General features: G+C 48.5%; 1 protein-coding gene across 1 annotated transcript; it reads left to right on the forward strand.

Annotated features, from left to right (window-relative positions):
• Positions 1-27,541: 27,541 nt before the first annotated feature.
• Positions 27,542-28,549, forward strand: LOC101784090 (calphotin-like). Its single transcript, XM_004954788.1, has one exon. The coding sequence runs from the start codon at positions 27,542-27,544 to the stop codon at positions 28,547-28,549; it is 1,008 nt and encodes a 335-aa protein (XP_004954845.1).
• The last annotated feature ends 43,540 nt before the right edge of the window (positions 28,550-72,089 follow it).

Here is a 72,089-nt window from a genome sequence, read left to right on the forward strand (position 1 = left end):
GATAGCCGTAGACACCTAGGAGCATTTCAACACCGCCAAGAGAGACTTGGTGGAATGGTCATATCAGCTCATTCAGAGGAGCATACACATCCATGACATGCAGGCCAGGATTTCCGAGCTTGAGGAAGAGGTGACGGATATGGAACATGACATGATTCAGCTTGCCGAAGAAAAGATGGAGGTTGAGATGGAGCTCGCAGTTGCTAATGCACATTTGGATGAGCACCACGCCGAGCTCAATGCTATCCATGCCTTGGAAATGTAGCTGGACAAGCAAGAAGACCCTACGGAGGTAGTAGGAGCGTCCAGTATGGACATTGAAGATGGCGACGCCCCTTCTCCGACGCATAGTGTCCCCTCAGTAGGCAACCTAGATAACCTTTAGGTTGAAGACTATAGGGAGCTAATCTTTTGTTGTACTCCTCGGCAACCTAAATTTTGGATAGCGATGTAATAGGTTAGCCTTGAGTTGAGTGTTCCTCCTGTGTTATGAGAACAACAATGAATTGATCTTGGTGAAAGCAGTTCTTGTTTTTCCCCTCACTCTTGACTCGACTTTTGACCCTTGGTGACACGCCCTGGATGCCAGGTTGTGTGAGTTTTTGTGCTGAAAACCGCGTGCAGGTTTCCGTTCTGTGGGCCTGTCCAAAGAATGGCCGACCCCGAGTCGTAAGGTCAGATGCGGCTGACCCCTCGTGGCAGGTCTCCGCCTCGCCCGACCCCTTGTTGCCGGTTTCTCTCCCAACCCGAGCACTTAAGGTCGGATGTAGTGGAACCCTTGGGATATGGTTTTGGCTCGCTCGAGGTTGTGTACAGGACCAAGCTGGTTGCTAACTGGGATGGCAAGAAGAAGTGTACATCTCCTTAGTGACAAATGTTGTTGTGTTGCGATATTGGCAAGAGTCGCATTTAAGGATTTAACATATACGTCCCCGCATGATTGGAGTACTTCTGAGATTTTGGAATTAATGGAACGTTGACTCTTGCAGACGGCGCACTGCACCCGATCCGACTCTGTGCCCAGTGGTAGCGAGCAGAGGCAGGACCTTCCCCCGCCTCTGCTCCCACCTTCGCTGGAAGCCATCTTGGCGGCTCAAACTGAGCTGCTAAGGCACATTGTCCAAGGGCAACAACAGCAGCCCCATGGAGGGAGGGCTCATCAGCAACCTCAAGTTGCTCGCTATGAAGACTTTTTGAGCATGCAGCCCCCGACCTTCCATAAGACAGAAGACCCTCTCGACGCTAATGCATGGGTTCATACGATCAAATCCAAGTTTGAACTCCTTGCCGCCCCGTGCCCCGACCAGAACAAGGCCCAGTTCACAGCTCAACAACTGCGTGGTTCCGCCCGGCTTTGGTGGGACCACTACCACGCCATGTTGCCGGCTGACCATGCTATCAGCTGGACTGAGTTCAAGACCGCTTTCAGAGGGCACCACATTCTAGAAGGTCTCCTAGAGCGTAAACTCAATGAGTTTCTGGCCCTTACCCAGGGAAGCCGCGACGTCCTTCACTATGCACAAGCCTTCAACGACCTGTGCGGCTACATAGGCTATCACGTGGATACCGACGAGAAAAAGAAGGATAGGTTCCGCAGTGGCTTAAGCCTGGAGCTTAAGGAGAGGTTGAACCCTATCAAGGTGGATACCTATAATGAGTTGATGAATCTGGCCATCTCCCGAGAAGACTGCATGCAGGCCCTCAAGGCCGACCAGAAGCGGAAGGCCTCAGTGGCGTTACTGAGCCCGCCCGCTCGAAGGTTCCGAATGGTTCCCCCTCAGGTGCCCCACAGGCCATAGCAATCGGGACGATGGATTGCTCGCCCTCCACCCCCAGCGGCACCTTGTTTCCCCGGTTTCCAACCGTAGGTGCCTCGACCGACCTTACCGCTGCCGCCGCGCCCTGGGAATGGTAACCGCTGTTTCACCTGTGGCAATGAAGGGCACTTTGCCAAGGACTGCCCTAGAAACGAGAATCAGCAGCCTGGCCAAAACTCCACGGCCAACAAAGGAAGAAGGCCCAAGGTGCAGGTTCGCCAGGGTCGGCTCAACTACACCAGCCTGACCGAGCTCCCCGAAGGTGCGCCAGTAATGACGGGTACCTTCCTTGTCCATAATCAAACTGTTGTTGTTTTGTTTGACTCGGGAGCGTCCCATAGCTTCATCGGGAATAGGACTGGTGAGAGATGTAAGCTGAGCATTGGTCGCACCAAAGGGTCATATGTGATCTCCACCCCGGGAGGGAAAATAGCTTGAGACAAGATAGTTAACCTTGTGCCTATCCAGTTAGGCCAGACTCTTTTTAGGGAGAATCTCATCATCCTTGACCTAGAAGGAATAGATATCGTCTTGGGGATGGATTGGATGACCCGACACCAAGTGGTTCTAGATGTAGCTGCCCGAGCTCTCCACATCAACTCACCCTTGCATGGCAGTTCTACCCTACACTTGACTCACCCCGAGTACGCAATTCCTTGTGCGTACCCTGTAATAGAAGCCCGGATAGAAGACCTTCCTATGGTCCGTGAGTACCCCGATGTGTTTCCAAATGACTTACCCGGCATACCGCCAGATTGAGATATCGAGTTCGCCATTGACCTGCAGCCAGGCACCGCCCCGATATTGAAGAGACCCTATCGGATGCCACCCGCCGAGCTGGCCGAGTTGAAAACCCAACTACATGATCTGTTGGAGAAAGGCTTTATCGGACCCAGTACTTCACCCTGGGGTTGCCCAGCCCTGTTTGTGAAGAAGAAGGATGAAAGTCTACGCATGTGTGTGGACTACTGACCCCTCAATGCGGTGACTATCAAGAACAAGTATCCACTTCCCCGCATTGATGTTCTATTTGACCAATTAGCTGGAGCCAGAGTGTTCTCCAAGATTGATCTTCATTCCGGTTACCACCAAATCAAGACCAGACCTTGTGATATTCCCAAAACTGCCTTCTCCACAAGATATGGACTCTACGAGTACCTGGTTATGTCTTTTGGACTCACCAATGCACCCGCTTATTTCATGTATCTCATGAATTCGGTGTTCATGCCTGAGCTAGACAAGTTCGTGGTGGTGTTCATTGATGATATCCTGGTATACTCGAAGAGCGAAGAAGAACATGCCGAGCATCTTCATGTAGTTCTTCAATGGCTGAGAGATCATCAGCTTTATGCCAAGTTCCCCAAGTGTGAATTCTGGTTGGAGAGTGTCAAGTTCTTGGGACACACCATCTCTCGGAATGGCATAGCAGTTGAGCCCAGCAAGGTGCAGGAGGTCATGGACTGGAAGCCACCCACTTCAGTGCACCAGATCCGAAGTTTCCTGGGACTAGCAGGCTACTATAGGCGTTTCATCCCGGATTTCTCCAAGATAGCTAAGGCAATGACTGAGCTGCTGAAGAATGAGGTCAAATTTGTGTGGAGCAACAAGTGTGAAAAAGCCTTCCACACCTTGAAACACTTGCTGACTTCCGCCTCAGTTTTTGCTCGACTCGACCCTTCTAGGTTGTTTGACGTATACTGCGACACCTCTGGCACTGGACTTGGGTGTGTTCTTATGCAAGACAACCGAGTCATTGCCTATACCTCGCGAGTGTTGAGATCTCATGAGCTGAACTATCCGACCCATGATCTTGAGTTAGCAGCAGTGATTCATGCCTTAAAGATATGGAGACACTATCTGATGGGCACCCACTGCAACATCTACACCGATCACAAGAGCCTCAAGTACATCTTCACTCAGGCTGACCTTAACATGCGACAAAGAAGATGGCTAGAGCTGATCAAGGATTATGACTTAGAAGTGCATTATCACCCCGGCAAAGCCAACATGGTGGCCGATGCTCTTAGCCGCAAGACCCATTGCAATTGCTTGACGGCAACTGACTTCACAGAGACCCTGAGTAAGGAGCTGGAAAAGCTCAGTTTAGAAATTGTTTCCCATGGAATCCTCGGCCATATATTCCTTGAGTCTGTTTTGGAGGACCAAATTGGGTCAGTACAGTTAGAGGATGAGGAAATAAGGCGAATCAAAAGGAAGATTTCATGGAAGGATGAAGGGTATAAGCAATTCCGACAGGATGAGAATGAGAGAGTGTACTATGGAAACCGACTTGTTGTACCATCTGACCCCACTCTTAAGGAGAAAATCCTAGATGAAGATCATCTCTCCAAATTCTCAATCCAACCTGGCAGCAATAAGATGTATCATGATCTCCGTCAAACTTTCTGCTGGAGTGGAATGAAGCCAGAAATTGCACGCTATGTTTTAGAATGTGACACCTGCCAACGTGTCAAGGCCAGCCATTTGAAGGTAGCAGGTACCCTGCAACCACTACCTATTCCCTCTTGGAAATGGGAGGACATCAGCATGGACTTCATTGTTGGACTGCCCCCTGCATCGCAGCGACATGACTCCATTTGGGTTATTGTGGATCGCCTTACCAAGTCTGCCCACTTTCTTCCTGTTCACACCACCTACCCGGCCAAGAAATATACGGAGCTGTATCTTGACCGCATTGTTTCTCTACACGGTGTGCCTAGGACGATCATATCTGATCGAGGTGTTCGGTTTGTAGCGTGTTTTTGGGAACAGCTACAAGCATCACTTGGCACCAAACTCATTCGTAGCTCTAGCTCTACCTATCATCCTCAAACCGATGGTCAGACTGAAAGAGTAAATCAGATCCTGGAAGATATGCTACAAGCCTGTGTCATCCATTATGACCAGAATTGGGATAAGTGCTTACCCTTGGTAGAGTTTTCCTATAACAATAGCTACTAGACTAGCTTGAAGATGGCACCGTTTGAAGCCCTATATGGTCGGAGATGTCGGACGCCGTTGAATTGGTCACAAGTTGGAGAGAGACAGACCTATGGTCCTGATTTAGTAGTAGAAGCAGAAGAGCAAGTTAAGATAATTCAAGCAAACCTCAAGGCAGCCCAATCTCGACAAAAGAGTTACTCCGACAGGAGGAGGAGACCCCTCCAGTTTGACATTGATGATCACGTATATCTTCGTGTCTCCCCGACCAAAGGAGTTCAACGGTTTGGAGTAAAGGGAAAATTGGCTCCCCGTTACATTGGTCCGTATGAGGTTGTGGAATTTTGTGGACCCGTTGCTTACCGGATCCAACTACCAGAACAGCTTTCGGCCATTCATGATGTTTTCCATATATCCCAGATGAAGAAATGTGTTCAAATCCCAACTGAGGTCTTGGAACAGGAACAACTTCAAATCGAGCCCAACCTGACTTACACCAAGTATCCGGCCAAGGTCCTCGACCGTAAAGAAAGACACACCCGATGGCAAACTGTGAAAATGTACAAGATACTATGGAGCAACCACACGGAGAAAGAAGCAACCTGGGAAACAGAGAAGTATCTAAACAAGCACTTCCGAGGTTTTCTTTTCAACCAAGAAGGTAAGGACCGAACACCCCAACTGGTTGCCCTTACACCCGAATCTCGGGACGAGATTCTTTTTAAGGGGGGTAGGCTGTAACGACCTTGGTTAATCAGCCGAGTTAATCTTAAGGCGTGTCCCTAATCTAGCTGACTCAGCCTTTCCCGAGCTTGAGCGCCTAAGGTCCGGTTCTCAGCCCCGACCCCTGAAACCCAAACCAGACCGCCGGTTCTTCTCTAGGTTCCAAAGACAGTGTTCCTTTCAATCTTGGAGCTGTGGAAAACCAGAGACTGAGTGGTGGACCCCCAACCCGTTTTTCACGGTTCTCTCGAGACAAACACGCTAGAGCCGCCTGCGTCCTGCTTCAGAGCTTCTCCGCCGCGTGGCTCGATCCCTCCGACGTGCACCGCCTCGCCCAATCGCCGGCCGCGACAGGATGGATCAGCGCGCCTTCCTCCCCAATCGCAGAGGAAGCCCCTACAACCCTTTTTGCCTCGCCTCATCTTGCTCGCACCCTCGCGGGCCGCGCCAAGGCGCCCTGTCGCCGCCGTGGCAGAGTTTTTGCCGCTGCTGCGTTAGACCGCCTCGCGTCCCGCACCTATCACCTCGCCCGGATCCCCGGCTGCAAGCCCCGATGCCTTCCAGTTTTTCGGCCTCTCCACAGTCGCGCCGCCCATGAGCTCGCTCCAGACCATGCTTGCCTCCGCCAAATCTAAATCCCGGCAAAACCGCGCCTACGCCGGTTTTGTCTCCAGTGCCCAATGGCCAAAGACCCTGTCTCCGAAGCTCTGTTCTGCCGCCCATCATCGCTCAATCGCTGCCAGGGTAGCGCACTCCATCCTTTTTCTTTCTGGTCCTCGTGCTGCTCAAACTCTCTCTCTTCCGCGCAGCTATTAAAAAAGGAGTACCAGAGCCCCACCGGAGTTTCCTTCGCCATCGCTATTTCGCCGCACCATACTCTGCTCGCACTTGAGCACTGCCGCTTAAGCTCTTCAGGAAGTTTTTCCTCTCCGCTCAAACCCGCTTCTCCCTAACCCACCAGCCGCTTGTTCCTCCACGTTGTGCCAGAGCTTTCTTGTTGTCCACAAGAAGCACCGCCGCCGCCGGAGCACCATTGAATCTCGCCGCCGCCCAAGCCTTAGTGCTTTAGTCTTTCCACCCAAGTCTGTTCCTTTCCGACCCCAAAACTTCACCAGTAGACCTGAAGGTAAGCTGCCGACCCTTTCCGGCTCGCCCGACCCCTTTTTCCGTCTCGCCCGACCCTGTCTATTTAGCCGACCCTTATCCACCTCGCCCGAGGGCTCGGCTATATCTCTTTCCTTGACCCGAGGGTATCTGTGTAAAATATCGGGGACTTCTTTGTGTTAAGTCTGAGGACCTTGGTACAGTTATTCCTTAAGTTAAGGGTCAAATCATAAGTTTATCCCCATCCGACCCTTTTATCCTGTTCTCCCCCAACTGAAGTTGAACTTCCCCCACCTTTCCTGTAGCTTTGCTACAAGTGTCTGAGCTTAAACTTGCAAGTGTTGTTGAAATAACCGTGTAAGTGCTAACTCCTGCATTTGCATTCGTGTAGAGCTACATCTCACCGACGGCACCTACGAACTGCATTCGGCGCCTGAAGACGGAGCAGTAGCGGAGTCGCCGATCACTGAAGCCGAAGCCGAACCCGCTAAGGACCAGTTCACCTCCACCCCGCTTGAAGGCAAGCCCCGGAGCATGAACCCATATTTCTAAACTTGCACATGCCTTCCTTCTTATGAATGTGCATTTACGTATAGGAGTTTCTTGCAACCATAGATGCATGACTTAGTTCCTTTGATCTGAACACCAGTCTGTTGGGTCGAGTAGTTGCAATGCTTAATAGGACTCAGTAAAAGTCGAGTGATTTCCTGTCACTCGTGGGTTATAGGAAATGCATTGTTTTCCTTCTGGTTACAACTATAAGGACGATGGACGGGGCAGGGTTTTGGTGAACTACTTTGGTGGTCGGCTGATCGCCCCGTCTGTTTACTTGAATCTATTAAGGACCGACAGTGGTGGTGTTCGTGATCAAGTGTTTGAAAGTACTAATCTCATACCCATTATGGGATGGGGAAGCCTAGTACCTGATTGAACCTGGACGTGAGCGGTCGATCCACTGTCTCTGAAACGGAGTTCCCCTGCGGCCGCATGTGGTGGCAAGTGTGGTCACGGAACGGCAGAGGCCGGGTCTGTGGAACCTTGCACCAAGGGAAGTGGGTCCGACACGGGTTAGGGAATTGATGGGGATGGCCGACACATGAAGTGACCCTTGGGGGTGCGCGGATGTCATGAGGTTAGGTTCACCATGCATGGTTAAAGAACTCGAATCGATTCGTCTGCTTCTCACAGCTTGAGACTGCTTGATCGCTATGCTTCACTGAGTAAAGAAGGAGTCTGATGATGACATGGTCTTGATGTTGAGCTTGTATACATAATGTTGGATCTATGCTTGCTTAATATAAGTTGTCAATGTAGACTGGTTAATGAACTTAGAATCTGAACTAAAACTTTGAAAGTAAGGACCTAACATAGTTGCTTTTGGCAAACACAACCCCTCAGCCAAAGAGCCTTGCATGTCTAGAAGTGGTGGAGTAGTTGTTTTTCCCACCGGTCGGTTAAGTCTTGTTAAGCTTAGAAGCTCAGCCTGGTTTGTGGCATCTCTTTTCAGGTGAAGTTGAAGCTTCGGAGCTTGCTGCTATTGGTAGTTGGCCGCCCCAGCTTCCTCCTGGGTGGACGGTCAAATGGGATCCTTCCTCGGACGGCGGGGAATAGGATCACTGATATTCTGTTTGGCCTCACCAGGGACATCCGACCCCGGCGCTAGCTTCCTCTCTGTTTTTGTCTTCCGTTGTTTCTTCAAATCTTGTACAACTCTGATTTCAAACCAGTGTGTAATGAATGGTTGAACTAATTGTGGATCTATTGTATTATTTGGAACCACTCACCTTCGTGTGAGCTATGCTAACTCGGTCCTGTTAAGTGGTTAAATCGGATGGAATCTGACGGATCATCGAGTTGACTTGGTTAAAGCAAGGGATTCGCGTGTTAGGCGACGTAACCGTGCTTTAGCTAAGTTAATCTAAGGTGTTCCGCCACATGAAGCCAAACCCTTTGACCACTTCATCAAAATGAATGTTCCAACTCCTAGATGCCTGCTTCAATCCATAAATGGATCTCTGAAGCTTGCATACCTTTCCAGCATTTTTTGGATCGACAAAACCCTCGGGCTATATCATATACACATCCTCAGTTAAGTTTCCATTCAGGAAAGTTGTCTTGACATCTATCTATCATATCTCATAATCGAAATATGCAGCTATAGCTAGAATAATCCGAATGGACTTAAGCATCTCTAGCACTTTTCTTAATGTCAACTTCTGCTGTTTTGAGCATACCACACAATTCATTCAGATCCTTCTCCGTCCCATGCATATGGTAGTTTAAGATGAAGTTCCCATAGCTAGGTGAAAGAGATGAAAGAATGAAATCAGTGGCCAACTCTTTGCCCATTGGGAAGCCCAGCTTCTTCAATCGCTGAGTGTAACCAACCATCTTCATTACGTGTGGTCCTACTGCTGCGCCTTCTGCTAGCTTGCACTCTAGAAAAGCCTTGGACACATTGAACCTTTCAGTCCAGGCCTGTGTCTGGAACATATCCTTGAGCGCCACGATCATATCATGCGCCTCATGATTTGTTTCAAACTCCATCTACAGCTCGGGTTCCATGCAAGCAAGCATAAGGCAGCTTACCTCAAGATTAGCATCAAATGCTTTCTTGTAAGCAGCTTTAACGGCAGTAGATGCATCATCAGCAGGTACTTGTGGTAATGGGGTGTCTAGAACATCTTCCTGTTTATCAGCCCTAAGAGCAATTCTCAGGTTACGGATCCAATCCAAGTAGTTTGTTCCATTCATGTTGTCCTTCTCAAGGACCGAACGCAAAGCAAATGGTGTGGTGTTGCTAGGTGCCATTTAATCTACAACAAAAGTAATGCAAAATACACTAAGACAAACGTATCCATGATAGAGCAAATCACATTAAACTATTTAACAGAATGTACTCCCACTAAAATTAATATCCCTCTATTCATACTTAGTGATTCAGGATCCACAACTAACAAGTCTACTAGTGAGCTTTAGCATCATCGCTAGCAAACAAGATAGATCAGTAGGCCACGTTCCATGTGCACCATTCTTCTTGTGATGAGGCCTCCAAAATTAGAACATGCTATTACGCCTAATAGCTAGTAATGAAGATTACATAGTTGCTTGGATCATCCCAGATTGGTATGCAGACCATTAAATACATTAAGGTGACAACACAAATGGCTCCAGGCGTGTTGCTGTACGCGTGACACGCAGGTCACAAATGAGTTACACACATGTCATACACAAAGGGGCCATACCGATCACAAAATCATAGCATCCTGCAAAACAGAGTTAGGCATTCTAACATTCCAAACTTTAGATGCTTGTAACTCCATCTTCCAAGCTGAATTTGAGAAATCTAATTTCGCCAAAAATGGTGAAGCGGTTGAATTTTATGTGTAACTTTTTTTGTAGATCAATTTTCATATAAAATTCACCTCGATCCGAGATCGTACCGAAAAGTTACGGCTGTTTTACCGAAGCACACGCATACGGCAAAATTCCAACCCGGTAGTAGATCCAATGTACTATTGCACATCTCATGCGCCTGGCGTATGAACCTGGGTTTTGATTTGATCAATCACATTGATCTTCGCTCACTGCAACTGGCATTACGTGTATCACTTAACTCCGATGGCGGAAATCCGACTGGTAGGAGTATGTCGTTACATGACCAGTGCAGCAAGAACACGAAACCAGGTCATAGATCAATCTGAAAACTCGCATATCTCCATATGCACACATTCCGAATCCATAACAAAATAGCTACGGCTCTGATACCACTATTGGGATACGAGGTAGGCTACGCTAGCGCAAAACAAAATTTTTCTACCGCGTAAACCAGGAAAACTGCCGTATATGGATCACGGGATTACCACTCGACGCACTGGTGCGAAAGATGTAGAATCGCATTGGGGCAGTGAAGTCAATCAGTGTAGTCAAACACATAGTCGATCACGTCGATGTCGAGCAGCTCCTTAGCAGCTCATCCACTTACAGCGAGGTCCTCCTCGTGCCGCGGCTCGTCGTCGGCTCGTCGTGGCTCGTCGGCGGCTCGTCCAAGTGCTGCAGGTGCAACACCTCCAAGGTATCGACACGTGCAGGGAGGAAGCATCGCAAGCTGGTCTGCTAGGTCTGCGAGTTGCAATAGGGTGAGGGCGTGGGAGGCGCGGCGGCTATGCTTCGGCCAAAACGTGTAAAAACCCTAGGGCACCCCCACCCCTCTATTTATAGAGGTTCCTGATGGGCCTCTATGTCCAAGGCCCATTAGTACTCCTAAACCTGATCCAACTCGGATCATATCCGAATTGGGCTTCCCACCCCTTAAGTGTGTGTTGGGGGAAATATCAACAACCTCCTAATGCCCCTTAAAACAACAATCATGAAGGCCCAGGCCCACCTGCGGTAATGACGATCACCATCGACCCGGCATGGGCAAGGAGCACCTCGCTCTGTCTCGCCCGACCCAGGGCCCCGGGGTCAGACACACCCGACCCCTCGATGATGAAACTCCACCTCGCACAACCCACGGTCCTAGGGTTGGGTGCGCTCGACCCCTCACCACAAGGCTTCATCTCGTCTGACCTCTGGCGTAGGGGGTCGGACTCATCCGGGCCCACAGGACAAGGGTCCGCCTCGGGCGCAGACCGGCAGACAAGGGCGCGAATCTTGTGGCCCCCCCACAGATCTTGCCATAAATGCACCGCGGCTCTGGCACGCAAAAAGGCACCTGCGCCCCTCGACGTGACCCGCCACAAGTACCCGGGCGGAGCACTGTAGCCAAGACTGGGGCTACAGTGGCCGCGGCTCCCCCTAATTCTTCATAGGGCACTCATAGCATGCGCCGCCCGGCACAGGAGGGAGCGCCGCCTGTTCTCGTGCCCGGCCTATCCAGTGACAGGGACGCGACGTTCGTGTTCCATAGGCCGTAAGCAGGACAACAGGGGCCAGCCGTCTCCCCCAACGAGCACAGTTGCCACGGCCAAACACCATCATCATGCTCGGCGGCAACGGTCGCCCGGAGGACCGATGACAGGATCCGGCGACAGCCGCCCTCCCCCGGTGGCCGCGCTGACAGGAGCCAAAGGCCGGAGTAGGAGGTGGCGATCCGGGGACTTGGTCCTTCTCCTTGTATTTTACTTTACTTAGCTTATCTTTTTTACATCTCCAGACGCTTGGCTCACCTGTAACCCCGGTACCCTCCTTGCACTATAAAAGGAGAACCAGGGGCCCTGAGACGGGAGGACTCTCAGGCCAATAGAACCCACACACTCACCTCACGAGCATCAGTGCACACCCAAGAGACTTGGGACCGGCTCCCTCTCTCGCCCATTTGTACCCCCTACTACAAACCTTGCGTGAGCAACACGAGCAGCTCCCCATACTGGATATAGGGCTTTCCTTGCCCGAACCAGTCTAACCCCGTGTCTTCTCACGCCACCATCCGAAGCCTTACACACATAAAAGAAATTTACTAGCCGTAGTCTTGATCCGCTAATCTTGACAACGACAGTTGGTGCGCCAGGTAGGGGACCTTTGCGCGTACATCACCGGCTTTAGATAGCCAGCCGCGATGCCCGCTTCGCTTCGGGCTCCATCGTCCGCTTCGGGAGCTTGGAGTTCCTCGCCACGGGGTCACCTCCTAGCGTGGTCCATGACCGTGCTGCCCACGAGCAACGAGCTCGCGGGCGTGGCGAGGACAACCTCCGATGCCATCTCCAACAATGGGAGCCACCACCCCTCGCGCGAGTGCTTCATGGCCGACGGGCACTCCGAGGGATCCAACGATGATGGCGCCGAAGGAAGGCAGCGCACTCCCCCACCGCGCGCCGCAGCTATGATTGGGGCCCTTGCTAGGGTCCCGGTGCGGCCACGACAGCTGGAGGCACGAGCGGCACCCCACTAGGAGGTCAAGCGCCCCCGCAACGAAGACGGGGCACGACAACGGGTGTGCGATGTCCAGCAATGCATTTGCGCGGATGAAGATCACCCTCAGCTCTTTGCCCGCGCCAGCCAGAATATCGCTGCAGCGGCAGCCCTGCTCCGATGACTCCCCGAGCCGGCTGACGCCCGAGGAGCGTCAGGCGCACCAGGAGGTGCGCAACCTGCTCGAGTGCGCCGCCGTCCAGCAGGTGGAGAGCTCCGCATCCCGGCGACGCGGGCACAACGCCAGCACGGCAGCGCCCACCGCACCTCCCGAGAAGCAGGGGAAGTCTGTCCACCAGCCTCCCCCTAGGGTGAACCAGGCCGCGCCCGCTCGACGGACACCGCCGCCAGCAGGAGATGGGGCTCCGTCCGTTCACCGGCGCGTCGGCCCCATCCGCGACGCCCGCGACACTCTGGACGAGCGAAGGCGCTCCCGCGTGGACAAAGAAGATGGAGTAGACCGCGGCTATCACGTCCACCGTGGTGGCCACTACGACAGCGAAGAAGATCGCAGCCCGAGCCCCGACCTAGCGGGGCCCAGGGCCTTCTCCGCACGCCTCCTGAACGCGCCATTCCCGGCGCGCTTCAGGCAGCCCACGAACGTGGCCAAGTACTCCGGGGAGACGAACCCCGGGCTATGGCTCAGCGACTTCCGGCTTGCATATCAGGCCGGTGGGGCGGATGATGACCTGTTCATCATTCACAATCTTTCGCTCTTTCTGGCCGACTCGGCACGAGCCTGGCTAGAACACATCCCTTCGGGTCGGATCCGTAGCTGGAACGACCTGAAGGAGATCTTTGTGGGAAACTTCCAGGGCACATACATGCGCCCTGGAAATTCCTAGGACCTCCGGAGCTGCCGCCAGGGGGCGGACGAGTCCCTCTGGGACTACATCCGGCGTTTCTCCACGAAGCGCACCGAGCTCTCCCATGTCGCGGACGCCAACATCATCGGAGTGTTCGTGGTAGGAACTTCCTGCCGACCCCTTGTCCACGAGCTGGGACGCAGGGGCCCGCGGACCACGGAGGAGCTCCTTGTTGGAGGTATGCCCTAGAGGCAATCATAGAGATGATGATATTCCATTTGTATCCATGATTTACATTGTGTTCCTTGAATATCCATTAAAGGCTACTTGAATTGATTTGCAATTATGTGAATTGTGTGTGAAACTCTTTACTTGTATGGTTATTCTAAAGTTGTCCATAGTTGGAGTTCATGTGAGGACACACATGAATATTAGACTAGCACATGTATTAGTTGATGACTATGTTTCACAAGTCATGGACATGGAGATGTTGAACTAATAATGTGGGCACATGTGGAGACATGTGCTAGGACTGACCCAACATGAGAAGTAGTTCTGTCTTTAAACAACATATACGCTTTGTCCTTAGACCTGAGATTGTCGCATGTATTCAAGATGTGGATCGACCTACTTAGGGGCTATCAAACGCTACGCCGTAACAGGGTAGTTATAAAGGTAGCTTTCGGGTTTGTCAAGAAGCATGCTGTGAGACATGGTCAATCAAGATGGGATTTGCCCCTCTCTGATTGAGAGTGATATCTCTGGGCCCCTCGAGTGATCGAATCCGAAAATGCATGGCCATGCTACGTACGGTTAAGAGTTAACCTACAAAGGGATTCCGAATCATAGGATCGAGAAAGAGCGGTCAGGCTTGAAGCTAGACCAAATATCATGAGGCAAAGGGAATAGCATGTATATAATGTTGTGATGGTTCGTCTGATATGATCTTCGTGTGCGTATAGGAGTTGGCACGTCTTGCTAGAGGTCGCTACCGACTATTGGGCCGAGTAGGAGTACTCGGGTGATGTCTATACGTATCCGAACCCATAGGGTTGCACACTTAAGGGGCTGGAAGCCCAATTCGGATGTGATCCGAGTTGGATTAGGTTTAGAAGTACTAATGGGCCTCGGACCCAGAGGCCCGTTAGGAACCTCTATAAATTGAGGGGTGGGGGTGCCCTAGGGTTGACACCTTTTTAGCGAAACTCATCTGTCGTGCCTCCCATGCCCTCGCTTGTTGCAACTCGTGGATCTAGCAGTCCGGCTTGCGACGCTTCCTCCCTGCACGTGTGGATACCTTGGAGGTGTTGCACCTGCAGCACTTGGATGAGCCGCCGACGAGCCACGACGAGCCGACGACGAGCCGCGGCACGAGGGTGATCTTGCTGCACGTGGACGAGCTGCTGAGGAGCTGCTGGACGTCGACGTGATCGGCTACGTACGACTACGCTGATCGACTTCGCTGCATCGACGCAAATCTACATCTTCCGCACCAGTAGTGCGTCGAGTGGTAATCCCGTGATCCTTATACGGCAGTTTTCCTAGTTTACGCGGTAGAAAATTTTGATTTGCGCTAGTGTAGCCTACCTCGTATCCCTACACTCCTCAACATCACCACCAGCTTCGCCTTGGGCGAAGAGGCTATCAAGGCGATCTTTGATCGTTCCAAAGGCAAGGCAAAGCAGGAGGAGGACGTCGACGAAGGCACCTCCAACTGCCAGCAAAAGAAGAAGAACAAGCAGTGGCGCGAGGCTCCCCTCTTAGCCATTCCTGAGCGCAAGCGGGGACGCCACCCCTTGAGGGCACCCTCAGCTTCTTCGACAAGCTGCTCGAGGGACCATGCTCGAACCACGAGTTCCCCGCTAAGCACGCCTACAAAGACTGCAACTTCATGAAGAGGTATTTTGTAGGCAACCCAGTGAAGGGCGACCGGAGATGGAAGCCCGAGGACGAAGAAGGATGGTGAGGAGAAGGAAGATGGCTTTCCCAAGGTGGACAGCTGCTTCATGATCTTCAGCGGGCTAGCAGCTTACGACTCCAAGTGCTGCCGGAAGCTGGAGCACCGCGAGGTCAACGTGGCCGAACCCGCTACACTGGCCTTACTTGACTGGTCGGGACCCGCCATCACCTTCGACCGGTCCGACCACCCGGGGTGCGTCCTGCAGCGACGACGCTACCCGCTTGTCATCGACCCCATCGTCAGCATGATGCGCCTCACGAAGGTGCTCATGGACGGAGGCAGCAGCCTCAACATCCTCTACGTCGAGACCCTCGACGCCATGGGGATCGACCGCTCCCGCCTCCGCCCCAGCAAGGCACCATTCCACAGCATCGTGCCGGGGAAACGGGCGATGCCTCTTGGGCAAATCGACCTGCCCGTCACTTTTGGGACTCCTTCCAACTACAGGAAGGAGATCCTCATCTTCGAGGTGGTGGGTTTCCGTGGAACCTACCACGCCATCTTGGGGACACCGAGCTATGCCAAGTTCATGGCCATCCCCACCTACACCTACCTCAAGCTCAAGCTACCAAGGCCCAACGGGATCATCACCGTTGGCACGTCCTTCCAGAAGGCGTACGAGTGCGATGTAGAGTGCTACGAGTACGCCGCAGCCATCACCTGCGCGGAGGACCCCGCGGTCCAGCTCGCGGAGAGCGCCGAGGACCCACCCGACTCCAAGCAATCCGACACCTCCTTCAAAGCCACCGAAGGCGTCAAGGAGGTCCCCCTTGACCCCAGCAGTTCCAATGGCAGGACCGTACGGATAGGCGCTACCCTATCTCCCAAATAGGAAAGCGCGCTCCTCGACTTTCTCCATGCGAACAGCGATGTTTTTGCGTGGAAACCCTCAGACATGCCCGGCATCCCGAGGGAAGTCGCCGAGCACTCCTTAAGCATCAAGGCCGGCTCCAAACCAGTGAAGCAAGGCTTGCGACGCTTCGACGAGGAGAGGCGCAAGGCCATCGGCGAGGAGCTCCAGAAGCTTTTGGCGACCGGATTCATCAAGGAAGTCTACCACCCCGACTGGCTAGCTAATCCTGTTCTTGTACGAAAAAAGAATGGGAAATGGAGGATGGGTGTTGATTATACTGGTCTCAACAAGGCGTGTCCAAAGGATCCGTTTCCTTTGCCACGCATAGATCATATAGTCGACTCAACCGCCGGGTGCGAAACCCTTAGCTTCCTTGACGCGTATTCTGGCTACCATCAAATCGCGATGAAAGAGCTCGACCAGCTCACGACCTCTTTCATCACCCCCTTCGGCCCCTATTGCTACGTTAAGATGCCGTTTGGCCTCAAAAACGTTGGGGCTACGTTCCAGCGATGCATGCTTAAGTGTTTCAGGGACCTCATCGGGCAGACCATTGAGGCTTACGTAGATGACATCGTGGTCAAGTCCAAAAATGGTGACCAACTCATCCCCGACCTCGAACTAGCCTTCGAAAGGCTGAGAGACAAGCGCATCAAACTCAATCCCAAAAAGTGCGTTTTTGGGGTTCCGAGGGGCATGGTGCTAGGCTTCATCGTCTCCGTGCGCAGCATCGAAGCCAACCTGGTGAAAATAGTGGCCATCAGCGACATGGGGCTGATCCGAAACATAAAGGGAGTTCAGTGCGTCACGGGATGCCTGGCGGCCCTGAGCCGCTTCATCTCTCGCCTCGGCGAACGGGGGCTCCCCCTCTACCGACTCCTAAAGAAGACCGACCGCTTTGTGTGGACCGTCGAGGCCTAGGAGGTGCTTGACCAGCTCAAGAACCTCCTGACAAAGGCCCCGATCCTGGTCCCACCGACCGATAGGGAGCCACTCCTGCTCTACATCGCGGTGACCACCCAGGTGGTTAGCGCGGCCCTAGTGGTGGAGCGAGAAGAGGAGGGACACGCCCTCAAGGTGCAGCACCCGGTGTACTTCGTCAGTGAGGTCTTGTCCGAGTCCAAGGCCTGCTACCCGCAAATCCAAAAGCTCATCTACGCCGTCCTCATCATGAAAAGGAAGTTGCGCCACTACTTCACCTCCCACCCCGTGACGGTCGTTTCATCATTTCCTCTTGGCGAGGTGATCCGGAATCAAGACGCCACAGGATGGATCGCAAAGTGGGCGCTCGAGCTCATGGACCAGGGCATCACCTACGCTCCCCGTACAGCCATCAAGTCCCAAGTGCTCGCCGACTTTGTTGCGGAGTGGACGGAGATCAAGACGCCATCGGCGCCGGAGAAGCAGGAATACTGGACGATGTACTTCGACGGGTCGTTGATGAAGGCTTGCGCCGGAGTGGGTCTGGTCTTTGTCTCTCCTCTCGGCGTGCGCATGAGGTACATGATTCGCCTCCATTTTCCTGCATCTAACAATGTTGTTGAGTACAAGGCTCTCCTCAACGGGCTTCGCATTGCCATCGAGCTGGGTATCCGGCGGCTGGACATCCGAGGCGACTCTTAGCTAGTCGTCGAACAAGTCATGAAGGAGTAGAGCTGCCACGACCCCAAGATGACGGCATACTGCAACGAAGTCCGCAAGCTCGAAGACAAGTTCGACGGACTAGAGCTCAACCACGTTGCAAGATGTTTCAACGAGGCAGCTGACGAACTGGCGAAGGCGGCATCCGACCGAAAGCCCATCCCCGACGGCGTCTTTGTCAGCAACCAATACAAGCCCTCAATCTGTTACAGGGAGCCAGGAAAGGTTGGCGACACGCCACCTGCCCCGGACTCGGGCGCCAACCTGGGAGAGGTGGGCAATGCGCCACCTATCCCGGACTCGGATGCCGACCCTGGAAAGGTTGGCGACTCTCTATCTAGCCTGGACCCGGAGGCCAATCCCTTCGACCTTGAAGTCATGGAGATTGATGCAAACCCAGCAGAGGGGCCCGACCCCCCGCCTGACTGGAGAGCCCCGTACCTCGACTACCTCATCCGTGAGATGCTCCCGATGAACAAGACGGAGGCACGCAGGATTGCGCGTCGTGCCAAATCCTTCGTCATCATCGACCAGGAGCTCTACAAGCGGAGCCACACCGGCATCCTCCAGCAATGCATCCCGATCGAGCAAGGGAAGGTGTTGATACAGGACATCCACGCCGGGGCCTGCGGCCACCACGCCGCGCCAAGAACCCTCGTTGGGAACGCCTTCCGACAGGGCTTCTACTAGCCGACGGCAGTAGCCGATGCCACCCACGTAGTGCGCACCTGCGAGGGGTGCCAATTCTTCGCGTGCCAAACCCATCTGCCAGCACAGGCGCTCCAGACCATCCCCATCATGTGGCCGTTCGCGGTCTGGGGACTGGACCTCATCGGACCCTTCAAGAAGGTGCCCGGGGGCTTCACCCACTTGCTTGTCGCCGTTGACAAGTTCTCAAAGTGGTTCAAGGCACGACCCATCACGCTGGTCAAAATCCGAGCAGGCGGTACAATTCTTCACCGACATCATCCACCGCTTTAGAGTCCCCAACTCCATCATCACGGATAACGGCACGCAGTTCACCGGGAACAAGTTCCTCAAGTTCTGCGACGACCACCACATCCGAGTGGACTGGTCGGCCATGGTGCATCCCTGCACGAATGGGCAGGTTGAACGGGCCAACGGCATGATACTCCAGGGTCTCAAGCCAAGGATTTTCGACCGCCTCAAAAAGTTTGATGGCCGATGGGTCGTGGAGCTCCCCGCGGTCTTATGGAGTCTGAGGACAACCCCCAGTAGGGCAACCGGCTTCACCCATTCTTCATGGTCTACGGGCTCGAGGCAATCCTCCCCACTGACCTAGAGTACGGGTCGCCGAGGGTCAAGGCGTACGATGAACAAGGGAACGAGGCATCGCTCGAGGACGCACAAGACCAGCTCGACGAAGCGCGCGATGTGGCCCTGCTGCACTCGACCAAGTACCAGCAGGCCTTACGACGATACCACAGCCGCAAGGTACGAGGCCGAGCCTTCAACATCAGTGACCTGGTGCTTTTTCTCATCCAGGACAACAGAGGCCGACACAAGCTGACCCCTCCATGGGAGGGTCCCTTCATCGTCACGCAAGTACTGCGGCCAGGCACCTACAAGCTGGCGACCCCTAACAGGCAGATCTTCACCAACGCTTGGAACATAGAGCAGCTAAGATGCTTCTACCCTTAGTTATTGATGAGGACACCACGAGTACATCTACACCAGCAGCACCTCAGGCGCCTCCAGTTGCTCCTCCACCTCAGGCTTCTACAGTTGCTCATCCAGTTGGGCCAATCACTCGAGCCCGTGCGAGAGAATTAAACTTCATCATGCTGTTAAGGAACGAAGGCCCATCGGAATAAGAAGATGGCCCAACAGGGCAGCCCAGGTGGGGCACCTAGGGTTGGGCGCGCGTGACCCCTTCGGACTCCAGGGGCTGCGCCCCCTTTATTTAGTCCGAGTCCTTTTTGTTTACGACTTGAGTTTTGTTTTACATCTAGCTTTAGCTACTCTTGAACACGCGCAAATACGCGCTGTCCTTGTGTGATTCAGAACTCCACCTTCGAGTGATATTTAGATTGCTCGCCTCTCTTTCTTGTTCGTTCTTCGATTGCGGACAGGAATCGATCTTCGTGATCAGGCTGATCTTGCCCCAGCAAGGTTGGTAACCACAGGAAGTTGGTTCAGCGATTGCATTGGTGCTTCGGGCTCGCTCGTCGTAGTCGGATCGTGAGGGTCTACTTCCACCAAGTCGAATTTATCTCCACTCACCGAAAGATCGGGCACTCCGACTCTATCAAGTGGTATCAGCTTTACAGGTTGATCGGTGAGTTTTACCGAGTGTTTTTTCCCTTCCTACAGTCCACAAAAACCAAAAGAAATTTTTTCAGGTTAATCCTTGTCCCAGCAACCGTTTAGCCTCGCACATTCTTTCAATAAGTGTCTTTGTTGAATTTGTGTGCCTACTCGTTCAATTGTTGCTGGTTACTTGTGTTTAATCTCTTGTTTCTCATTTTCCCTCTAACCCTAGTTTTCGCCGCCGCCACCGTTCCGCTGCTCGCCAACCCTACCACGCCGCGCCCACCGCCCCCCCTCGCGACAACCGCGCCGCGCCATCCCACCCCTCCGATCGCCCCTCCCCTGTCCAAAAAAAAAGGGTAGAAAGCAATCAAAAAAAAGGAAAGTGCAAAAAAAAAAGGAAAGAAGAAAAAAAAATAGGGAGAAGGAAGGTGATCCGGTTTACTCTAGAGAGAGAGAGAGAGAGAAAAAGTGTGTGCCATAATTTGCTGTTTGTGATCCTCTGTGTTCATATTATCAGTTTTGGGGCACCCTCTGTGAAAAAAAAACAGAAAAAAAAAGAAGTGCGCCCTCTCCACCTTTGCCTCTGTTCTTTTGATTTCCCTTGTTACCAGCAACTCTTGTTACGTGTTTGGCACTATAATTCAACTTTGCATTATTGTTTGATTGTGCTAATCCTTCATTTGAGTGCAGCCTTCCCAAAAATCCACATAGTTCTACGACAAGCAGCTTTTGTTTCTCCAGGCAATCGCTCCTCCAATCTTTCACAAGTTCCACCGGTTGGTTGCAGTTCGCCCCTGTGTGCGTGGTAAGAACGGATAAGAATTTGATAACAGCACTAGTGTGAGCGCCTTGTGAGCCGTTACACCCCTGTTTTGTCGTCGCTTTCGTTCTTGTATTTGCGCTAACCATGGCAGATGATGTCGACGCGGGGGCTAACCAGCTGCAGGGCATACGGGCGCAAGTTGAAGGGCTTGTCACCGACATTCAGACGATTCATGAATGGCTGGACTCGACGATCTCCTCGACGACCGAGCGGTGTGATCAGCTTGACCTTGCACAGACGGCCGCTAAGGCCACACTCGACTCAGTTGTGGCAAGACTCGATGCATTGCACACAACAGTCGCAGAGTTGCAGCAGGGTTATGGTGGTGACTCAGACCAGGACGATGGTGACCACCGAGGCCATGCCCGCCGCGTGCCACGCCGTCCCGGTGGTAATGATTCCTTTTCCAAGATTAAATTTAAAATTCCACCTTTTAATGGCAAATATGATCCTGCTGCATATCTTGATTGGGAATTAGAAGTTGAACAGAAATTTTCATGCCATGATATTCTTGCTAATTCTCAAGTTAAAGCTGCTATTAGTGAATTTACTGATTTTGCTTTAATTTGGTGGCGTGAATATAAACACAAACATCCTAATACCATTCCAACCACTTGGGAGCAATTAAAAAGTGCTATGCACCACAGATTTGTGCCTTCTTATTATGCTCGCGATTTGCTTAATAAAATGCAACGTTTTCAGCAAGGTTCCAAATCTGTTGAGGAGTATTTCCAGGAATTACAAATAGGCATGATTCGTTGTGGGTTATTGGAGGAAAACGACGCTGCTATGGCACGTTTTCGTGGTGGTTTGAACCGCGAAATTCAGGATATACTTGATTATAAGGACTACACAGATATGACAACATTATTTGAATATGCTTGCAAAGCTGAACGTGAAGTGCAGGGACGCCGCTCGAAGACATATTCTAACTCTTTTGCAGGAAGAAGCTCGACATCCAACTCCGCACCCGCTCTCCCTGCGCCACCCACGCCCACCACTACACCGCGCGAGCGAACGGCCAAACCTGCCAGTGCTGCCCCTTCCACAGGCGCCGCCCCTCCCACAGGCCGTACACGGGATATTCAGTGTCATCGTTGCAAAGGCTTTGGCCATGTGATTCGGGACTGTCCGAACAAGCGCACTTTGCTTCTTCGTGATGATGGTGAGTACTCTTCCGCTAGTGATTCTGAAGATACTCGACATGCGATGCTTGCCACTGACCATGCAGCTATGGAGGTACATGTCAACCCGGGCGACGCCGATAGGTATGAAAGTCTTGTTGTGCAGCGTGTTCTTAGTACACAGGTCGCCCCGTCCGAGAAGAATTAGCGACACACTCTTTTCCATACCAAGGGCGTTGTGCAGGAGCGGTCGATTCGCATCATCATCGACAGCGGCAGCTGCAACAATTTGGCGAGTACCACGCTGGTTGAAAAGTTGTCTTTACCCACTCGTAAGAATCCACATCCATATCACATTCAATGGCTTAATGATGGTGGGAAAATTAGAATTACTCGATCAGTCTATGTTCCTTTCTCCATGGGTGCTTATTCTGATTTTGTCGATTGTGATGTTATTCCCATGGAAGCATGCTCTCTGTTACTTGGGCGACCTTGGCAATATGATACTGATAGCTTGCATCATGGTCGTTCAAATCACTATTCTTTCATGTTTAAGGGTCAGAAAATAATTATACATCCAATGACACCTGAACAAATTCTTAAAGATGATCTTGCTAGAGCTGCTAAAACTGCTAAACAACTTGAACCATCGACATCTATTAATTCTGAAATCAAGTTGAATGCTCCTGTTTTGCTTGCCACACGTGCTGATTTTGATGAGTTACGCGATGCTCCTTTGCCATGCTATGCCCTTATATGCTCTAGTGTGCTCGTTTCACTTGATGATGCACCATCTTTGGATATTCCCCCTGCGGTTGCTAACATTTTGCAGGAGTACGCTGATGTCTTTCCAAAAGATTTGCCACCAGGACTCCCACCACTTCGTGGCATTGAGCACCAGATCGACCTCATTCCCGGCGCACAGCTTCCGAACTGCGCACCGTACCGTACAAATCCGGATGAGACGAAGGAAATCCAGCACCAGGTACAGGCGTTGCTTGACAAGGGTTATATTTGTGAGTCTCTTAGCCCTTGCTCCGTTCCCGTGTTACTTGTTCCAAAGAAAGATGGCTCATGGCGTATGTGTGTAGACTGTCGTGCTATTAATAACATTACCATTCGCTACCGATACCCTATACCACGCCTTGATGATATGCTAGATGAGCTTAGTGGTGCCATTATTTTCACTAAGATTGATTTGCGTAGTGGCTACCATCAGATTCGCATGAAATTAGGTGATGAATGGAAAACGACTTTTAAAACGAAATTTGGGTTATATGAATGGTTGGTTATGCCGTTTGGTTTGACAAATGCGCCCAGCACATTTATGCGTTTGATGAATGAAGTTCTGAGGCCCTTCATAGGATTGTTTGTAGTTGTCTATTTTGATGATATCCTCATTTACAGCAAGTCTATGGAAGAGCATTTAGAACATTTGCGTGCTGTTTTTGATGCGTTGCGTGCGGCCCATTTATTTGCTAACCTCGAAAAATGCATATTTTGCACACAACGTGTCTCGTTTCTTGGCTATGTTGTTACTCCACAGGGCATTGAGGTGGATAGCAACAATATTGATGCCATTCGGGAGTGGCCTACACCGACGACGGTCACACAAATTCGAAGCTTTCTTGGCCTTGCAGGTTTCTACCGCCGGTTTGTTCGTGATTTTAGCTCCATTGCAGCGCCTCTACATGAGCTTACAAAGAAGGATGTTCCCTTTGCTTGGAGTGATTCGCAAGAGGTTGCGTTCAGCACCTTGAAAGATAAGTTAACCAATGCTCCTCTCTTGCAGTTGCCTGATTTTACTAAAGTGTTTGAGCTTGAATGCGATGCTAGCGGTATTGGGCTAGGTGCTGTTTTGTTACAAGAAGGAAAACCTGTTGCTTACTTTAGCGAGAAATTAAGTGGTGCTAGCTTGAATTATTCTACTTATGATAAGGAGCTTTATGCTTTAGTGCGCACTTTGCATACTTGGCAGCACTACCTTTGGCATCGCGAGTTTATAATTCATTCTGATCATGAGGCTTTAAAACATATTCGTACCCAAACAAACCTGAACCGTCGTCATGCTAAATGGGTAGAATTCATTGAGTCTTTCCCTTACATTATTAAACACAAGAGCGGGAAGGAAAATGTCATTGCTGATGCTTTGTCTCGTCGCTATACCATGCTGTCACAATTAGATTTTAAAATCTTTGGCTTGTAAACTGTGAAGGATCAATATGTGGATGATGCTGATTTTAAAGATGCTTTCGCCCACTGTATTCATGGCAAACCATGGGGCAAATTTCACATACAGGACGGGTTCCTGTTTCGCGCTAACAAGTTGTTTGTTCCAGCTAGCTCGGTTCGTCGTTTGTTGTTACAGGAAGCGCATGGAGGCGGTCTCATGGGGCACTTTGGCATCTACAAGACGCATGAAGTGCTGGCTGCCCACTTCTTTTGGCCCCGGATGCGCGCTGATGTTGAGCGCCTTGTTGCACGCTGCACTACTTGCCAGAAAGCTAAGTCACGATTGAACAACCATGGTTTGTACATGCCTTTGCCTGTTCCTACTTCCCCTTGGCTTCATATTTCTATGGACTTTGTTTTGGGATTGCCTAGAACTAAGAAGGGGAGGGACAGTATTTTTGTGGCTCATTTTATACCTTGTCATAAGACTGATGATGCTAGCAATGTTGCTGAATTGTTCTTTCGCGAGATTATTCGTTTGCATGGTATTCCAAATACAATAGTCTCTGATCGTGATGCTAAGTTTCTCAGTCATTTTTGGAGATCACTGTGGAATAAAATGGGAACTAAATTGCTGTTTAGCACCACTTGTCACCCTCAGACTGATGGACAAACTGAGGTGGTTAATCGAACCTTGTCCACTATGCTTAGGGCTGTTTTAGATAAACACTTGAAACGTTGGGAAGATTGCTTGCCTCATGTTGAGTTTGCTTATAATCATGCAACGCATTCTTCTACAAAGATGTGTCCTTTTCAAGTTGTTTATGGGTATATTCCTCGGGCGCCTATTGATTTGTTTGCACTTGATGCCGAGGACGCCCCACACATAGATGCCGCTGCACATGTTGATCAAATGATTAGCTTGCATGAGCAAACTCAACAAAACATTGCTGCTGCTAATGCTAAATATCAGGTTGCGGGTAGTAAAGGGAGAAAACATGTTACTTTTGCACCGGGTGATCTGGTTTGGTTGCATTTGAGAAAGGATCATTTTCCTACCTTACGTCGTTCTAAATTGATGCCACGTGCTGCTGGTCCTTTTCAAGTGCTAACCAAGATTAATGATAATGCTTATATCCTTGACCTGCCTGTGGAGTTTGGTGTTTCCACGAGTTTTAATGTTGCAGATTTGAAACCGTATGTGGGCGAAGATGAGGAGTTGCCGTCGAGGACGACTTCAGTTCAAGAAGGGGAGGATGATGAGGACACCACGAGTACATCTACACCAGCAGCACCTCAGGCGCCTCCAGTTGCTCCTCCACCTCAGGCGCCTACAGTTGCTCATCCAGTTGGGCCAATCACTCGAGCCCGTGCGAGAGAATTAAACTTCATCATACTGTTAAGGAACGAAGGCCCATCGGAATAAGAAGATGGCCCAACAGGGCAGCCCAAGTGGGGCGCCTAGGGTTGGGCGCGCGTGACCCCTTCGGACTCCAGGGGCTGCGCCCCCTTTATTTAGTCCGAGTCCTTTTTGTTTACGACTTGAGTTTTGTTTTACATCTAGCTTTAGCTACTCTTGAACACGCGCAAATACGCGCTGTCCTTGTGTGATTCAGAACTCTACCTTCGAGTGATATTTAGATTGCTCGCCTCTCTTTCTTGTTCGTTCTTCGATTGCGGATAGGAATCGATCTTCGTGATCAGGCTGATCTTGCGCCAGCAAGGTTGGTAACCATAGGAAGTTGGTTCAGCGATTGCATTGGCGCTTCGGGCTCGCTCGTCGTAGTCAGATCGTGAGGGTCTACTTCCACCAAGTCGAATTTATCTCCACTCACCGAAAGATCGGGCACTCCGACTCTATCAGTTATAGTTTCCAAGTTTGTACATACATACTTCTGTAACTTGTTAATTCACGGAAAAGGGCAGTTTTGAGTCGATATCATTCGAGTTTCATGCCGAACTCAGGGATATCCGACCCTAGCTCTTGCCTAGGGTCGCACATCCCTTGGGGGCTATCAGGGGCTCCGGCCCAAATCACTTGATGTCTTCTCAAAACACCATTTCTTTCCGAACCGACCCTCTTCCTAAACGTTTGGGCGTGAAAAGGAAAGAGTGCACGAACGACACTCAGGCAAGACTGATTGGACTATGAAAAAAAACCTACGCCCCAGCGGCTACGGTGCCTTCGCTCATCAGCGCTTACTGACGCGCCCAACCTGCACTCTAAACTTTCCAAACCCAAAAAACAAGAAAGAGGATCGAAAACATTTTTTGACAAGTTATAGAAAAGGCCTCTGCGGCCATCGCAAAAGCAAGTTCAAAGTTGACTAACATATTTACATATTCTGGGGCATCTAAGCCGATACAGCTAACTCATCCCCGGGTCCTCCGGCGGGACGGCCTCATCCTCTAGAAGCTTCACCAAGGCCTCCGCTGGGTTGAGTACCGACGCGTCGATCTCGTCCAGCTCGGTCTCAGAGTAGCCGGAGGCGTAGCCCCCGGTCATCCCGGCGAAGTTGATACGGGAGTAGTGGGAGCTGAAGATGCTAAAGGCCCGCCTCACGCCGACGTGGAGCGCCTCCCGAGCGATCTCGCGGGCCTGCTGGTACGCCCCAAGGACCACGCCGAGGCCGTCGCAGACATAGCGGACCACATCCCATAGGTTGCCATGCTTGGCACGTTCTGCATCGAGGATCTCCCTCATCCGGGCGAGTTCGTCTGTGAGGCCCATCCACAAAAGTCCGCCAAGTCAGAAACCATCGCAACACCGCAAAAGCAAAGGAAAGAGAAAAGCCTTACCCGCAAATTGAGCCTTCAGCTCACACTCCCTGTCGAGCCCCTGGGTCACAGCGGTCTGAAGCCCCTGCACTTGCACGTGGAGCTGACTGACCTCCACCCCAAGCTCGGCCACTATCTTCTTGGCCTCAGCCTTCCGGATCGCCTCGGAGTCCCGCTCCTGCCAAGCCTTCTGCCGCTCGCGCCGGATACGCTCGACGGTTTTCTGAAGGGCCTCATAGTCCCCCTTCAACCGTGCGAGCTCCTCGGCATCGTGGCGGGCCTTCTCGGCAGTAGCCTGGAACTCCTCGAGATCGAGGCGAGCCTTCTCGACGATGGCCTGGAACTTGTCCTCCGCCCACCGCGCATCCTCCCGCGTCGTCTGCTCGCATCTGCGCAGGTCGGTGATGACCTGCTGAGCGGCGGTGACCTACGCGGTCAGCTCCCTGGTCCGCTATCTCTCTGCGGAGAAGCAATCCCAGAGTCCCCGCTCGAGCTAGAGAAATTCGGACTTCCCTCGGCTGCATTCCTAGAGGGCCCACAAAACAAACTATGCTCAGCAACGGAGGAACGAGAGGCAAACAACCATCATGGAGAACACTGGCCACCGGGGATGATGACGCAGTCCAGCTCCCCCATCGTCGAAGACAGGGAAGCACGGACATTTGCAAGCCCACCCTACACCGCCTGCCACTTGCCCCACTCCTCGGCGTCATCCAGCACGAAGAGGGGTCTCTGCGGGTCATCACAGGACCTCCAGCGCAGGGTAGGCCCACCCTACGCCTTGGGGACGGGATTAACCGGGATAAGGGTGGAAGCCGCTCTAGCCGGCCCCGGCGCCACCGTCCTCGATGCCGCCGCTAGGGCAGGCGCCACCACCCCTGACGCCGCTGGCCTCATCGACGACCCCGGCCCATGCGCCGCCATCTTTGTCGAAGTCGCAGCGCCTGTCGTCGACATCGACGTGCGTCCCGCTCTATTCGCCACCGCCACCGTCTCCATCGCGGCTGCCGGAGCGGGCATTCCCGTTCCTGCTGCCACCGCGGCCTCCGTCGCGGCCGCTAGGGTAGGCGTCCCCGCCTCCGTCGCGGCTGCCGGGGCAGGCGTCCCCACCCCCGCTGCCGCCGGCGTCTCCGTCGCGGCCGCTGGGGTAGGTGTCCCCACCTTTGCCGCCGCTGTTGTCCCCGTTGCAGCCGCGGGGACGGACTTTCCCTCCTCCACCACCGCCACTGTCTCCATCACGGTCACTGGGGCAACTGCCCCCATCTCTGCCGCCGCCATCTCTGCCGTCGCCATCTCTGCCGTTGCCGCCAGAGCCGCAGGCTCCTCCTCCACCTCGTCGTCAAGGTCTATCACCTCGCCGGTTGGAGGGACCCCAGGGGCAACATCTTGTCCCGCAGGGTCAGCCGCGGAGGCAGAAGGCGAAGCAGGGGTCGGACCCTGCCCCATGCTCGTCTACGGCACCCTTCCTCCAATTGCCGTCACAGAGGCCGCCTCCGAGGTAGGCTCCGCGGTGTCCCCGGTGACACCGCCGCTTGCCGCCGGCAGGGTCGCGGCTCACCCCGCGGAGGTGGACAACACCCGTAGCACCTTCTTTGGCGCCAGCGGCGGGACGAAGTCATGAGGGGCGACGCTGTGAAACAACAACAACATCATCAAAAATGGCTCGATGCCGGGAAAAGAACAAGGTGTGCGAGGAATTTCCACTTACACTCCCTCAGTGCGAGGACGACGGGCGCGTTTCGCCTCCGAGCTCGACGTCGACCCCGGGGCATCTGGCAGCGGCCGCTTGCCGCTACTCCTCTGCTCGCGTGACGCAGGTAGAGGGTCGGGGGTTGGCTCCATCGACTCTCGAGGTGCACCCCGCGCCGACCCCTGGGGCGCTGCCCCAGAGCCCTGCGAGGTCAGGTCCTGGGCAGGCGGTCCACTCGGCTTGTCCCCCGCGACCGGCTGGGGGTGCTGCTCCTGAATGACGAGCATGCCCGGCCAGGGGGCTAGAATATACTCCTCCTCCTCCTCCTGCTCCTCGTCTTCCTCCTCCTCCTCCTCATCATCATCGTCGTCGTCGTCCGACACGACCTTGCCTCACCGCCGCCGTTGGAGCTCCTTGGCGGCCTTCTTCTTCTTCCTCGCCGTCTTTTTGTCCTTACACCTCTTCGGCTTCTCGGCGAGGAGGCGGTTCTACTGCTGCCGCTCCGCGTCCTCTGGCACCGGCGGACACGAGTCCACGACCCGGGTCATGTGGCCCTGCAGATATGAAAACTCCGCGTCAGAGCAACGAACCAAGAAATGCAGGAGAGAAAGACGAGAGCGCGAAGTCCTCACCAGCTCAATGAAATTCTCGTCCGGGCGCATCGGAGGGTGACCGGGCACCGGGTAATTGGCGTCCTTATCATCCAGCGCCTCCCGAACTCGCTGTCGGATCTCGGTGTCGGCAAGCGCGCCCACCGCAAGGACAGTGCCCTCGGTCGGCATGTCGGGAACGATGTCAGCAAGTGAGCGAACCCGGAGCATCAGCGGCGCCACCCTCCGAGCGTGGTACGCCCCGATGACTCCAACCCCGGTCAGGCCTTTTCCCTTCAGGTGCTCGATGGCCTGAAGCAGACCGGTGATCCACTTCTTCTCCTTCTCAACTGGACCGTACGACCACAGCTCCGGCACTGCTTCGATGATGCGGCTGGTGAACGCCAGCAAAGGGGAATTGGAATTGGAGTAGTTCTTCACGTAGAACCACTGCTGATGCCACCCCTTGTTGAACGCTGCGGTATTCATCGCCATATATTCCTTGGCGCGGTTCTGGTGGAGGTGGATGGCGGCACACCCTATCGGCACCGGAGTCGTCCGCTGCTGGCTCCCCTTCTTCTCGGTCCTCTAGTATAGGCTGACCACGAAGAAGTACTTCTAGAGTGAGAAGTTGGGCTCGATGCCCAGGAACCCCTCGCACAACGCGACGAACGCCACAATGTGTTGGATCCCATTGGGATTGAGATGCTGCAGCTCGAGCCCGTAGTAGTGGAGCAGCCCGCGGAAGAAGTGGCTCGGCGGGGTCGCGAATCCCCTCTCGTGGAAGTACGTGAACAAAATGACGTAGCTGCCGGGCGGATTAAGCACATCCTCCCTCTCGGGGAACCGCCATTCGTCCCTCTCGGTCCTCTCGCAGAGGAGGCCTTTCCTCCTGAGGCCGTCGGCGCGCGAGGTACCGAAGTTTGAGCGCGTCCAAGACTCCATCGTGAAGGGGAGAAAGGTTCGACAGCGGAGGGCGAGGGAAGCTGCTACGCTAGGTGGAGGAAGGCGAACGGCACGCAAGAAGGCAAAGGGCGTGCGAGAAGGTGAAAAGGTTTGAGAACAGGTGTGGGCGGAACCAGCAAGGTAGACCCCCCGTCTTATAGGGGGCCACGTGGGAAGCGAAACAGGCGGCCCCATCGCAGTTAATGCAGTGCCAGGTACGCCCCGTCACGCCCGCCTTTTTAGGAATTCGTGTGCATGACCTACTGCAGGAAAACATCCCCTCCTCCCTCGTTTCGTGGGCTGGCACCTTCCGCCACTTTGCCTCTCGGAGAACGCACGCGCACAACCTCCTCCACGTCCAGCCGAAGGCCCACCAATAGGTAAGAAAGGGATACGGGGCTGAAAACGCCCCTACGGCCCATTACGGTCCAGGGGTTCGAAGGCTGGCCCACTACGGGTTCAACAGCCACCCCAGGATAACCCCGAGCGAGGAGTGAGAAGGGATGGGTCCACTAGCAGCCATCACCCGAGTGCATGATAGCCTAGGGCGTCCTGACCTCACGTTCGAGTCTGGACTGGCATCAAAGTTCATGGTTTTTCCCCCAAAGAAAGGGAACGAGCCCTCGGATCCGATCGAACAGACTCGGGAACTATATGAACTGGCCGGCCGGAATCTAGGGTAAGCCACCAGCTTCGCCGAAGCTAGACGCCCCCGAACGGGGACTGGGACCCCACTCGAATCGACCCGTTTGCAGCTCAACGAGCACCATGGTTCATTCGACGAGGATAGCGTGGCACGGCTCACCCCCTCCGTCTTAGTGAACGGACGCTTGACGGGTAACGATCAAAAGTCGATCTAGCCTCCCGACCGGTCTCCTGCAATGCGCGGGGGCTCGGGGGCTAGCATCGCAACCAATGACCACGCGAGTGGTCGCGATTCGAGGTCTCGAGGCGGGAGTGCCCTACGGAACAATAACGAATCCTCCCGCGCCAAGTCATCCATAGGACACCTCGCCTGATCAATCTCCCCGGCCAAGCCGAGCAAACAACACTCCCTATCCCTGATTAATTGCAGCTTGCATGGCGAGCAGAGATCCCCGATGAACGACGAAAGCAGCCTCTGGAGGAGCATCCTCGCTCCACCACAGGCTCGGGGGCTACTGTTGGGGGGAAATATCAATGACCTCCTAATGCCCCTTAAAACAACAATCATGAAGGCCCAGGCCCACCTGCGGTAATGATGATCACCACCGACCCGGCATGGGCAAGGAGCACCTCGCTCCGTCTCGCCCGACCCAGGGCCTCGGGGTAAGAAACGCCCGACCCCTCAATGACGAAACTCCGCCTCGCCCGACCCATGGTCCCAGCGTCGGGTGCGCCCAACCCTTCGCCGCAAGGCTTCATCTCGCTCGACCCTGGGCGTATGGGGTCGGACTCATCCGGGCCCACAAGACAAGGGTCTGCCTTGGGCGCAGACCGGTAGATGAGGGCGCGGATCTCGTGGGGCCCCCACCGATCTTTCTATAAATGCAGCGCGGCTCTAGCGCGCAGAAAGGTGCCCGCGCCCCTCGATGTGACCTGCCACGAGTACTCAGGCGGAGCACTGTAGCCACGACTGCACGAGCTACAGTGGCCGCGGCTCCCCCTGATTCGCCATAGGGCACTCATAGCATGCGCCACCCGGCACAGGAAGGAGCGCCGCCCGTTCTCGTGCCTGGCCTATCCGGCGATAGGGATGCAACGTCCGTGTTCCACGGGCCGTAAGTAGGACAACAGGGGTCAGCTGTCTCCCCCAACGTGCACAGTTGCCATGGCCAAACACCATCATCATGCTCGGCGGCAACGGTCGCCCAGAGGACCGGTGACAGGATCCGGTGATAGCCGCCCTCCCCCGGTGGCCGCGCTGACAGGAGCCGAAGGCCGGAGCAGGAGGCGGCGATCCAGGGACTTGGTCCTTCTCCTTGTATTTTACTTTACTTAGCTTATCTTTTTTACTTCTCCAGACGATCGGCTCACCTGTAACCCCTGTACCCTCCTTGCGCTATAAAAGGAGAACCAGGGGCCCCAAGACAGGAGGACTCTCAGGCCAACAGAACCCACACACTCACCTCACGAGCATTAGTGCACACCCAAGAGACTTGGGACCGGCTCCCTCTCTCACCCGTTTGTACCCCCTACTACAAACCTTGCGTGAGCAACACGAGCAGCTCCCCATACTGGACGTAGGGCTTTCCTTGCCCGAACCAGTCTAACCCCGTGTCTTCTCACGCCACCATCTGAAGCCTTACGCGCATAAAATAAATTTACTAGCTCTAGTCTTGATCCGCTAATCTCTACAACGACAGTGTGTGACCCTATAGGTTCGGATACGTATAGACATGGTCCGAGTACTCCTACTCAGCCCAATAGTCGGTAGCAGCCTCTAGCAAGACGTGTCAACTCCTATACGCACACGAAGATCATATCAGACGAACCATCATAACATCACGTACATATTATTCCCTTTGCCTCACGATATGTGGTCTAGCTCCAAGCCGACCGCTCTTTCTCAATCCCGTGATTCGGAATCCCTTTGTAGATTAACTCTTAACCTTACATAGCATGGCCATGCATTTTTGGATCCGATCATTCGAGGGGCCCAGAGATATCACTCTCAATCAGAGAGGCGCAAATCCCATCTTGATTGACCATGCCTCATAGCATGCTTCTTGACAAACCTGAAAGCTACCTTTTTAACTACCCTGTTACGGTGTAGCGTTTGATAGCCCCTAAGTAAGTCGATCCACATCTTGAGTACATGCGACAATCTCAGGTCTAAGGACAAAGCGTACTAGTTGTGTAAAGAGAGAACTACTTCTCGCGTTGGGTCAGTCCCTGCACATATCTCTACATGTACCCACATTAATAGTTTGACATCTCCATGTCTATAACTCGTGAAACATAGTCATCAACTCATACATGTGCTAGTCTAATATTCATATGTGTCCTCACATGAACTCCGACCAGGGACAACTTTAGAATAACCATACAAGTAAAGAGTTTCACATACAATTCACATAATTGCAAATCAATTCAAGTAGCCTTTAATGAATATTCCAGGAACACAATATAAATCATGGATACAAATGGAATATCATCATTTCTATGATTCTCTCTAGGGCATACCTACAACACTTCTTACTGCAACAAACATCTCAGAGGTGGTTCTGTTATTTTTACATTTTTGATTTACTATGATTTTAAAAGACCTAAACAAGAAATAAAATTATAGAGCATTATTTCTAACAGTAACATGGGCAAAGTTATTTTTTCTAAGAAACTATTTTCCTTACTGAGTCTAATAAAAGTGGTTTGACATTTTCTGATTTTTCTACATTTATTGTGCTTTTCCAAAGTTCATCTCATTTTCTAGAAATTTAATTCAAATATCCTGAGACACTTTACACCGGGGCCCTTAACAAGTTTTGAAGTTTCACAAATATACCCTCCGTTCTAACAAAAAGGTCCCTGCTAGGCTTTTTTATTCACAATCGTGCCCTCATGGCTTCACGGCGGTGGGCGACTTCAATTCCATCAAACCTAGGGGCTAATCGACATGAACAACGGGTGGGGAACGTGCGGGAGCTCACCGTGAGGGGATTCGGTGAAGGTCGGGGTGGCGGAGAAGGTGTGTGGATGGAAAACGGCAGTGGGGACGAAACACGGGAAGCGGTGGTGGCTCCTCCGGTGTTCCGGCGTCGGCGATGCTTCGGGCGGCCAACGGAGGGGGCTGTGAGCTGCGGGTGGTTGTGGTGGAGCTTGCGAAGGTGGCGGCGCGATGCGGGGCAGTGTGGAGCAGGGAGCTCCATAGAGGGGTCCCAGCGGCAGCGTGTGGTGCGAGAGCAGAGGAGCAGAGCGGTGGCGAGCTCGGTGCGGGGAGCTACGCAGGCGGCGTATTGACCCCTTTTTATAGGGCCGGGGAGGTGCGGAGGGTGAGGGCGGAGCCAACGGGCAGCGCTGGTGTGGTCAAAGGTGAGAGAGGAGTGATTGCTGCACAAGGGATTGGGCGGCGGCACCATTGGTGGAGGGGCGTGAGCTCCACGGATAGGATCTCTCGGCCGTTGGCCAAGAAAGATAGCAAGCGCGCGGATCCATTTTGCCAGGCAGGTTGATTGCTGAGGTCGGGCACTCCATTCCGTTGCATCACGGTGCTAGTTGGGGAGGCGGAGCTGGCCAGCAGGCAGCCATGGCATGGCGGAGGGAGGTGTCAGAGGAGCAGTCGCCGGTTGGGCGGAGAAGATAGGGCGCAAGGCTTGGGGATAAGCTCACCGGGCGATTGGGCAGTTGGGCGCGCCGTCCTATCTTGTCGCGATCGTGGGTTGGCCATTGATGAGCCACCGGTGAGGCTCGGCCACGCGACAATGTCACGCTTGGCGTCACGGCGCGAGCGCGCTCTGGCGTGAAAGACTCGCGAGATAGGCCAAGGGCAAAGTTTTTAGATGCAATTAAACTAAAAAATTGAACTGTACACCCACAACTCCCTTTCTAAAAGTTGTAGCCCTCTTGCCAAGGTTTAAAAGTTACAAAAGGTTTGAGTTCAAATTTGAAACAGATTTGAAGTTATGGGGCTCCAAAGTTTGCTAGAACGCCTGACTTTCAGACTTAGGCATTTCAGGCTGAGCTGCGTTTGACCATTTTAGCCAAATTTGACTGCATTTTTGAAAGGTTTTTGTGTAGATTTTGCCCAAACTCAAACAAGTGAAGTTGTAAAGGACTTGTAGCACATAAACTTGTATAAAGGGTTTGACTTAAGTTCTTGTACAAATTTTTGATAAACAGAGCTGCCAAGTTGAGGAATTTCATTGGTTCAAACTTGGAACAAATTTTGTGTTGTTTTTAAAATTAAGGCTGAGTTTAGCGTAGAATTTGAGCATGTTCTAAAGGGATTTAGTCGAGGTTCAGATTAAAAATTTTGTTCTCCAAAATTTGCTCTAAGACTTTTGTGAAAGCTCTTCCCTAAGATCTGGTCCAGAAATTGAATTAAAAGCTACCAAAGTACTTTACTCAACTCTATTTTAGGACTTAGCAGTTTTTGAATTGAGTTTAGCTGCCCTGGCTTTTAAATCTAGTTTTCAACCCTCGTCCTCTATGAACTAGCAAAAGTGCTAATAAGAAAAGTTGTTAACAACTTTTAGTTTGGCAAAAATTTAAGTTTCTATACAAAATTTCATGTTTTGAATTAAACCCCAAACTTGAGCTTTTAAGGGAAAAAAGGACCTTTCACTTGCTAGATTAGTGTCTTAGGCTCCTATTCCAGCTTAACCAAGTTTAGTTTAAGTAGAGTTGCTCCACTTGTCAGGCCTGACTAGTATCCTGGTCGGTAAAGACCCATGGGGTACCTATATCCCTCACAACAGGGTCCCTCTCATCATCATCCTATCTCGATACTAGGGTCAAGGCGAAGACTCTCTCTCTTCGCCTCTCAACAACTACACCCGGATCCTAAAGGCAGAAGGGAGCAACTTCTCCTCTCCCCAACTGCAATTGCGGCTCACCACACTCACATGTTGCTAATAAGGGGGAGGTAGAGATATCACAAAACAATGGAGAGTCGTGATGTCACAGGGTTGTCCATGACCGAGGACGCGGCTATACATATAATTTTAGCTTTGCAGAGTGTGTACACCTGGACCCATCTTGGAGTGAGACAATCGGTGATCAGCCGACTGAGCATCACTCTACCAAGCGAAGAACTTGGGAGTTACGATACCATCCTGCATCCGGGCTCAGACGCGATCCCCCGCAGTGGACCACCCCGGAACTGTGTAAAGCACTCCCACCGGGGCCAATCGGAGGAAAAAGCAAATTAGGGGGCAAAAGGTCAACACCACTCCCCCTTACACTAATACTCTATCCTACGGCAAGTATGGTATCGCACTTGCCAGTCTCGACCTAGGCTAAACTCATAATTCGGCGAGTGGTGTGCACATTTAACATATTCCCATGAAGCATGGCGACCCACTCGGTTTCAGACCGTGGTGAGCTCCTAACTTCCACAAAGTGACTCCACAACATGGACTACAATGGAACCCACAATAGGTATCACCACCAACTCCTATGCTCCTCAACCATATACTCGCAACAATTACCAAACAGGGTACGTCCGAGAACGGACCCCAAGCCCCCAATCCAAAGATTGGGTTGTGTAATGCTAACCCTTAGTCAAGTTTCCCAAAAACACCTTCTCCTACCAGTTTTTACCCCACACACACCAAGAATCCTATTCACAATATCCCATACACATGCAAGCATCACACATATCATATATAAGTAGTATGGTAGTAGGTCGAACAACGATTCAAGACACAAAATAGGTTGTGCATGGTTCATCATCATCATACGAAGAAATAAAGCGCTAGCATACTAGTTAGCAATGCCTAATGGGTATTCAAATCAAATGAGCGTGAACCTGAGTAGTCTTCCTCCTCGTAGTGCTCCTCGAACGACTCCGGCTCCGGGTTCAGCTCCGAGTCTTCGGCAGCTCCTAATTACGCAATTATCATAATTATCGGGTGTCTATTTGCAAGGAGAAACCCAAAGAGATCCATAGAAGACCCAAAAAAGAACAAGGACTAGTCTATCATGCTCTTCATGATTTTATAAAAATTATGAAATTGGTTTCATAATTTTTGGAGTTAAGATGAATTAGTTATGAATTTTTAAAATTGAAATCAATTTCTGGATTTTTAAAATAGTTCGCGAAAATAAGAAAATCACAGGCGTGACACGTGGCAACACCAGAGCGTGCCATGCATCTTGCTGTCAGTGGACCCGGATGACGTCAACGGGTCAACGGTTAGCGGGTCCCACATGCTGACGTGGAACCCTGCTAGCTATAGGGTAGCTATAGGTTGGCTTTAGGCTGGCTATTAGTTAGCTCTTAGGCTTAGGTGGTGTCTACGTGTTAGCTACATGGTGGCTGATTCGACGTCCACGTAAGGGCTATAGGTGGCTCTAAGATGGCTATAGGCCGGCATTTAGGGTGACGCTGGCTGACGTAGCGCTGACGCGGCTGGCTCCACAGATCTGGCTCGCGGGATCTTCTGTGGCCCGTGCAGCCATGTCCTCATGTGGCCCTCGGTGTGGCTTCACTCTAGGCAAGGGTTTGGGTGCGCCAGTGGTGTTCGCTGGAACGCCGCTAAGGCATTTCCGCGGCGGCGGCGTTTGGCCGACGGCGAGTTAGCGGCGGCCGGCGATGAAAGGCGGCTGCTTGGCCTCAGGTAGCATGGTGGCGGCTCTACAATTCTAAAGGTGCGGCCTTTTTTGATTGGCGTGGCAACCGAGCGTGCTCGCGAGCTAAGGCCAAGCCTTGGCCGCTGCGGATGGCGGCAACGGAGTGGTGGCGTGCTGTGGCGCGCGGCACCTGCAGAAGACCATGGCGCGAAGGCCGGATAGAGCGTTGGTGAGCGTGGAGCGGCGGTGGTGCGTGGGCAAGGCGCGAGCACGGGGTCAAGCCCTAGTCGCAGCATGGCAAACGCCCGAAGGTGACATTGTGCGCGCGGTGCTAGGTGACCGCGCTCGCGGCGCACGTGCCCAGCAGCGTTCACGGGCTCTAGGCCTAAACCACATTGTGGAATGGTAAAGGCGTGGAGAGGGGTGGCATGCAGCTCACCGGCGGCTTGTGGCGGCAGTGGAAATGGCACGGTGGTGACGCGAGGTGGTGATGTCAATGGGCGGCTTGGTGAAAGCGTCACGGCATGGCTCGGGCACACGGCACCCTCCTCATCTTCTCCAGGTGTCTTCTTCCCCTTCTCCTCCTCCTCCTCTTCTTCGGCGCCCTCCTCTCTTCCCCTTCTCCTCCAAAATCGGCGGCGGATGGGGAAAACCCCAAATTGGCAGCTAGGGTAGGGAGCGGCTGACGCGGGGCTTAAATAGGTGGTGGCTAGGGTTGCACACACGGTTAAGATGGTGATGATGTGAAGGGGGCGGCGTGGCAGCCATCGGCGTTGGCTAGCGCAAAAGCGAGGCACGGCGAAGCGGAAGTGGCATGGGTTGCACGTCGCTGTCCGCGCGAATGCAGCGCGCGTGCAACCACGCGAGGAAGAAAGTGGCACAGTGCGGCGTGCAACTGATGAGCCGGCCTGGCTTGGTAGTGGCTACAGCGAGGTGGTTTCACGAAGATGGGCCGGCACGATGGGTCGTAGGGAGTTGGGCCGGCGGAAGGAGCAGGCCTGCTGGCTGGCTGGGCGCACGAGTGGAGCGGACGGCTATTTAGGTGGGCCAGGCGGCTTAGGCGGGCTGGTTTAGGGTTAGATGGATCGTCTGGGTTTCAGCCCAAGTTAGGTTAGGTAGTTTAGGTTATTTTGGTTTTAATTCCAATTTGAATCTAGAATTCAAATTTGAATTCACTCAAATTAAAATTCCAAATAAAGACCAGATAAAATTCAAATGGCACACTAACATTTATTCAACCTAGGTTTTCAATTTATTTCAAATTAATCTAGGAATTTTGGGAGAGATAATATGAAGACACTCTTATAGTTTGGAAATTTTCACACCACTATCAACAAAATTTTTGAAATTCACCTTTTTTCAAAAACAAACATCTTGCAAAATTGGGGGATGTTACATTATACGACTAGCATGCGAGTGTATAAGCCTAGCACATCAACATAGCAAGGGTATACATCTAACTCATGCATATAAGAACCAAGCATAGCACTATATAAAGAAGATGTATACTTTGAATAGAATAAAGTCAACCTAGGAATAAAAGATACAAGAGCCATACCCTAGACTCCAAGGAGACTTGGAACCTAAAGGAGAGCTACTCTAGCCTAACTCCACTAAGTTGGGAACTAAGAGGGAGAGAATGATTCACTTGTGGTGTGTGTGTCCTAAAAGGAGCCCCTACCCTCATATTTATAAGCTCATGGAGGCAGTTTACAGGAGGAATATTCGAGGAAATCTTCCATAATCGACATAGGGGATCCATTACCCATCGCCATGTGGAGGCTGATCAGCAGAGCAGCTAGAGGCAGTTCGGCTGATGCAAGGATTTGGCCAAACCCCTAGTGGCCCCTCTTGTAACCGCCTTCACATGGTAGTCTGACATGTGGGTCCCAATAGTGGTTGTGTGCGTTATCTGGTGGATTGAGGCGGTTGTGGTAGTTGTGGGCCCTTCAATCCATGGGATGCACATGTGGCAACCTCCCATTGGTTGGAAGTGTATTTCTTGGATCCATAGGGTCTGTTTCTCCATCCTTTTGTGTTATTTCACCTGCAACCAAATAATCTCCAAGGACAAGTGGAACTACATTATTCAAAACAAAATATGCGTGCAAGAAATGTCAATCCTCCTTTATTCTTGAGTATATTGACGGTCATATTTGGTACTTAACGACCGTCAACACCTATCCAACCTTGTATGAGCCCAAAGGATAAACTACTAAATGAAACAACCTATTGTGAAAGAAACAATGTAACGCAAAATTATAAAGGTACTACTCACCAAAATAAGATCCAAGATAGGATGTTCCTACCCAACCTTGTATGAGCCCAAAGGACAAACTACTAAAAGAAATAAACTACTTTAAAAGGATCAAAGTAATGTAAAATCATAATGGTACTACACATAAAAACAAGATCAAGGATAGGATGTTGCTACCCAACCTTGTACAAGCCAAATGACAAACTACTAAAAGAAACAAACTACTGTATACATGGGAACTGCCAGATCCGCAAACAAACAAGCAAGTAAAAGCAATAACAAAACCAAACAAGGAAACTCTTTAATCGCATCAATGGGGACCCTTAATTGGGTAGCAAAACATTGTACTTGGTTGTTGATATTTCCTTAGTACGACCTTCCCACCTGGTGCCTGTTAACGGCAGTTAGCACGTCAGTTTGTGAACCGCAAGCGCACAAATCACCATAGCTTTTTCCTTAGAGTATTCCATCCAAGGTTTGTGAATCCGTGGATCGGCAACGAACTAACTAGGGTTTTCCATCTAATCTAACGAATCTATCCTAACATGAAGCATTAATTACAAATGAAGGCAAAAACTTGTTGTAAAGATCAATGGCAAGAATAAGTGTAGATCACATCCATAGATATATATGATATAACACTACCAAGGGTAGCAAGAGCCAATCATCTTCTAGTTTTAGTTCTAGCCAATGAGCAAGCACATCATGTATCTCACCCAAAGCAATCTTTAAACTACTACTACCTCCAATCAACCTCCTGAAAGCCCCCACCCTACATGGAAGTAGACCCCGTCACGATCCCCCCTATCGGTGCAAGCAGTTTAAGAGCACGAACACAGGTAAACATGTCTAGCTATCATGAAGGATCGACATACTAGATCTAATCACCATGATTACATAAAGCATGCTATATAGTCTAAACTAGCAATAGACTAAGGGACAAGCATATTCATGATAGGTAGAAAGCATAGAAGGAGACAATGAGTCACTAATAGATCGAATGGTATGAAGAACATTACTCATATAATGGATTTATTTAGATCATCACCTCCGAGTACATACCATCGACGATCCTGGCTCTCCTGAACTCCACCAAGGCACAACCATGCAGAGAGGCCATGGTGGCTAGGGTCAGCTTAAGCCATCTCCTAGGCAACCCCGAAGACTTGCAGCGACCCTCAGCTTCCTTTGATGTATGCCTTTGGTTTTGTCAAGTTCTGGTGGATGGATGCTGGGGGCCCGATGAACTTTTGGGGTATTTATAGTCTAGAGAGCGCGTGGCACAAATTAGAAGGTAATCGGGCGAAGGAACACCCTAGGCCGATCGACCTAGGGGGGTTCATGCCGATCGGCCTGGGCCTTCCTTTCGTCGTCTCGCACCCTCCTTCGTCGTCAAGTCTCCCCTGATGTTTGTGAACCTTATTTTTGTATGCATGTGGGCCTAGCTCGTCGATAGCCCCGGGATAAGGTTGGATCTTGATATCTTTCCAAAGTCCTACTTGCTTCCATCTTTGATCCCGAAGTGAGCTTGCCATATCTTGTGAAACTTAGCTCCTAAGTCTTCTTGGAGGAGTGCTCACCAAGAATGAGCATGATCGCGGCCTTGAGGACCCTAGGCCGATCAGCCTAGACCCTTTTTTGTCCCATTGGCCTTCGTCTTTCTCGGGGCTGTTGCTTGTCTAGAGCCTTGACCAATTATGCTCCAATATAGTCTAATTTCCTGCGAAAATAGAATGTCCTCAAAAATACAATACATATGTGAAAATAGGGTTATTTCAAGTGCCAAGTAGTGGGTTAGTATAAAAATATGTATGAAAACACCATTTAAATGGCACTAAAAGTGTTTAGATAACGAGCGTCAACAGTGCCATTGCATCACCGCCGGTCCTACGGAGGGGGATGGGAAACAGGTGGTAGCTATGAGGGGAAGATTTTGGATGGCGGTGAGGTTGAAGATTTGTGATCACGGTGAGGAGGTGAGATTTGAGATGGCAACGAGGAGTTGAAGGGGGAACTGATGGCGGAAAAATTTTGGATGTGGAAGATTTAGGGGGGCAACGGGGTTGTGGTATTTGGTCAATTGGGTGGATGGCCCTATCAGATTACGAATATGCACTTTTATTATGGTGGTGGATGAAACGGGTGCTTTTGGAAAGTGGGGAGAAAAATAGACATTACACATTTGTCACACGGCTTGGCCCTGGCGTCCGAATATTTGAATAGCGCACCGGTAGTTTTGGGTTCATTGTATCGATAGCATGACACATGTATTACATGATGGCAAGGTCGGAGAAGTCTCCTTTTTGGGTGGTGGAAGACTAGACCCTACCACACCTATATTCCAGCTTGTATCCATAATTTTAATCCACTCCGCCAACTCAAACACTTGAAAATCCAAATCTTGAAGTCCCCTAGAGCAGTTTGATGATCTAGCTTCATCCGCAACTTGAAGACGACATGCTAGCCTATCCGCTTGCTCATTCTGCACCCCATTGGCACCAAACTAGTTATAAGACATGTTCGACTCTGATACAAACTCCACCAGATCAGCTATACTTAAAACTTGCGCACAAAGCACAGGCAAATATTATTACAAGGCTCAATGAAATAGTTGGTTCATACATGATAATGAAACATCTATTGTTGAAATCGAATACCAATGAAAGAATTGTTTAACCTCTTTGTCATCAAGGTTCGAAGAAGGTGGCGATGTAGCAGGATTGGTTGACAGAAGAGGGTCATCATGAACTAGATATACATGATTATTTGGAGGATGAGGAGGAGCAGGAGCACATGAAGAAGAGCCTTCCAACGTAGTTCGACTAGCAGCAGGTGCAGCAGAGCCTTCTGACATAGTTCGACCAGGAGTAGGTGCAGGAGAGCCTTTCGATGTAGTTTGACCAAGAGCAAGTGCATGAGAGCCTTCCGACGTAGTGAGGCCGGGAGCAGGAGCCACCGCAGGATCATCCTAAGCTTGCAAAGTAGTGAGACCAGGATCATCTACAGTAGCAGTTGTAGTGACTTCACGATCATCCAAATCTGTAGCTGTTTCCATCAGAGGATCTTTTCCTTTTGCTGTTGCGAGGTAGCAATATTAGATAGAACCATGAGTATTGATGCATTTGCTTCCTCACCGTCGCCACCCTTCTTTGCGGGAACAAGTGTGGAATTCTTTTCTGTCAACGTTGTAGTTGATGTCAACAATTGTGGAATTCCAGCTAAAGTGTGATGCAGCACAGAGACCTCAGAGGTTTTACCCACTTCAGTTAGAGGCATGATTACCAGGGGGTCTAACCAGCATGTGGGACTTGAATTTGCGGTGCTAGTAAGCCCATATGTGCTGGTGCAACTAAGTGAGGCAGCCAAAGAAGGTGGTGTCAATATTGTTGATGTTCTATTCTGACCTCTATGCCATTTGTTCTAGCCATGCGAATTGTCTCTCCTCCTAATGAGCCAGTCTCTCGTCCAACTGTTTCTGTAACTCGGCCATACGGAGATTTTTTTCATCTTGTTTTACTTAACCATCAACCAGTCTACGAAGAATTAAGGCAAGCTTCATCGGCTGAGTGGCTGTTGCTAGAGTGATCGCTACTATTCCTGTTGCAGATCTCGATGCACCTGCCTCCTGGTCATTAGTATTTTGGAGACAAGGTACATACGTATTATACTCATCACTGCTTTCGCTGCCTGAGCAATAGTTATCATTGATGTGCTCATCAGGAGATGCCTCATTCCTATTCCATAGGCCATGACGTATGTCTTCTGGTTTCGCTAGCTCTTGTATATCTTGAATTTTGTTTTGGCGTTGTTGTACTCATGTTGCCAATTTTTTGTCCACTTTGTACATTTGCCCCGTTCCCAGTCTGACATAGCATATAGGAGATCGAGTGAGCATAAGGTATTTGTCTAGCATCCAGTGACGATTTGAAATGTGTCATAAAATTATCATCATAGATTGTAAGATTTCTTGTAGTGAATGCGTGCAACACCTAACCGATAAAAAAAAAGATTAGATGTCTAGCCTCACATGGTACGGGAACATGCTTTTTCACTGAGTACAACCACGTATATAGTATTTGCAACTCAAGATTTAATTTTGAATGAAAGATTAATTCATGATTTGAAACAGGCTGAGAAGGATTGCCCACTAGGATCTAGTAGATATCTATAAACTGACGACCTGGATGAATACATCTAATAATTTTTTTTCAAAAATACTTCCTCCAATGTTGGTTAGTTCATTTTTAACTAACCAACGTCAACCGAAATGATATGGAATAATATAGGGAAAGAAATAAAACAGTTGATTTGTTGGTTTTGAGGAGTAATAAAATATTACATTTAATTTTACATAATGAATAATTTCTCTATTTGAATGATGGATAAAAAATCATTTTAAAATGATAAGGCCTATTTTTGTTTCGTTAGGACAAGCCTTTAGCCCAACAATTACTCAATTATTGCTTTTTTGTGATACACAATTGATATCATTAGACTCATATTAAAAAGACATACTTTCATACGAGTATACTTTTATTTCATATTAATGAAGTATTAACAATTAATAGAGTAATTTTGGGTAAAACTGTCTCCTCGAGAGAAAAATATGTCTTATAGTTTAAGGAGAGATTTTAAAGTGGTTGAAAAAATGAGAGCCATCCATCCCGAGAAATCAAACGGTGTAAACAAAGGAAGTACCTAAATACCAAGTTGTACTAATTTGGTGGGACCAAGTATAAAAATAGTAAAAAATTACTATATCCTTTTAATTATGTGTAAATCTATTTAATTATTTTTGGTACGCGTACCTACAAGTACCACTGATACCTGTGAGGTAATTATGTGTAAATCTATTTAATTATTTTTGGTACGCGTACCTACAAGTACCACGGATACCTGTAAGGCAGGTACTTCTAGGTACTTTTTTTTAAAAAAAAATGCTAGCCATTGTTATGAAAAAAGTAATTAAAATCAAGTTAAAATGGGTACTGGTCCCATTATTTTTTTACCTAGCCCCACCTGTTTGATACCTCTTTGCACCTTTCTCTATGTTAGATAAATTATATCTTTCCACCATACGAGGGACTATGGATGGACGGATTTTATCATTTTGTCCAAACATTATAAAAATACTCTTAGTTTAAAAAATTTGATCGAAAATTTCCTACAAGATGACGGAGCAGAAAAGGCACTCGTTGACAAGCACGCCATAAAGTTTAAAGGTTCCATTTTGACAAGTTTACTGTCGAGTCCAAAACACTTTACTAAAGTACTACCACATCAAATTGTTCCAAAATTGCTTTTAAAGTTTTCTATACCAAATGAATTTGCAATAGGCAAAATATTGATTGCCTGTGACTGTGAGCGTTACATACTCAAACGAAAAACAAAGTTACATCTAAAAACGAAACTTAAACTGAGTTCGGTACTATTTAAATGAAATTTATCGTCATGCTGATTGCTGATCAAGAAATGGTGCCCGGACGGAACATTTCAATACGGTGTTTCATGGGATTCCCCACTCCACTGCGTTAGTCTCTCACGGGCACATGGTCACATACGCACATGGAGCTTCTGCAAATGGAAAAAATGATTGCCAAAAATTGCCTGTATGATTGACCATTAACATATTGTAATAATTAGATAATCAGCAGATTCTGTACTGATGTAAGAATTTGTTGCTTAACGTAGCAAGTCCTGTTACGTTCTCCGGAAAAAAACACCAACGTTACTTCTAAATAGTTTATATCCTAGATATGGTGAATCACGCACCCATTCGCAACTCTGAATGATTCTGTTCTAGTGCTTGTAATTTTCTTTTCTTTAGGAAACTGATAGTATAAGCTAAAGGTAATGAGGACGGAATTTTAAATCGTTCAAAATCAAAATTGTAGGTCTGACATGTCCAACGAAAAGTTTACGCAGCTTTTAATAATCTGATTAGGTCAAATAGTCCTCAAATCTTGTTATCTAGGGTGTAAATACCGCCAAAGTGCATATTTTTCTTTTACCTGCCGAAGAAGTGAAAGATCGGATTGGACGATCAAGAAACCAAGAAACCTGAAAAGGCTCAAACTACGCCTACCAGTGACCAGTCGACGACAGCGCGTTGGGCCCCACCGTCTGGCAGAATATTCCGGAGTTTGAGGGGGTCGACAGGTCACCGTCCGGTGGCGCGCATGCAGCCTCAACCAGTCAGCCACTCAGCATGACTTGACTCGCATAGCTTCATATAGGAAATTTGAGTGGACAACGGAATAGAAGCGTGCAAACTTAGATTTTTTTTTATTTTTAACCTTTTTCTAAATTTATTTTTAAAAATAACCTCAGCCGAAGTTTATTTGCGGTGGGTAACCCTTTTGCCCGCGCCAGACCGCCAAGCGCAGCAGGAAGCCTCTGCCGCGCCACATGCACTAGCGCGGTGGACCCCTGCCACGCTGGCGCGGCGCGGCAGCGCCTCACCTAGACACGCGTGCCGGCTCCTTCCTTCCTCCCTCCCTCCTTTATTCTTCCTCCAGACACCCACGCCTGAGCTTCTTGCCGCCGCCGCCCGCCACCCCACCCCCAAATTCACCCAAAATCCAGCGATTTCGGTGGGGGAAAGTTGAGGAAATCGATCCCTGCTTCGTGTGGAAGGTATCCCCTACGTTTTCTCGTGTTTTACCGTTGCATTTGGTAGATCGGAGGATGTTTAGGTGACTTAGGGTTAGGTTGAAGATTTCAATTTTGAATGAAATGTAATGGTGTTTTGTGTTAGATGATGCGTAGTTCAGACGCAATTGAGTCTCTACCCGCGATATTGACGTGTAGAACTTGTTGAATGCTTCGATTTAGGTATATATTCATCCAATTGTGTAGTGTACATGACATGTATATTTTTTTTGTTTGCAATTTGTCCAATATGTGGAATGTATCGAGTTGATATGTCGAATATGTGCAATGTGTAGTGTATATGACATGGTGAAATGTTTGTATTTTGTAGATGGATCGTTTAGTTCAATTTTTTGATGGTGGTATTGTGAAATAAAATGGGGAGTTAGAGAATATGAATGAGTCAATTGAATTCTTCGAGGGTCCTCCAAGTTTTACTGATTTAGTTGACCGTGCAATGAGGAAGTATGGATGTAGAGTGGATGAGATAAGTTTGAGAGGTCGTTTTGATTGTGGGAAAACTAGAGCTCATTATGTTCTCATGAACTTGGCATCCGATTCAAATTGGAAGCACTATAAGAATGTAGTTCGAAGCAAATGTTGCATGTTTGGAGGTTATAGTTGAAATTGTTCGTATGCCTGGCCCAAATGTTGTCTTGAGGGAGGAAGTGGCGGTAGTGAACCGTAATGGTACGTAGGAGTCAGAAATGTTTCATCACGTGTTAGGTGAAATAGAATGTGCTTTTGACTTGGCTATTGCCAATGATGATTTTCCCAATAACATTTTTGAGAGGGATGAAGCAAATATAGATGATAATGTCTCTATGGGTTCCGAAGATAGTGAATTCGAGGAAGATGGGGTAGTAGGTGTCGAGGCAGAGGAGGAGTCACTATCTTAGAGTGGTGGGCATGAAAATGAGGATGAGGAGGTAGAATATGAAGAGGATGGACCGCAGTTCGACACCACAACCGTGCATGATGTAGAAGGTATTGGTCGTATTGACGAATGTTTTTCTTACACCCAGAACGAGTTGCGGTTGTTAAAAGAACGTGATGTCGAACTGCCATCCGTTCCCAATGATAAGGATATCAATATGGTCCACAAAGCCATATGTGAATCTAGTATGGTGAATTCCGAAGGGATGCCCTTTAGTGAGAGTCCAGTGATTAAGAAGGGAATAAAGTTCAATAGTCTTAAGGAGCTGAAGTTTTTCATGGCTGACTACGCAGTGAGGTTACATAGACCTTTTATCGTTAGTTCACTCTAACAATAACTTAAGGTACAATGTGATGTGCAAGCAAGGATGCCATTGACGTGTATGGTGTTGGCTAATATCAAGCACCGGACAATGGAGAATTTCAAATGTTGTGCAACCGCATACTTGTCGTTCGTCACAGCCTAAGCGAGTGCACGTCCAGTGGACAGCAAAGTACCTTAGGCAGCGTATCATTATCCGTAAAGACAGCGAGACATTTCAACATTGTCAAGATAGCGAGTCCATCTTCGCCTTTAGTGGGTACCATGTCAAGTATTCAAAGGCTTGGCGGGTGAAGTAACACGCCGTTGCCCTGCTTTGGGGGGACTGGAAGGAGTCGTATGGCATGGTTCCTAGGGTACTCGCAGCTATAGCCTACTACAATCCCAGGGTTAAATGGTTCATTGACTCATGTGGCATGATGCATCCTGACAATGGAGTTTTGAAGCATATACTTCAAAGGGTATTTTGGTGCTTCCCTCAATGTAGTGAGGCATTTCAACATTGTCGTCCTGTGATACTTGTGGACGGTACATTCTTGACTGGAAAGTATAAGGGTACACTAATGATGGTAGTTGGTGTAGATCCAGAACAGCAGCTTGTGCCTCTTGCTTTTGCCTTGGCCGAGAGTGAGAATAATGAGAGTTGGTCATGGTTTAAACTTGTTCGGCGACATGTACTTTGACCTTCATGGCAAGTATGTATGATATTGGATAGGCACCATGGGCTCCTAAATTGTGCGAAGGACCACATGGATGGTTTTCCACCGCTTGTGCATAGGTGGTGCACGAATCACTTTGCTACCAACATATCGCGTCGACAGAAGAGCGACCGCGTGATTGGAAAATTGAAGACTTTATGTAAGGTTCATACGGAGAGAGAATTTAGTGAGAAGTTAGAAGATCTAGTGAAGGACTTGAATGATGACGCAAAAGAATGGTTTTGAAGGGTGAAATAGAGGATAAGGATAAATGGGCGCAGGCTTTCAATGAGGGAGGGATGCGTTGGGGTATTATGACCACGAACTACTCGAAATCACTAAACACTGTTTTTAAAGGCATCCGAAGTAGGCCCGTCTCTCGAATTATTGAATACTCATTCGAAAAATGCAACGCCTACTTTGTGGACCGATGGCAAAAGGCACGTGCAATATTGGATGAAGGTCATAGAGTTGGGAAGATTGCAGATGAATATTTATCATAGGCTGAGCTTAGATCCGTGCACCACTTAGTAGAACCGTACGGGCCAGAAAGGATGGTGTTTTCTATAAGAAGTTGCGGTAGTACTAACGTTGGGGGTGAGAGTCATGGAGGCTGACACTACAAAGTGGATCCGAACGAAGTTTTGTGCACCTACAACGTTTCTCAATTGTTGCACCTTCCATGTTCACACTTCATTACAGCTTGCAAGGCAAGAGGTCTTAACTATGAAAGTCCCTTGTACATATCACCGTTGTACTCTAGGGAGCACACCGTCAGAATATGGGAATCTAGCTTTCAACCTTACCTTGATCTGTCACAATGGCCGGCATATGAAGGGGTTGGGTACGTGCCCAACCCCAATTTGATGAGAAATAAAGTAGGAAGAAGGCAGAAGAAGCGTTTGACGGGCGACATGGACGTGTCGCAAGGGAGACTTTCTACAGATTATGGCACAGGTGATTTTGATGTGGACAAGTCAGAAAATCGTTGCTCGAAGTGCCACAAGATCATTAGGAATTGCACATGCCGCAATAGAAATTCTAAGACCACGAAATCTAGGGTGAACAGTAATAGGCCGCGTTCTTCGAACATGAGGGTAGGCGTGTTGCTCGTATTTTGCATGGTTATCATTATATCATTTATTGATAGTAAATTATCATTGTTACTGTACTTATCATATAATGAAGCTTTTTACTAAGGAATGTTGTTTGTTGTTACTTTAGGATGGCGGCCCCAGCGTACCCGCTTCTTGAGTCCACGTACGACTTGCAGCACCACGCCTACCACCTCGCCGACCTACACGAGGTACTACATCAGTTCTTAACAATGCTTGCTAATTTATGCTGATGAATGTGTACCTTAGGATGAGAATTGCAAGATTTTCGTATGAACTATTCTTATCAATGCTTGCTAATTTGTTGCAATAGTGCTTAACATGCTTTTTCACTTGCATTTTGAAAATAGTCGTTACAAAATTCTTATAAATTAATGCTAAGACTGTCCTTAATATTTGCTTGTGTAATTGTCAGCTGACATTAAGTTTCAACTACAAAACGGTGATGACAAACACCATTGCAGTTTGTTGTGTACAATGTGAACAATTTCATACTGAAAATGCTATTTATATCATATTTGTGTTACTTACCACTTTAGTAGCCCTTTATTCGTATAGTTGATGAGCCCTTTATTCTCAAATGCATTGACTTCTCATTTTTGTTCGAAACCACCTTTTTCATCAATGTCTATTTCCTTGTAGGTAAGTAATAATCTTATAATGTTTTGCAGGATTTGAAACCACTCAGGGCTAGAGTGCACTCACCACTTAGGTGGGATGAGCGGTACACGGAGTACCTGCAGAGAGCAGGATTTTTGGATATTACGGTTTAGGTTTTCGCGGGTGTCCCTCCAATGGACGGACCGTTGTGGACCGCTATGGTCAACAGGTGGCGTCTGGAGACTCACACTTTCCACCTCCTGTTCGGAGAGATGACCATCACGTTGCAGGACATTGCTATGATACTCGGTCTTCCACTGGAGGGGCATCCAGTGACGGGAATTATACAGAACGAGAATTGGCGTGACATGGTAGCAATGCATATTGGGATTAGGCCACCAGAGCCAGAGGATGGAGACAACTCCAAGAAGACCTCCGGTGTGAGCTCCGCATGGTTGAGGGAGCACTTCAACTTTTGCCCGCAGGGAGCAAATGACGAGGTTGTGTAGCGATACGCTCATGTTTGGCTATGTCACTTTGTGAGCACATTCCTCCTTCCTGATGCAGCCGGGAACACGGTGTCTTGGATGGTTCTCCCAATTTTGGGTCAGCATTGGGACCAACATAGCCCTTTACAGTTGGGGCTCAGCGGTTCTCGCCTGGCTGTACAGGCAGCTATGTGAGGCTTGTAGGTGCACTGCGAGGGATTCAAATATTGGAGGGTGCACCTATATGCTGCAGATCTGGATTTGGGAGTGAATGCCCATGGGTCGACCTTGCCGTCTCCACGTCGATGTAAGTCACAACGGCGAATTCCCTTTTCCGCTTTAATGTTCGCAAAACTATTGTATCATGTGACCAATTGGACTTACATGCAATTGCAGCCATGGCATCGAAACGATGCTCATCCCACATTCTATCATGTGTGGAAGCATGTGCAACCCGTTCATGGAAATCCTGATAGGCGCTACAGGGCCTACACAAACGAGTTGGATGTTTTCACGCAGCACCAGGTAATTTGCTCACCAGAGTTTTTTAAGCTCTATTCCGTATAATGACATATGAAATAAGTATTGCGTACAAATTTTTGAAGGTTGAATGAAAACCGTACGACTGTCAGCAGCTAAGCCAGATCGTATTTTCACCGACGTGCTACAGAGATAGAGAGTTGTGGAGGTGCACGACTCCAATGATCTTGTACTACGTCGTAGAGTTCCACATGCCGCATAGAGTGATGCAGCAGTTTGGGAGGATGCAACTGTGCCCTCTTTTGGAATTATTGACTTCGCAGCAGCTGCACAGGTATGCCGGAATCAATAACTACTGGAGATTATTCGATACATGTACTTAACATGTTATACTAATACTTCACTAATTTGTGATGCAGGATCGACCGCAGGAAGAGGTACAAGGAGAATGATTGGAGGGTGAAGCATGCTCAGTACCTCATCCAGTGGGAGAATAGGCAAAGATGTGATCCTGAAGGTGGGCCGTCCTAGCAAGCAGGACCAAACAATAAGTACATACGATGGTACTGTGCTTCGACGAGAACTAAAGTGAAGCCATCTTGGAGTAATGTGCCCATTGAGGATGCACCGTCCGACTCGTCCGATGACATAGCTGACGTGTACGACATGGTGACACGCTATGGGACACAGCCTGAGCGTGCACCTCTCCATGACTGCATGGTAAGATTTCAGTTTGTAATCATAGTATCGTAACATTGATCATTCATGGGATGAAAACTATGCGTACAGGGACAACAGCTTGCAAAGCTTGCAAACGAGGCGAGCGTGGTCATGGAGCGCGCAGTCGGATCTGGTGATGGTGTGCTTCGTCAGTTCACAGAGGTACAAGCTCAACCTAATTTCAACTGATGCCCATACTACCTTCGTAACCCTATCAATATCATAGTCGTGAATGTATGCTGCTTACATGTTGCAAAGGGTTCGGAAAAGCTACAGGCGAATGGCCATGAGGATGAACTGCATGTTGTCCACAGATGTGCACCAAGGGGCCAATGGCCAGGGTACTTCTTCATGATCACGTCGGACTCCATTGGCAACTCCCCCCAGGGCTGCATCACCATCCACTACTGTAGGTCCTAGCAAGAGGTCACGAGGCAAGGCACCCGCATCCCATCAGGCAAGCGAGGACTCTAAAGGTAACCAGTCCGAGGATGACGACCCTACATATGGTGAGGAACTGGAGATTTCCGGCATGATCGATGCTCCACCTGTCACTCAAACGCAGCGAGAGTCCAGCCAAGTACATTCACCAGTTTCCCCAAATTCAATTCTGGATTGTTAAGTTCAATTCCCGAAGTGTCATACACCGTCATGCTTTCTGCTCAATTTTTTCATAGGAACCTGCACCTCATACCTGGATGCCACGTCGGCGTCGTTCCCAGGACCACACCGATGTTGGAAGTGCTAATGTGCTACCCACGCATCCAAGGAGGGAGCGTCGCCCAAGAGATCCTTTTAGCCCTCCGGTTCAGCGGCGGCCACGACAATGAAATGTGCATGTCTCAAGTGTGTTGCACTAGGCGTGCAATACTGCAGGACTATATTGCAATTTATGTTATCTGTGTGTGCAACACTGTTGGAACTCTCATGTGTGTAAAAGACTAAGTTTGATGTCAGTTTCATTTCTGTCCGTACAATGATTTATGTTTGCTTCATGACACTTGTGCTTCGTGTACTTTTTCTTAAATGTTCGTACAGGTCGGCTCACCCATACTACGGGAGAGAGGGAATAATTTGATGATTCAAACTAGTTTCAAAAAAAATCACAACAAAAAAGGCTATTTTAGTTTCATCCACCGAATTGACGAAACCTACTAAAAGTGCTTGCTGCAACAGCTGAGTCGACAGGAGTGAGCAGCCCAAAAAACCTACTGAAAGTTGGGCTGATTTGGCACGGCGGCGAGCTCCTGTTGCGCCAGGCGGAGTGGCGCGGCAGCACCCAACCCCATGAAACCTACTGAAAGTTCTACGCAGTTGGCGTGGCACCTCACCCCTGCCGCATCACTGCGCCTGGCATGGCAGGAGTGATCTACCGCGCCGCTACGCCTCGCGCGGCCGCCCCCACCCACAAGCCGAAAACCTACTAAAAGTGCTATGCAATTGGCGCAGCAGCTCACCCTTGCCGCGCCACTTCCTCTGGCGCGGAAGGAGTGATCTGCCGTGCTGCTACGCCTAACACGGCAGCCCCCACCCACACGCCGGAAACCTACTGAAAGTGCTATGTAGTTGGCGCGGCAGCTCACCCCTGCCGTGCCAGACGGCGTGGTGCGGCAGTCCCTCCCACCTGTTGAAACCTACTGGAAGTTATGTGCAGATGGCGCGATAGCTAACTACTGCCACGCTAGGTGGAGTAGCGCGGCAACCCCCCGCCCACACGCCCAAAACCTACTGAAAGTTCTATACAGTTGGCGTGGCAGCTAACTACTGACGCGCCAGGTAGAGTGGCGCGGCAGCCCCTCCACCACCACTCTCCCAATTAACTCTTTTTTTGTATGGTCGATCTTTTAGGGGAAAGCTATATGTTGCTCGGGTGTTTTAGGAGCACCCAGCACCCGATTTTGTGGGCATTGGATGGTCTGTTGATTTCGTTTCTTTCAGTTGGATATGGCTTGGTTGGTCCCCATTGTTTTCTCTCGACTTTTCTGGGGGACCTAGCTATCTCTTAGCTCCTTATCGATGTGGAGGAAAATTCAGACTATTTGGGGGAGAACTCGTGACTTCCACCACGTCTATATCTCGATATATATAAAAGAAAATCTCTCAGGCACAAACTCGTGACTTCCACCACGTCAAGGTGACCACGACTGATCCTGGATGGAAAAAATAGCATGTCGTAATAAAATTGACGGGAGGAGGCCGGGTCATTGACATTTGATTTTTGATGGTCAGAGGTGAATTAACCCATTACAAAATTGAAAATTTCGAATTTAATCCATTTTCTAATCTATTGTATTCTTTTTCGAGAATGCCGCCCCTCGGACTCCAACCGAGAATAGAAAGTCTTGTAATAGTACATGCAAGTAACATACTATCAAAACGCAAATATTGACCGCAACCATGCACGCACACTCAATGCAAATAACATAGTACATGTTTTGTTAACAAATAATCATAATTGTCACAATAAACATAGTTCTCTCACAAATGAAAATAGTTTTTCACAAGTAATCGTAGTTCTCACAATAAACATAATTATAGTTGTCTCATAAATGATCATAGTTTTGACAACTAAAGAGAAACATGATCCAGCTAAATCAACACGTTCATCTAGTCTGAGTCACCTTCATATAGTAACTCATCATCGTCATCATCATCCCCAGCAATAACAACTCCCTTCCATTTCTTATCGACATTAACTTTACCAATGGGTAAATCAGCAACAAGAGCATTCATCATCTCCATTTGTGCATCTTCTGCTTTTTCTTGTAACTCTTCCATTTCAATCCTTCTCTTCCTTGTCCTAACCTGCTGCAAATATTTTTCCCATGAACCCTTAGGATATTTCGCATTCGGATCAACCACATAACCTAAGCGATCTCTCTCCTCCCTCAACCTTTGTTTCTCGAACTCCCTCTCCTCCTGCAACTTCCTCCTATTTTCTCTCTTCTCATTTTCAATTACAGGTCGTGGATACTTGATTCTGTTCTGCCTCCAATACTTAATAATAGTTTCCCTCGCATAAAGTCCTTCGGGCTCCACTCCAGTCTCATGAACCATATCTTGGTATATTTTCCCCCAAAGCAAGTCGCCGTCAGGGATAGGCACATCATACTCCTTCCTAATCTTTTCTATCAGTTCTTGTTGTTTTCTTAAGTTCCATGGTTCCGATGTATTACCCAACTTTAATAAGAAATCACAATGACCAGAAAAATCTTCCCAATCACATGTCCTTCCCTCCTGCAACAACAATTTCATATTCTTACAAATTTGAAACAAGTTTCAACCTCAATAACACAAAAGAGACGAGTAGTTACTCACCCAGTAATCGCCATGTGCATTGCCACAAAAAAACCATATCCAAGCTCAGAAGGCACCACACCTTTTGTTGCTAATATACCATACTTTCATTTAGAACTAGGAGAAGACACACATGGCCATGGTGCCTTTCCACTCTTGAACTCCTGCACTTGCTCCTCCGTTGGCCACATCACCTTTGGGCCGTATATATACTCATTGAAATCACACACCGGCCACCCATCTTGCAAAAAACCGGTGATGACATTAAAAGTGACCATATATCAATTAAACTATTACTGCTAGCTACACATCATACTAACATTCTCATAATAAACTTACATGAGTCTTTAGCGAGCATCGAAAGAATGGAGTGAACTTAGGTGGCACCCCTAAGTTAGGACACATAAGCTTAGCACGGACACCACACTTGCACATGGGAGGATCCCTCACATGCCTACAAGCAGCCTCCTGCTTCTCCTCCTCAGTCATCCTAGGTGGGTTTGGTGGAGGAGGAACCCAACGCCTAAACTGATGGTATGGTTTAAGCTCTTTCCTAGGATATGGGAATAGGCGGATCCTAGGATCATATTTGTCAGGTCCATCGATCCACTGAAAGAAATCACAAGTTGCGATAGGCATTGGATCAAAAGTTCACTTGCACACATAGAAGGCTCTTCCGGCTGTCTTTGGATGCCTTGATTGTTTCACCTCTGCTTCCACACCACATCTACAAAGAGGTACCGAAAGGGAAGGAGGTATGGGACCAGCAGCATTGGACTCGCCCACGTAACGCACATACCACCTACGCCGCTTATATTGACAACCAAACGATGTCATCTCACCTATACATCAAGTGCCAGTAAATTAATACATAAATAAACTTTACACACGTAAAAAATACAAACACTCCATCTACAAAATACAAACACTTAACCATATCAACTATAGCAACTATATTAAGGAACAAAAATATGAGACAAATTAATTGAACATATTACAAAAAAACATCATGTACACCATGCCATGTTCACTACACAATTGCATACCAACAAAATACAATCCCACCATCAAACATACAAATTAAACAATCCATCTGCAAAATACAAACACTTCACCATATAAACTATATTGTAAACTAAACGTATTGGACATATTTATTGGACATATTGCAAACAAAAAAATACACATATCATTTACACTACACAATTGGATAAACATATGCCTAAATCAAAGCATTCAACAAGTTCTACACGTCAATATCACGGGCAGAGACTCAATTGCATCTGAACTACGCATCATCTAACACATAACAACATTGCATTTCATTCAAAATTGAAATCATCAACCTAACCCTAAGTCACCTAAACATCCTCCAATCTACCAAATGCAACGCTAAACCAAGGGAAAAAGTAGGGAGATACCTTCCACACAAAGCGATCACCAATCCTCAACTTTCCCCTACCTAAATTGCCGGATTTTGGGTGGATTTCGGGGTGGGGTGGCGGGCGGCAGCGGCAAGGAGCTCGGGCACGGGTGTTTTGGAGGAAGAAGGAAGGAGGGAGGGAGGAAGAAGGAGCCGGAGCGCGCGTCTAGGTAGGGCGTTGCCGTGCCAGGCGGGCTGGCGCATCAAGCACCCGCCCACGTCAGCGCCCGCCTGGCCCGGCGCCACGCCGTGCCAGCGTGGCAGGGGTCCGCCGCGCCAGTGCATGTGGCGCGGTAGAGGCTTCCTGCCGCGCCTGGCGGTCTGGCGCGGGCAAAAGGGTCACCCACCGCAAATAAACTTCGGCTGAGGTTATTTTTAAAATAAATTTAAAAAAGGTTAAAAATAAAACAAAACTCGCAAACTCACCTACTGAATCTGTTTCGACCTGGTTGGGTCAACCGTCAAAGACTGCGTAGGGCGCGCTAGTGCATTGGCTGTCATGCACGATGCCTCGATGTTGCTACCGGCTCCTAAAATGATATGGTAGTGTGCTGTACGGGAGATGCGTGTGGTCGTGAACTCGTACCAGCGGGGGAATTTAGCTTATGCATCAGATTGACACATGAATTTAGAAAGAAGCTTGTTGAAAACAAAGAAAACTCGGTTACGGTGAATTTGGAAGAAAAAAAATTGGAAAGAGCACATTATTTTGGAAACAAGACTACAAGAGGATAACATCATGTTTTTTAAGAGAAACAGAAAAGTTTGGAAAAATAGAAAAGAAAATACACTATCCGAGCCTAAAGAAAATTAAAAGCCCAAGAACATGACATAGGCATGATGGTTAACAGCACCGAATCTTTCACAAAGACATTATGTTGTGTTGGATCTAATCTTCCACACAAACCAAAGACAAGCAACATTTTGGCCCACGAGTGTTGGTTGCAAAAGAGAAAATACATACAGAGCAAAATAGATCGCGAGGCACAATCCCAGCCAATGGAATTTGAGCGAAAATGAAACAGATAAACACCCTATTGATGTTTAGAAATTTTTGAAACAGATAAACACCCTATTGATGTTTGGAAATTTTTTGTATTAATTACTTTCAGCGATTAAGCCCACAACATATATGGTCATGATGTTGCTGGACTGTGAAGAGTTTCAGCAAGCTAAGAACACCAACACCGTTCCATGGGTCTGGAATGTGTTATGAAGATCAGGCAACAGGCTAAGGGCTTGTAACATGTTGAGTGAACTGTGATCCAATATTGTTAAACCGAGAAAAGCTAGCCACTCGCTCACTGCTAAGCAAAAGATAAGCTAGGGGGTGAGGGAGTCTGTGCCTAACATCCTGAGTTGTCGCGTCTTCAATCTACTTTGGGCAAGGTCGCGGGAGCCGTGGGCAGACAAAGAGTGATCTAGGGAGGAGAATCGTGAGAAGTTGGAGAGAAATCGTCCGTAGGGGATCGCTGAGCCAAGGGATTCATGAAGCAGATTGCCTTTAGTCTACTGATACCATAAGCGAGAGTGGACAGCCACCTGAATTGATTGTATTCATCTGTTAAGTATATACCGTACATGCACAAACTGTGAGCTAACTGCCTAGCGCCTACTTTCCAGGATTGTGCCTAAAGAATAGCTCTACACTAACAACCTAGGGCCAAGTTTACATATCGTAAAGGAAAATACCCTAGGCCATAAAAATTTTGGTGATTAATGACAACATAATTATTGAGACTAATGTATTTACAAGATGTACCTTTGTGGGTATTTTATAGGTCCCAATGATGAATTACAAAACCATCAAAATAAGAAGAAAAAGAAAGACTTATAAGAATTATATAGCATTCAAATGATAGGAAAATCCAGAGATAGTCTTATTCTAAGGCTTACAAATGATGGTAATGAAGCTGGGACAGTAACACGCGAAGACTTAAAGCGAATCCTACTGGACATGTGCACTAACGCATTCCACCGATTCCTACGGTGACAATTGGCAAGCTCACCGAATCAATCGGTGACACAAAGAAAAGTAGCAGGGCCAAGATAGATGGTGCACTATTACCACCAACTCATTCGGTGTGAACAGTAACCTTCCCCGAATTAGTCGGTGAGGATGGGCTCGGCCCAGCATCGACTCAAATTGGGCTCTGGAACTTTAAGAAGTTAGTTGAAGCCTCACCGATTCATATGGTGACTGTTGGACCAGAGCGGTGAATCAGTCAATGACTCAACAAGGCAGCGGCTTAGTGTCTCACCGATTCATAGGGTGATGATGAAGAAAGGGCACCGAATCAGTCGGTGATTTTGGGCCGGGACGTTAGTGTTGGAGGTATGCCCTAGAGGCAATCATAGAGATGATGATATTCCATTTGTATCCATGATTTGTATATTGTGTTCATTGAATATCCATTAAAGGCTACTTGAATTGATTTGCAATTATGTGAATTGTATGTGAAACTGTTGACACCGAATTTTGACCAATCCTATAAATTCGGAGTACAAGATAATTGGAGTCATGTACAACAATAAGAAGCTAGCATGCGTGCATATGGGCACGGAGTCCAAATCGGCTTCATTGGATTGATTGGAAGGAGAGGCAAGGATGATATAAAGGAAAGGCCAGCACGTATGGATAAAAATGATTAGAATATACAACATGGATTCTGGTGCACTTTACATGCCATGCGTGGGAGGCTTCTAGAATAATTATGCATGCGGCCGATCTGTGCATATACGGGAGGTTGTTTCATAGAATAAAATATTTTAGAGATAGAGTTGGGTTAGTTAGAGATAGAGTTTTTTATTAGAAAAGATTGTGTACGTGACTTGCCTTGTGCGTGGTTAGATGCCAATTATGTAACGTCCGCCCTATAAATATAAAGGGACGTGGCCATTGTAAAGAATAATCACACGATCAATAATACAACATATTTACCTTTGTAAAGCTTGCTGGTTACTGCACCAAGTTTTGGTGTCAACAGAAACTCTTTACTTGTATGGTTATTCTAAAGTTGTCCCTAGTCGGAGTTCATGTGAGGACACACATGAATATTAGACTAGCACATGTATTAGTTGATGACTATGTTTCACAAGTCATGGACATGGAGATGTTGAACTAATAATGTGGACACATGTGGAGACATGTGCTAGGACTGACCCAACACGAGAAGTAGTTCTCTCTTTAAACAACATATACGCTTTGTCCTTAGACCTGAGATTGTCGCATGTATTCTAGATGTGGATCGACCTACTTAGGGGCTATCAAACGCTACGCCGTAACAGGGTAGTTATAAAGGTAGCTTTCAGGTTTGTCAAGAAGCATGCTATGAGACATGGTCAATCAAGATGGGATTTGCCCCTCTCTGATTGAGAGTGGTATCTCTGGGCCCCTCGAGTGATCGGATCCGAAAATGCATGGTCATGCTACGTACGGTTAAGAGTTAACCTACAAAGGGATTCCAAATCACAGGATCGAGAAAGAGCGGTCGGCTTGAAGCTAGACCAAATATCGTAAGGCAAAGGGAATAGCATGTATATTATGTTGTGATGGTTCGTCTGATATGATCTTCGTGTGCATATAGGAGTTGGCACGTCTTGCTAGAGGCCACTACCGACTATTGGGCCGAGTAGGAGTACTTGGGCCATGTCTATACGTATCCGAACCCATAGGGTCACACACTTAAGGGGGTGGAAGCCCAATTCGGATCTGATCCGAGTTGGATTAGGTTTAGAAGTACTAATGGGCCTCGGACCCAGAGGCCCGTTAGGAACCTCTATAAATAGAGGGGTGGGGGCGCCCTAGGGTTTACACCTTTTGGCAAAATACATCTGCCGCGCCTCCCACGCCCTCGCCTGTTGCAACTCACGGATCTAGCAGTCCGGCTTGCGACGCTTCCTCCCTGCACATGTGGATACCTTGGAGGTGTTGCGCCTGCAGCACTTGGACGAGCTGCCGACAAGCCACGACGAGCCGCCGACGAGCCACGACGAGCCGCCGACGAGCCATGACGAGTCGACGACGCGCCGCAGCACGAGGGCGATCTTGCTGCACGTGGACGAGCTGCTGAGGAGCTGCTGGACGTTGACGTGATCGACTACATACGACTACGTTGATCGACTACGTACGACTATGTTGATCATCTTCACTGCACCGACGCAAATCTACATCTTCCGCACCAGTAGTGTGTCGAGTGGTAATCCCGTGATCCTTATACGGCAGTTCTTCCTGGTTTTACGCGGTAGAAATTTTGATTTGCGCTAGTGTAGCCTACCTCGTAACCCAACAGTGGTATTAGAGCCGTAGTTGTTTAGTTTTGGATTTGGGATGTGTCCATATGGAGATATACGAGTTTTCAGTTTGATCTATGTCCTGGTTTCGTGCTCTTGCTGCAATGGTAGTGTAACGACATACTCCTACCGGTCGGTTTCCGCCATCGGAGTTAAGTGATACACGTAAATCCAGTTGCAGTGAGCGAAGATCAATATGATTGGTCGAATCGAAATCCAGGGTCATACGCCAGGCGCATTAAATGTGCAAAAGTGGATGGGATCTACTACCGGGGTCGGGATTTTTGCCGTATGCGTATGCTTCGGTAAATCAGCCGTAACTTTTCGGTACGATCTCGGATCGGGGCGAATTTTATATGAAAATTGATCTACAGAAAAAGTTACACATGAAATTCAACCGCTTCGCCGTTTTTCGCGAAATTAGATTTCCCAAATTCGGCTTGGAAGATGGAGTTTCGGGCATCCGAAGTTTGGAATGTTAGAACGCCTAACTCTGTTTTGCAGGATGTATGTATCTTGTGATCAGTATGGCCCCTTTGTGTATGTGATGCATGTGTGTAACTCATTCGTGACCTGCGTGTCACGCGTATGGCAACACGGCAGGAGCCATATGTGTTGTCACCTTAATGTATTTAATGGTCTGCGTACCAATCTGTGATGATCCAAGCAACTATGTAATCTTCATTACTAGCTTCTTTAAAAGCTATTAGGCGTCATAGCATGTTCTAGTTCTTGGAGGACTCATCACCAGGAGGATGGCGCACATGGAACATGGAGATGAAGATCACCATGGTGAACAGATCCTATGGAGATGGAGATCACCATAAGAAAAAATGGGCCATACTGTGTCACAACTGTGTGAATACTATTCTGTTTATATTTTACTTTCTGCATGCTGTGATGTTAGAAGTAGAACGATCCCTCACAAAGTTTAAGTTAGTATGCCCTCCCAACTAAAACTTGCACCGTCCCATGTCTTGTACAATTAGTGGTGGGTCTATGAAATTAGGGTACCACTAGTTTTCCTTGACTAGACGGGTTTGTGTCGGACACTTACGCGCATAAGGGTTGGTTTGCTTAACAAGGTTATCTTAACGGTTAAGGACCTTGGGGCATAAAGGTTGGGCGCCGAGACATTGAGATGTCACCCAACAACAGGAGTCATATGTGATATGATTAGCAAAAGTTGCTTACCGATCTACCTTGTTTGCTAGCGGTGATGCTAAAGCTCACTAGTAGACTTGTTAGTTGTGGATCCTGAATCACTAAGTTTCAATAGAGGGATATTGATTTTAGTGGGAGTAGATTCTGTTAAAATAGCTTAATGTGATTTGATCTATCATGGATACGTTTGTCTTAGTGTATTTTGCATTACTTTGTTGTAGATTAAATGGCACCTAGCAGCACTACACCGTTTGCTTTGCGTTCGGTCCTTGAGAAGGACAAGTTGAATGGAACAAATTACTCAGATTGGATCTGTAACCTGAGAATTGTTCTCAGGGCTGAGAAAAAGGAAGATGATCTAGACAACCCACTACCAGAAGAACCTGCTGATGATGCACCCGCTGCTGCTAAGAATGCTTACAAGAAAGCATGTGATGCTAACCTCGAAGTAAGCTGCCTTATGCTTGCTTGCATGGAACCCGAGCTGCAGATGCAGTTCGAAACAAACCCTGAGGCGCACGATATGATCGTGGCGCTTAGAGACATGTTCCAAACACAGGCCAGGACTGAAAGGTTCAATGTGTCTAAGGCCTTTGTTGAGAGCAAGCTAGCAGAAGGCGCAGCAGTAGGACCACACGTAATCAAGATGGTTGGTTACACTCAACGGTTGGAGAAGCTGGGCTTCCCACTGGGCCAAGAGTTGGCCACTGATTTCATTCTTTCGTCTCTTCCGCCTAGCTATGGGAACTTCATCTCGAACTACCATATGCATGGGACGGAGAAGGGTCTGAATGAGCTGTGTGGCATGCTTAAAACAGCAGAGGCTGACATCAAGAAAAGCGCTAGTACCAGCCATGTGATGGCTATACAGAACAAGCCTAGCTTTAAGAAAAAGGGCAATTCTTGGAAGAAGAAGGGCAAGGCTGGAACGTCCAAGCCAAACCCAACGCCCAAGGTTAAAGCTGGACCTGGACCTGCTCCAGACAAAGAGTGCTTTTACTGTCATGAACTTGGTCACTGGAAGAGAAACCGCAAGCAGTACCTAGCTTCCTTGAAGAATGGCGGAAGTAAGAGTACTTCTACCTCAGGTACGCTTGTTGTTAATGTTATAGACAACATTTTTCTCGCTGATACAATTATTAATTCTTGGGTATTTGATACCGGATCGGTTGCTCATATTTGCAATTCGATGCAGGGAATGATAAGAAGTAGAAGCGTGGAAAGAGGAGAAGTTGATTTCCGCGTGGGCAATAATGCAAGAGTTGCTGCGTTGACCGTCGGGACGATGCAACTCCACCTCCCGTCAGGATTTATTATGGAGTTGAATAATTGTTATTTCGTTCCTAGTTTAAGTCGAAACATTTTGTCCCCTTCATGCGTGATGAAGGATGGTTATTCATTTGCGAGTGAAAACAATGGTTGTGTGATCTCTAAGAATGATATGTTTATGGCTTTTGCACCCATTGTGAATGGATTATTTGTTTTAAATCTTGATGGTTCACCTGTCTGTAACGTAAGTGCTAAAAGGCCTCGGCCTAATGATTTGAGTCCTACCTACTTGTGGCATTGTCGTTTGGGTCATATAAGTGAAAAGCGCATGAAGAAGCTCCATTCTGATGGACTTCTAACTTCGTTTGATTTTGAATCATACGAGACATGTGAGGCTTGCTTGCTAGGCAAGATGACCAAGACGCCTTTCACAGGATTTCCTGAGAGAGCAGTAGACTTGTTGGAACTCGTACATAGTGATGTATGCGGACCAATGAGCACGACGGCTAGAGGAGGATTCCAATACTTCATAACTTTCACTGATGATTTTAGTAGATATGGCTATGTCTACTTGATGAGGCACAAGTCTGAAACCTTTGAAAAGTTCAAGGAATTTCAGAATGAAGTTGAAAATCAGCGTGGCAAGAAAATTAAAGCCTTACGATCTGATCGTGGAGGCGAGTATTTGAGCCACGAGTTTAGCAATCATCTAAAGAGTTGCGGAATTGTTCCACAACTTACGCCGCCTGGAACACCTCAGAGAAACGGTGTATCCGAGCGACGTAATCGAACTTTGTTAGACATGGTTCGATCAATGATGAGCCAGTCGGACCTACCGTTGTCATTTTGGGGATACGCTCTAGAAACAGCAGCTTTCACACTTAATAGGGTATCATCTAAGTCCGTAGTTAAGACACCATATGAGATATGGACTGGAAAGGTTCCTAGTTTGTCTTTTCTAAAGATTTGGGGATGTGAAGTGTTTGTCAAGCGACTTCAGTCGGACAAGATCACACCCAAGTTGGATAAGTGCATTTTCGTGGGATATCCAAAGGAAACTTTGGGATATTATTTCTACAACCGATCAGAAGGCAAAGTGTTTGTCGCTCGGAACGGGGTTTTCCTAGAGAAAGAGTTTCTCAAAGGAGAAAAGAGTGGAAAGACAGTGCATCTTGAAGAAGTTCAAGATGAGCCGATCGGGCAAGAATCAATGAGTGATGCTAATGTAGCAGAACAAGTTGAGATACCCATGGCAAGAGAAGCACCGCCACAACCACGAAGGTCAACAAGGCTCCGCGAAATGCGGGAAATATTATTGTTGGACAATGATGAGCCTGCGACCTATGCAGAAGCAATGATGGACCCAGACTCCGAAAAATGGCAGAATGCCATGCAATCCAAAATAGAGTCCATGGGAGACAATCAAGTTTGGAACTTGGTTGACCCGCCTGATGGTGTTAAAGCCATAGAGTGCAAGTGGATCTATAAGAAGAAAAATGACATGGATGGAAATATTCACATCTATAAAGCACGACTTGTCGCAAAAGGTTTTCGACAAGTTCAAGGAGTTGACTACGACGAGACCTTCTCGCCCGTAGTGATGCTTAAGTCCATTCAGATTATTCTAGCTATAGCTGCATATTTCGATTATGAGATATGGCAGATGGATGTCAAGATAGCTTTCCTGAATGGAAACCTAGCTGAGGACGTGTATATGATACAGCCCAAGGGTTTTGTCGATCCGAAAAATGCTGGAAAGGTATGCAAGCTTTAGAGATCCATTTATGGATTGAAGCAAGCATCTAGGAGTTGGAACATTCGTTTTGATGAAGTGGTCAAAGGGTTTGACTTCACCAAGAACGAACAAGAGTCTTGTGTTTACAAGAAGGTTAGTGGGAGCTCTGTAGTATTTCTAATATTATATGTGGATGATATATTACTGATTGGAAATAACATTCCTATGCTTGAGTCCGTAAAGACTTCACTGAAAAATAGTTTTTCGATGAAGGACTTAGGGGAAGCGGCATATATTCTGGGCATTAAGATCTATAGAGATAGATCGAGAAGGCTTATAGGTTTAAGCCAAGATACTTACATTGACAAAGTGTTGAAGCGGTTCAGCATGGAAGAGGCAAAGAAAGGGTTCTTGCCTATGTCACATGGCATACATCTCAGCAAGACTCAGTGTCCTTCGACTGCTGATGAGCGGGATCGCATGAGTAGAGTGCCATATGCCTCGGCTATTGGGTCTATCATGTATGCAATGATAAGTACTCACCCAGATGTTTCATATGCGCTAAGTATGACAAGCAGACACCAATCTGATCCAGGTGAGAGTCACTGGACAGCGGTGAAAAACATTCTTAAGTACTTGAGAAGGACTAAAGATATGTTCCTCGTCTATGGAGGTGAGGAGGAGCTCGTTGTAACAGGTTACACCGATGCTAGTTTCAAACCGACAGAGATGATTCAAAGTCACAATTAGGATTTGTGTTCACGCTAAATGGTGGTGCTGTTAGTTGGAAGAGTTCCAAGCAGGAGATGGTGGCCGATTCTACGACAGAAGCCGAGTACATCGCGGCTTCGGAAGCCGCAAAGGAAGGTGTTTGGATAAGGAATTTCCTCATTGAGCTTGGTGTGTTCCCGAATGCGTCCAGCCCATTGAATCTCTACTGTGATAATAACGGGGCAATTGCGCAAGCAAAGGAGCCAAGGAACCACCAGAAGAACAAACACGTAATGCGGCGATTTCATCTCATTCAAGACTTCGTTAACCGGGGTGAGATCAAGATATGCAAAATACACACAGATCTGAACATTTCTGATCTGTTGACAAAACCACTCCCGCAGGCTAAGCATGATGCGCATGTAAGAGCTATGGGTATTAGGTACCTTCTAGATTGACTCTAGTGCAAGTGGGAGACTGTTAGAGGTATGCCCTAGAGGCAATCATAGAGATGATGATATTCCATTTGTATCCATGATTTGTATATTGTGTTCATTGAATATCCATTCAAGGCTACTTGAATTGATTTGCAATTATGTGAATTGTATGTGAAACTCTTTACTTGTATGGTTATTCTAAAGTTGTCCCTAGTCGGAGTTCATGTGAGGACACACATGAATATTAGACTAGCACATGTATTAGTTGATGACTATGTTTCACAAGTCATGGACATGAAGATGTTGAACTAATAATGTGGACACATGTGGAGACATGTGCTAGGACTGACCCAACATGAGAAGTAGTTCGCTCTTTAAACAACATATACGCTTTGTCCTTAGACCTGAGATTGTCGCATGTATTCTAGATGTGGATCGACCTACTTAGGGGCTATCAAACGCTACGCCGTAACAGGGTAGTTATAAAGGTAGCTTTCGGGTTTGTCAAGAAGCATGCTATGAGACATGGTCAATCAAGATGGGATTTTCCCCTCTCTGATTGAGAGTGATATCTCTGGGCCCCTCGAGTGATCGGATTCGAAAATGCATGGCCATGCTACGTACGGTTAAGAGTTAACCTACAAAGGGATTCCGAATCACAGGATCGAGAAAGAGCGGTCGGCTTGAAGCTAGACCAAATATCGTGAGGCAAAGGGAATAGCATGTATATTATGTTGTGATGGTTCGTCTGATATGATCTTCGTGTGCGTATAGCAGTTGGCACGTCTTGCTAGAGGCCGCTACCGACTATTGGGCCGAGTAGGAGTACTTGGGCCATGTCTATACGTATCCGAACCCATAGGGTCACACACTTAAGAGGGTGGAAGCCCAATTCGGATCTGATCCGAGTTGGATTAGGTTTAGAAGTACTAATGGGCCTCGGACCCAAAGGCCCGATAGGAACCTCTATAAATAGAGGGGTGGGGGCGCCCTAGGGTTTACACCTTTTGGCGAAATACATCTGCCGTGCCTCCCACGCCCTCGCCTGTTGCAACTCGCGGATCTAGCAGTCCGGCTTGCGACGCTTCCTCCCTGCACGTGTGGATACTTTGGAGGTGTTGTGCCTGCAGCACTTGGACGAGCCGCCGATGAGCCACGATGAGCCGCCGATGAGCCACGACGAGCCGACGACGAGCCGCGGCACGAGGGCGATCTTGCTGCACGTGGACGAGCTGCTGAGGAGCTGCTGGACGTTGACGTGATCGACTACATACGACTACGTTGATCGACTACGTACGACTATGTTGATCGTCTTCACTGCACCGACGCAAATCTACATCTTCCACACCAGTAGTGCGTCGAGTGGTAATCCCGTGATCCTTATACGGCAGTTCTTCCTGGTTTTACGCGGTAGAAATTTTGATTTGCGCTAGTGTAGCCTACCTCGTAACCCAACAGTTAGTGCCTCAATGGCTAGCCGAGTTGGACCACTAATTCATACTGTAGTGCACACTGAGGTGCACCAAATCAGTCGGTGACTACGGTTTTGGTGACCGTTGAAGGAACAGCTTGTTTTTGGCATTGCCTCTATATACACCCTATTGCCCAGCCATTTGAGATGTGTTAGAGCTTGGAGAAGCTATAGGCTTGGTTTTCACATACAGACAACTTCTCTATCCACCAAAGTGCTTGAGATAAGATCAAGGCAATTAGCATAAGGCTTAAATTTTGATTAGTGCTAGATTAGGCCTATTAGCGCATTACTTTAAGGATTAGTCTAGAGTTAAGCGAGACTTGCACACCTCCTTTATATCAGTGCTTGCGTGCATCAAAGAGTTGTAAATCCAGGGCTTGTAAGTCTTATGAAACCCTCCAACTGCGTTTGTGGAGTGGCCGCCGTTGCTTATGATAGGCAGGAAAGGTCTTAGTGTGGCAGAACCACCCAAATTAACCTGGCTAAAGTGTTCTCATCTTCGCCTAACATGCAAGCCGACACTTTAATCAAGCCAATTTGGTAGTCTGTCGAGTTATACCTGATAAACCACTTGTCTCGGATCGAAACAAAAAGCATCTCACACGAAGGCGAGTCCAGAGATTACAACATTCGAGTAGTTTAGAACATAGGTCCTACTTTATTTATTACATCATAGTAGTTCGAAAGTGCATAAAGTAAAATGTTTCAGAGTTTAAGCAGCGGAAAAAGGATGGCAACTAAACGTCGAAGCAGAAACATCATGGCGAAGCCAACCATGATGTCAGTTACCACAATCCTCGCCGACCAAGGATGGGTCCCACTCAACCGTCCAACCCAGAGGGAGCTGGGTCGGCCAAGTCACACTTTCAACAAAGGCACTAACATCCAAGTTACCTCAAAGTAAAGCCACAAGCAAGGCTGAGTATACTAATACTCAACAAGACTTACCCGTTGGGTGGCAACTACTCCACTAACTTCTAGACATGCAAGGCTTTTCGGCGGAGGGGTTTGTTTTTGCCAAAAGCATCTAATTAGATCCTTACTTTCAAATTTTAGCAGCAGGTTCTAGTAGATTATTTATTCTAGGTAAGCAACCTATTCTAAGCAAGCAAGTTGAGAAAACATTTTATTCCAAGCATCATCATTAAAATAAACATTCTTTGTTTCACTTGTTACTCGGTGCAACACGGTAGTCAAGCGGTCTCAAACTGTGAGAGGCAGACGATTCAAATCGAGTTTCTTAACCTTACAAGGTGAACCTAATCCCATGACATTGCGTACCATAATGGGTCCACGCATGTCAATCGTCCCCATCAATTCCCAAGCATGTGGCTAGGGCCCACTTCCCTTCGATACAAGGCCCCACGGTCTCGGAATGTCACCGTACCATGACTGCACTTATACCCACATGATGCATTCAAGGGAACTCCATTACAGAGAGAGCGGGGAGTATGCCCACATCCCGGTTCAATCAGGTACTAGGCTTCCCTATCCCATACTAGGTATGAGATTAGTACTTTCAAATACTTAACTACGAACGCCGACACATTTCGGCCTTAGCATTTTCAACACTAGACAGACGGGACAAAACCACAAAGTTGGAATCAAACCCGGTCCCGTGCCTCATCCTTATGGTTATAGCATGAGCAAGCAATAAACTCCTATAAACTCGCGAGTGATAGGAAATCACTCGACTTTTACCGAGTCCTATTTAGCATTGTAGCTACTCGGTCTACCATACTAGTGTTCAACCAAATGTACCTAAGATCATGCAACTAGGTTTTCAATCAACTCCTATGAACGTAAATGCACAAGCATAGGTATTAGAGACATTTCATGAATTTAGAAAATACTGGGTTATGCTCCGGGGCTTGCCTTCTTGTTCTAAGTTAGTGGGGAGCTCGTTGGATGCTTTGTTGATCTCCTGCTCGGCCTCGATGTGATGTAGCTCATAGGTTCTGTCTGCGAGGTTCGCTTCTACACGAGATGCAAATGCAATAGTTCAAGTTTCCATACTTTCACATGCAGGATGCAAAACATGAATTATTACTGAAGTGTAAATTTACATTTCGACCACATTCACCTAAACAAGGTTCAAAACTTTCATTATCTTCATGGAGTAAGGTGTGTTGTGATATCAAACTCGAGGTTGATTTTGATGGTGATTGTGTACACATAAAAGGTTTTACAATTTATACTTCACAAAGAAAGGTGGGGTCACTCCAGGGTTGCTCAAGGTTCATTTGGAAAGTTATCCTGTTTCTGAATTTTTTTCTACCTCTTCCAAAATTTCCCACATTACCCTCACTATTACATAATGGTTTTTTATTCATTTCCTTTTTGGGTTTAAGTTCCAGAAATGTTTCTGGTTGCTTCTGATAAGATATGGTTCTGAAACTTTTACAGAGACTTCCTAATCACATCAGTGAGCTACTATAAAGTTTTGGGATGCATTGGACTTCTACAAAATTCATTAAAATTAAAACAGTACCCAACGGCAGATTATAGGGATCTATTTTTACTCAAGCTCTAGCAGCAGTTTGTCTCTGATATTTTTACAGGAGGTTACACTAGTGTGACAGAGGCTTCTGTGATTCTTCCAAGATTTATGGTGAAGGACATCTATTATCCATATTTTTTCCTTCTTTTAAACTTGTACAAAAAGTTGAGCAAGTTTCATCAAGTTTCATTCAGTGACTAATATTTTTCCTAGCAAGTATGTTTCATAAGGGATATAACCCAGGTGGTTTCATATTTTTCTCTGATACGTTCCATTACTTATGCAAAAAGAAAGATTTTTCACTAGATTTCAAGGATAAAACTCAAACAGTGACATAATCATCTAAACTAGGTCCTAATCATTTTTCTAAGCTCAAGCTCACTAAAACAAGGCTAACAAAAGTGGTTTTGCTATCTTACTATTTTTCTGTGATTTATTATACATTTAAAGGCTTAAACAAGAAATAACTCCTAGAGAACAACAAACAACAATGACATGTGTACAAATATTTTTATGTGAAACTACACATCTTAAGGATTCCAACAAAGCTAGTTTGACATTTTTCTAGTTTTCCTACAATAAGTTATGCATTTTCAAAGTTCAGTCATTTAATCCATATTTTAAATAGAAAAGGCGCTAGCATTTTTACTCGGGGACCCCTTGAACTTTCAAGGTCTTATGGATACATTCCTACACTTTACACCAATGCCCCTGGAACTTTTCTAATCAAAGCAAAAAGGTCCTCGCTGCGTCTGGGGTTCCTCCGGCAAACTACTGCGCAATCGAGGGAAAAGATGGCTCGGGCGTGCGTGTGTGCTCACCTTGAGCAGGTTCTGTGAAGGTGGTGGCGGAGATGGATCGTCAATGGTGAACGGAGTTGGGGAAGACTCGGTGGCGGGCGGTTGAGAGCTTGGGCGTTCCGGCACCAGTAGTGTCGCTGGCGGGCAACAAGCGGCAGGGAAAGCTCCGCGGGGCTGCGGGGAGGCGACTGCGAGCGGTGGCGGGCAAAGGTGCTGAGCGGAGAGGGGGTCTCCACTACGAGCTAGCGCGGCGGCAGTTGTGCAAAGCTTGGGCGCTCGAGGGGCGGGAAGCTTTGGCGAGGCATTGATGCCTTTTATAGGGCCGGGGAGCTGCGAGGGAGCGAGGCGGAGCCAGCAAGCGTGAGAGGCATGGTCGGAGGGGAGTAGGGGAGGAAAGCAGGGCAGAGGCACACTGGCCAGCGGCATTTACTGGCAGACGGCGATGCGAGCTCGTGGCCGGGCAATCCCTCTGCCATTGGCCGGGCGAGATAGGGGGCGTGCAGAATCGTTTTGCCGGGCGCGCTCGTTGGCCAAGCCGTGGAGCTCGAGTTGTTGTGTCGGTGTAGTGGTTGGTGGAGGCGGAACGCCGGTGAACGGTGAACTCGTGGTGGAGCGTTGGTGGCGGAGGGTGTTCGCGAGTTAGGGTAGCGGGGATGCATGTCAAGGGCGAAGATGTGCATGGCGCGGGACTAGGCAGCTCGGGACTCGTCCCATCTTATCTTGGCTGCGGTTGGGCATGGCGGGCACGCCGGTGAGGCGAGGCCATGCGGTGGCGGCGCTCTAGTGCACACGGCGCACGTGCTCTAGGCAAGGGGGTGGAACACGCCGTCACGCGAGGAGCTGGGGCTTGGGCGCCGGTTTCTCGAAAATTTTTAAATAAAGTTGAAATTTTCCTAAACTATGAGATGTAGTCCTAGCGTCAAACTTCAAATGTTAGAAAAGGATTGGGTTCAAATCTGTTATAGATTTAGAGATACAAAGCCGCAAAGTTTGGTGGAACGCGGTTCCTCCAGACTAGCTGATTTTCAGGTTTTGGCTAAATTTGTTGTTTTGGCTGACTTTGGGTCGAAAATTGAAAAGGTTCTGATGGGATTTTGGCCAAGGCCCAAAGGCTGAAGTTGTAGTTTAGGTTGTATAATCCAACTTTTATAAAAGGTTCAGCTCGAGTTTGGTTTCAAACTTAGGAGAAATCATCATGCCAAGCTGAAGACTTTCACTGTTTTAGACTTAGAGCTGATGTGCTGAACTAGAAGTTAAAGCTGAGCTTAGACTAGAAGTTGAAAGGGTTCTGGGGTGATTTAGCCCAAGCTCCAATTAACAAACTTGTTATTCTCAGTTTACTCTAAAACTTTTG

The sequence above is a fragment of the Setaria italica genome, chromosome I (genome assembly GCF_000263155.2).
Source record: "Setaria italica strain Yugu1 chromosome I, Setaria_italica_v2.0, whole genome shotgun sequence".
NCBI classification, from domain to species: domain Eukaryota; kingdom Viridiplantae; phylum Streptophyta; class Magnoliopsida; order Poales; family Poaceae; genus Setaria; species Setaria italica.

Excerpts from the sequence above, each read along its gene's own strand:
- LOC101784090 (XM_004954788.1), top strand. The coding sequence starts at position 27,542 with ATGACGCAGTCCAGCTCCCCCATCGTCGAAGACAGGGAAGCACGGACA.